At 37.1% G+C, this 64,300-nt stretch overlaps 1 protein-coding gene across 1 annotated transcript; it reads right to left on the bottom strand.

Annotated features, from left to right (window-relative positions):
* Positions 1-24,973: 24,973 nt before the first annotated feature.
* Positions 24,974-30,833, bottom strand: LOC131856454 (uncharacterized). Its single transcript, XM_059208254.1, has 5 exons — positions 30,541-30,833; positions 29,391-30,447; positions 26,517-26,580; positions 26,096-26,367; positions 24,974-25,309 (listed from the first exon to the last, which is right to left on the bottom strand). Exons 1-5 carry the CDS (start codon positions 30,831-30,833, stop codon positions 24,974-24,976), a joined length of 2,022 nt encoding a protein of 673 aa, XP_059064237.1.
* Between the last annotated feature and the right edge of the window lie 33,467 nt (positions 30,834-64,300).

Raw genomic sequence — 64,300 nt, 5'->3', positions numbered from 1 at the left:
TATATACCGGAGGCATTCAAGATCTTGCATTTACCATCCTTGAATTGTAGACCACAACCCTTATGAACCATCTATCCAACACTCAAAAGATTATGCTTCAAACCTACAACATACAAGACATCATCAGTGTTATTCTTACCATCAAAATAAATAGAACCTCTCCCACAGATTACACTGGCTTTGTCATCTCCAAATCTAAGAATTCCACCATCATACCTTTATATGCTTACAAAATTTCTTTTATCACCAGTCATATGATGTGAACAACTATTGTCAATCACCCATTCATCCTTTTATTCTACCTTAGCAGCCAAAGCTTTCTACTCAACGAAACTATTAGTGGAATCAATAGGTACAGGTCTATCTTCTTTAATGGCAATAAACACAACTTCATCTCCTTCGAATTCATCATCTGTAACACCTTCATCTGCAGCATAATAACAGTTTTTTTGGTTCCTAAACTTCCGATTAGACTTGTAAGGCTTATCATACTTCTCATGCTTCTCATATCTAGCATTCCTATCATGCTTATCAAACTTATCATGCCTTTCATACTTAGCCATTATCTCTGAGAATATAGAAGCAAAATTTCCTATCTTATTACAAGAGAATCATTTCAAGGGCAACTTTCCATCATACTTACCGATGCCTTTAGGCAATCTTTGGGCAATCAGTGCTTCAAACTCATCAAGCTCTCTTTCTTTATCTTTCATCTCTCTTCTCTCTCTTTCATATCTAGATATTTTGCACTCATCCTTTTGCTTACCGGATATAGATATAGATGCTCTAAATGTTGTTTCAGACTTTCCATGTGATTCTCCAAACTCGCTCAGCTCAAATGCAACAAGCTTTCCAACCAGCATATCTCTTTTCACTCTAGTCACACTTCGGATCTCATCAATAGTAGCAACCTTATGTTTAAAAGAAGGAGGGAGAGTTCTCTGCACCTTGGCAACAATTTTATCTTCCTGAATGCTTCCACTGGCACATTTGATACCCAGGACCAGGTCATTCACCTTAGCCATAAAAGAATGCATGTTCTTGTCATCTCCCATCTTCAATGTCTCATATTTTCCTTTTAAACTCTGCAACTTAGCAACTTTCACCTATTTGTCACCTTCATACGAAATCTCAAGTTTCTCCTAGATCTCATGTGCAGTTTGAAGTCCCATAATATTTGTCATTTCTGAATCAGTTTGGGCACTAAGCAATGCTTCTTCACTCTGATATTATATTTTGCTTCCTTAACCTCATCCAGAGTAGATGGTCCATTCTGAGGAACAACACAGGGATTCTTTGTGATCTTCTAGTAATCTTCTCCAAGAAATTTCAAGTGCACTTCCATCCAGTTGTTCCATATAGTATAGTTGCTTCCATCAAACCTCAGACTATCCTTCTTGAAAAGAATACCTTGAGATTCCATCCCGGATCTCCTCAAGCAATTAAGCTTCTACCAGATGATCTAGCTTTGATACCAATTGTTAGGAGCAACCAAGAAGGAAATCTTAGAGGGGGGAGGATGAATCACTCTTCACCAGAATATAAAACTTTAAGCACAATAATAGATCTACTGAATTACAACAATAGACAAATAATCAAATTAACAACACAACACACAACACCAAGATTTTGACGTGGAAAACCTGGTTAAGGGAAAAACCACAGTGGGATCCTACCCACGGTAAGATGATACTCTATAGTAGTATGTGAAAATATTACAATGGGGAATGCAAATGCATTCATGCACACTACCTAGAGGTCACTGCTCAAAAGATATTTGCACGGAAGGTTGCAACCCTCAAGGAAGTTTCACTGACTTGTAGTAAGATTCGAACTACAATATGAAAGAAGTGAACTAAAAGAATAGCATCTCCAAATGCCTGATTATAGTTTTGCTTAAGCACAGTTGTCTGCTCTACAACACCAATCTCACCTCAAACTCAACACCGAATGATAAATCACTTGTTCGCACACAAATATCTCTTTGATAATGCAAATACAATATCAACATAAAAACTACATGACTACATCACCTATATATACAATTCATCAACTTTGATAACAAGGTCGGCTAAAACCTAACCCTTAACTCATAATTACAAAATTACATCACACGATACAAAGATCGACCACCGGACCAATATAGTGATTTACATAGCATAGCATGGTCCTAAATCAAATTCCCAAATGATTACATCCACTGGAAATCACACCAAGATCAACCGCAACATGCTACACCACCAGAAATATCGCATAACACGCAAATCAATACCGATTGATGAAAACCACCAAAAACTTGCACAATGATCAATGTGGATCACCAAAACAAATAGGACATGACTAGGGAATGCCAACAAGCACGTTAGAATCATCTGAAATAGTTGCACCAACACCATTTTCAAATCTTCATCGGTCAACGTCTAGAAGCTCAAGAACACAACCAATCAACAACTGTCACAAAGAAAGATAACTTGCAGAGCACCAAATCATGATCAATCTGAAATAAATATACACAAGACCAACCAAAATAATATCCCAAAAGTCTCAGCACAAGATCTAATCACATCGGAATATACCAGAGGAAATATCAACCTCTGCAAAACAGTGATAAGCAAAACCAACACTACAAACTGGATCATAAAATCTTCCCAATCACACCGGAATAAATCACAGGAATATGTTGACATCGATGAAAACAAAATATCCTAGCAGCAACAATGACCAACCATATCCAACATACCAAAGATGAAGTTGATGATAATCAAACTAACTTAATTTTTATACCGTTGACAATGGAAAAATATAGTTGTACATTCTATGTGAACTATTCATCTAAAATTTTATCATATCCCTCAAATTTGTGAGAAATTCCAACTATCCAACCTATGAATTTTTTTCCACTAATTCCTCCTAAATAAGGTGTTTTAGTTCTAATTTTTGTTTCTTGACTATAGCACCAACTCTAGAACACTCTATTCAATGATGAGGGAGGAAATTGGGACTCCAAACATAAACGTTAACTATATTCATTTAAGTTCATTTAAATTTCATGCTTGTTATGTGTTGGGTTAAAAACTTATTGATTATTGGAAGAAGAAATTTCATTGCTAGTTTTAATTTCTTCTAAATGAGGATCACCATTTCTAGTTTTCTTTTTTTGATATTTACTCAACTGAAGCTATAAGACCGCACCTGTGGAAGAAAGATCTTCCATAGTGTAATTATATACATCAGTTTTTAACTTTTCTATAAATTCCTTGTTAGATGTTGGCTTGTGGTATACTTTCAACCTATTCCCATTAACCAGGAGTGCTCTTCTACTTCCATCTATTCAAAACCACCATACCACATAATTGTCGGATACTTTAACTATCTCATAAAGTACCAACCATATTGTATGTATCTTACCTTTGAAGTATTTGTATCTTGAATCATAGATGAAAGCCCAATCTCTCAATGCAAACTACTTGTTGACCATGTTCTTATCATGTATTAATTTCATTTGTTGTTGAATGAGTTTTTCATGATATAATGTTTATGTCCTCATCTCAATCATCCTATTAAGTTACAATATTCTTTGATGTTTGGTTGTTGTTAAATCAATCCCAAGCTCTTCTATTGTCTTAAAGTTTTCCAACTCACAATCTATTAAGAATGTTAATTTCTTTCTATATATGAACTCATAACATGTGAAGTTGGTAGTGGTTCTCCTTCTGGTGTTGTAATCCTAAACTACCTTTGATAACCTACCTACTCAATATCATCTATTGCCTACCATGGTATTTGTCAAAATAATTTTTAGCTCCCTATTAGTTACCTCATCTTGCCCATTAGTTTGTGGGTGCTAGGAATACGTATTCATGTGATTAGATCGTTACTAACATAAATCGAGGTCCCTGATCTTATAAAAGAACTCTTAAAACTTCAAATATTTTTATAATATACTTATGCAAGTCTGGCACCTTTTCCTCATGAGTTAGTGGTAGTGCCTTAGGTTTCACCCATTTGGTGGCATAATTTATACAAACTAGAATATGGTGGTTTCCTCTAGATGAGGTATTACTTGATCTTTCACTATAGGGTAGAGAAGCATCTCATTGATAAGTGTTGAGCATCCATATTTTGACACTAGTCACAATGCTTGATATATTAATATATATTATTGCTCATGATAGATGAATAATATCTAGCCTCAAGAACCTTGTGGTTGGTCTTCAAAGCTAAAAAATGCCTACTAGATGACTCATCATGATATGTTCCAATAATTCCATTTATTTTAGTTTCCTATATAGACATTTATAAGACATCTAATGGAAACATTTAAATAATATAATATTTAACATTCACTTTCAAATAAAAGCTTACAATGGTTAGCAATTCAAACAAAACCATTATACCTTTGCATTTACCTTCTACTTCGGATTGAGCTATGGATGAAGTGAAGAAATGCCCTTGTCTCCACTTGATTTGATGAGCTCCTTGGCTGAATGTGGTTTCTCTCCAATGCAAAACAACTTGGATGGATGGATTATGATAAGTGGGTGATTGCAAAGACAAATGGAAGATGTGGATGATAACTAAAATTGCCTATAGTATGGATGCACAAGATGAAATTCAAAAGCTAGATAAGTAGCATAAGATTACTTGAAAAATGAGATGTAAAATACAGGGGAGGAGATTCCAATTTATAGATTTGAAGAGGGATGAATTGACGGTTGGTATTTAAAGTAGATCAAGGGTGGAGATTGAAAGAAGGTGGGGACATGGATTGAAGGGACATGGTGTGGAGACCAATATATTTCTTGTCTCCACACCTTTCAAGGTACATGGGGAAGAGTTCCCCAAGTACATTGGGAAGAGAAAATGAATATAAAATTCCTTGGGGGAAGGGAGGAGGAATTAAAAATTCCAAAATAAGAGATGTGTGGGAAGACTAAATGAGAATGAATTAAAAATTCCTTGGGAAGAGGACGCATAGGGAGATTCAAAGAATTTGAATTTCTTTGAAAGGAACAAAGTGGGTAGCATTTAAGATTGGAGGATGAGATGAGAAAGCCATTTATGGCCAAGAGTTGACTCATTCATAATCATGGGGATTAGGAATGTGCAAATAATTAAGAGAGGTGGTTAGGTGGCTTAATGAGGATTAGAAGTGCAAGTGGGAAAGTTAGGAGGATGTGACATGAGGAGAGAGAATGAATGTATGAATTTAAAATGGAGGATAATGTTAAGCATGATTAGGAAGTGATTAATTAGACTAAATGATAGGATTGGAAAAGTGATTTGTAGGAATCACATGATTAGCTTAGTTAATTGAAATTAATTAAGTAAGTAGGGTTTAGAAGAAATAAATGACATTTGAAATGATTTTTTAGAAGAATGGGAAAAAAATTAATTTATTGATAAATTAATTATAAGGTTATAATGATAAAATTGATTAAATAAGATTTAATCAATTTTAAGAGGAAGAGGACTAACACAATTAATTAAATTAATTATGTGGAAAGACATAAATTAATTAAATATTAATTTAATTAATTTAAAGCGTCTACACTACCACCTATTATGGTTCTTTTCAATAAGTACTTGATAGTTTATTGATTAGTATGGACACACACTTTGTACCTTGTAGTGGCATAATTCGTTAATGACATATACTAACACAAGGAATATTTTTTTTGTGGGTGTTTATAACTCTTCAACTAGATTTAGGTTTTTTTAATATAACAGATGATATGCATACCACCTAATTCATCATTTTTTCTTAGCATTGCACCTATTTCATGTTTAGTAGCATTAGTGTGAATGTAGAAATGCTCTTTCCATTTGGGTTCTTTGATTACTTCTTGTGAGTAGGGATTGTTTGATGAGTTCAAAGATTGTTGGAACCAATGAATGCGCTTGAATTCATAATCTTTTCTAAAAAAATCAAAGAGTGGATCAACTATTTAGTTAATTTTTTCAATAAACCTCCAAGTTAATAATCAATATTTCCCCAAAATTTTATTACCTATGTTTGTGTTTGAGGAGATGATAAGTGTACAATTATTTCAATCTTTTAAGGATCTACCTTAATGCTTTCTTGGGAAACATGGTGCCCAAGACTATTCCTTCATTCATCATGGTGAGATAATTTTCACGATTTAAGGATAGTTGATGTTTTTTGCATCTTGTGGGAACTTTGTTAAGACTATCTAGAGCTTCTTTGTATTTTTTTCCACGGACAGTAAAATCATCCATTGTATACCTAAACACATGTATTGGTAAAGTTTGTAGATATGACTAAGACAACTCATTGAAAGGTTTCTCTAAGAAATTACATAATACAAATGACAATACCATGTATGCATAAGTATGCCAATAAAAAGTAAAAGTAGTCTTGTCCAAATATTTGAAATCTACTTGAATCTAATTATAGAAACTAAAACCATTTAAAAGTGAGAAATGGATTCTCCTATCTAGGTTGTCCAAAACTTTATCAATGAATGAGAGATGGAAATATTCCTTGTTAGTGCATTTGTTTTAACTTCCTATAATTAATACATATGCACCATTTCTCATTCTTTTTAGGAATAACTACTAGAGGTGTGACCCATTTACTACCTAAGATAGGATAGATAAATTCCATCTATTATAGTTTTGCAAAATTTTCCTTCATAATGTCTATAAGTATAGGATTAATTCCCCTTTATGGTTGTTCAACATGTCTAACATCCATTGTATAAATTTTATGTGTGCATATGCTTGGGTTGCATGTATTAGGCTAGAGGAATATTTTCCATACTTTAATTTGTGCTTATGTTATTGTATAATATTCTCAATTGAGGTAACAATGGTTAAAGAGAAGGTATCCTCTTCATCAAAGTCGACTACTTCATCCACCCAAAGTTTGTTATCAAAGTACAGGGAAGGTTGCATTGATGGGTATATGGATAACTCCTTAAAATTTGATCCATTGGATATGATCATATTTTTGGATAAATATTATCAATAAGGGTAGTTGATGTGTGCAACTAGGGATGTCTTAGAATGATAGGATATCATGATTTTTTATTTTTTATTGAACAATAAGAAATTTCACTGGGTATTCCCATGTGTCAATCATAATTATGTCTAGAATTCCTTGTAGTTTGTGGATGCATTGGTTAAATAGTCACAACATTGTAGAGGTAGGTTCAATCCACATAAATTATATTTGTTGTCATCACAATAATAGTGAGCCCAAGATGAATTAACACATTGTCCACGTGCATCCTTCAAGTATTATGACAAATATAATAGGGAGACCTAGGTCTCAATATTGTTTAAGGACTAGTTTTCTTGATAGAACATTAAAGATTTTTCCTTCAATGTATATGATGTTAAAGATATTCTTTTTCCTTCCTGTGTCTTAATACACATATTCTCTATCATGTTGTTTATTTAGGGTATATATCCTCAATATATTTCAAGAAGAGAAACTCTATGTTGATCTTTCAAAGCTCCTTAACTAGATTAGATTTTTGAGAAGCGTGTTGGATCTCTTCATAATTCTTTGGAGTGACTATAATTGGTCGTGACAACTAAAATAACCTTAGAAATGGTATTTGTGACAAGTTAGGAACTATTTTAGAGTTCCACAAAGTGTATTGTGACAATCTGCTATTTTTGAAGATGGTTCATCTTGATTCTCTTCTTGTAGATTTTATTTTTTTAGGTGAGTATATGCAAACAAGGGAACAACGTACTATTGGTCATCCAAAATTTAGGTCATATCATTAATTTATAGTATTCTTATTTTAATTTAGATGATAGATTGGTTATTTACTCTTAAGTTTATCTATAGATTGAGTAGGTAATTATCATTGGTTTACCTTCTCATATCTATTTTAAGTTAGTTTTTGTGATAGTCCAGGTATAAAATTTTGCTTTTGGTTCATATATCTTTTATATCATTGATTCTTATAAGCCATCCAATATTTATAGTATAGGTTCACATTTTGATTTGGCCATGGGGGGTGGATTATGATGGATTTACTGTTTAGATTGAACCCATGAGGAACCATATTGTGGTGGTTCATGTGGTGGTAGTGTACTTTGTAACCCTACCCAATAATTTATCATTTAATTAGAAGGATCTTGTGAATTGTATTATATTAGATAATGGTTGAACTCAAATCCAAGTTATCTTTGGCCTATGAAATTTAACACTTCCAGAACTTCCAAGAGTATCCCTTTTAGCTGATTTTTAATTTTGGGCAACAAGTTGCATTCATTTGTTGAGAGTCTCTTTTCACAAATTGCATAAAACTCTAATTTATTTAAGGGGTTCTCACTAATTGTATTCATATCCAAGATACATTCAGAGTAGTAAATGGCCAAAGATTATGTGATTTTATTATTTTTTCCCAACCAGTCTAGTGCAATAAGATATTAGTTTTTAAATCTGATAAATTTTCCAATAACTTAGTAACATCACCACTACTTCTCCCTTTCTTGATATTTATACTTCATCCCTGGTGCATGGAAAATTATTGATGACCAAAAAGGTGAATGAACTATAATAATTCTCCCTTCATTAGATTGTTCTTGAAATATGAAAATTGACCTTGTCAAGGGACCCCCCTTTTTAAGGCGTATACAACAAGACTTGATGATTACATAAAACAAATACACATTATTGAGAAGATATTTCTTTGAAGAAACAAATCCTAATTCAAGTGGAACTCCATCAAGTTTCCTCATAACCCTCGTAAGGGTGTAGCTCCAAGTTGAATTCCCAAGTTCTCTTTTCCTCGAACTCTCAAATCATAGACACGGAATCAACAACAATCCATATCGATATCTAGACACATAGGACACCATCAAGTTATCTATTGACCAGCATAAGTGTATAATTATCAATCACAATCTTGTGAACTCTCTTAAAAAAAATCCATATTAAGTTCAACACCAGATCCCTTACCTGCCTTCAAAGATCAAACTTCACAATACATGTATTCTGTAGCATCGTAAATTATCACCGAGCCAATTTACACCTCATGTTTGGGCCCCTACTTTAGCGTGTCTCCCCCTCATCTCCTATCTGGGTCCATTCAATGCCTTAACTCCATTTTTCATGCCTCAAACACCTACCAAATGACTCTCTAGAGGTGTGTCCTCCTCCTTGGGCCTTGATTTTGGTCCCTGATTGAGGAGGACCAAGGCGCCACCAGCACCCTGGTGCCCCTCTTTGGGGACCAATTTTCAAGGAGGGGGTGAGACCCATCTCTCCAGTAGGAAATGAAATTGATGGCTCAATATGACCATTGGAGGTTGGCCAAATCACTAAATTGACCTAGTATCCCATCTATAAAGACATTAACCAATTTATTTCAACCTAAGTCTTCACATCCAAGCAATCAAGTATTCAAGCATTGAAGTGTTCATCATCAAGAATCTCCAGAGGTCTTCAAGGATGCATTTTATTCATTTAGTCATTGTGGAGCAAGTAACAACATTCATATGCAAGCATGCGTGTGTGATTAGGGTTTTGGTCATGTGGACCCATGCCATTTCATACAACATATGCGATTAAATTCAAGAAGCAAATCATTATTATCGGTCATTAGGGAGCTAAGGTATCTCCTTCCATTACTTGTTTCAGTATTTATAATATTCCATTCAAATTTAATTCCTAAACCGAGGTTTGACTTAGGCAAACCCCTATTTCTATCCTATTTCCCCTTCTTTTGTGTGTGTAGAAAGTAGGTATAGAGTTGTGATCTTCGGGATAAGCTTTATTTATAGTGACGAATCATTCCCCATTAGAGTGTGAAAAGTTTGGAGGACTAGAGCGACCATCACACCAATCCTAACAAATTAGGAGCTCCTTCTAGGAATGGGTCTGAATCCTCTTACAATCCTCAAATCCAGGTTCGTGTATTGATCTAACGCTAATATCTCACTGTTTACGTATATTTACCTTAATTTTAATAAATTTTACAATTCACTTCAACTCAAGGGAAAGGAGAGGGAACATTCCAAACCCCTTGGAATTAGATCAACATTTAGACCTCTTAGGTTTAGATCTATCTAATTGCTATCTTTCCCTAATGTAATAGTCCCCAAGTAAAAATTAGCAGTTTTCATATATCTAATGGTGAAAACCCTAATTTTTCACCCTTACATTTTTGGTGAACCTGACTCCTTAAACCTTTAATTCTGATTTATGTTATCAGATCTGAGTGTTTATGCAATTTAAAATTTAAATTTACATTTACAAGTTTAATTTCCAATTGAATTTCAAAAATTTAGAGGTTAATTTCACAAAAACACTAATTTTTAATTCTAAAATTGAGCTTGGAGATTTTTTAATTTGGATTAATTTTTTTAGATCTGATCTAGAAATATTTCAAAATTTAAATTCAAATTCATAGATCTCATTTTAATCAAGTTGTTACATAAATTTAGAGGTTTAATTCACAAAAACCCTAATTTATTTTGGTTAATAGGATTTGTGGGTTGCATAATTCATCACTTCAATTTTCAAATCTGATTTTAAAAATTAATAATGGAACTTAATAGATCTGTTTTATTTTCTATTTCACATGTTATTACTTTGCTTTTCACTTATATTTACCACAATCATGTGTTGGATAATGGATTCTTTCATTTCACATTACTTGTCATTTGTAACACTCTGGCATATTGTGTTTTCAAATTTCCAAATTTCTTCCTTTCAATAAATTAGATCTCAAAGCTTTCATTTATAGTGTATGTTGTTTTATTGTGCATATATAGATCACATTAAAGCTTTTGTAGATCCCAATCCTAAAGACGTTCATGGAAAACCTAATACGTGTACCCCTCCTAGGGTATCTAGTGTAAATGGAAAAAAAAGCTAATACTCCTATCAATGATCTCTCTAATAGAGAGAAAGAATTGAGGAGCAACATGAAACCATCTTCTTCTCATGCACATGCCCTAGTGCAAGGGGGCCAATATCAAAATATTGGTGTTTCAATCTGTCTAGATCCTCCTTATTCTCCTAGAGGGAATCTTAGTCATCAAAACATTTGTAGAGAAGATGATGTTATGAATTTTATTAATAATCTATCTCCCAATATAATATTAAGTAGAGATAAGCCCTTATATGATAAGGATCTTCCTTCCCAATCTACAAAAGAGGATATGCATGATGATAGAAACGAAAATCCTCCTCCACAAGATATTCCTTCTTCATTTATGTGTCCTTTTGTTCCTTCTAAACACACTTACACTACAGAATTCAAAGAAATTTATTATAATGTTCCTCCCCCTTTTCAATTAAAACATTCTTATAGGAGTGGCTTTAACATAATATCAAAACAAGGTTTTAGAGGACAAGGACTTGGAAAATTTGAACAAGGATTTAGAGTCCCTATAAACCCTCCTACACAAGCTAACACATAAGGCCTAGGAAATTATCATAATTCTTTTATGGATGATCTCCTTAAGATTCAAGACTTCAAAGATCATCTCGCAAGACAACAAACCTATCATTCAGCTAAAAGTGCTTCTTCTTTGAAAGCTCCTTTTTGTTCATATCATCATTCCAATGATCACACTTCCAATGATTGTCCTAATTTTCAAGATGGAATGCAAGGAATCATTGATAGAGGCATAGTTAAAATTGTATATGACAATCCTTCTTCTTCTAACAATCCTAATTCTATGTCACAAGAGACACAACCTATTCCTATTGATGATCAAGAAAGGTTAGCAACTATAATCTTTTGGAAATTAAAGTATGAATGTTATTTTTTCTATTGTAAAGTTTAACAAAAAGAATAAAGAAGGAAATGAGCATTGTATCTTTCATCATAGCTATTGTCATTCTCTTGGAAAGTGTAAAACATTTAAGGAATTTATTCAAGAATAATTTGATAAGGCTCAAATAAATCTTTCAACCGATATTGCTCTCTTTCTTCGTGAGAAAGTACTGCCTTAGTACTCTTGTCAACCTCCAAGTTGCTCCTCACCCAATGACACAAGAATTTAACTTAATTAGGGGCTCTTTGTCATAAGAGGTTGTGCTTTTTTAATTTCATACACTTTGGGGCAATGACATGGATCATTCTTGCCTCTATACTTGGGGGGCAAGAACCTTATCCTTTTGTTTCTCTCTAAAGTATCACTATTCCCTTTAGGGGTTGCATTTTTCATATTTTGATATCCAAACTTGCATGAAATGATATGTCTCTTGTGACTAATCCCTCCTTAGGTGAATTTGTGATCTTTTCTTGCTTTCGATCTTTCTCTCTTTGAAGATTACCTCTTCTTTAGAGTTGCATTTTACATATATTAATGTCTTTTCTTGCATGGAATATTGCTTCATGTGGGTACATTGTGCATCTGCTTATATCCAATCTCTCCTTAGAGGCTATGTAATTATTCTCATTATCCTTACACTTGGGCCTGACAATGATTTATTTTCCTTTCTCTCCTTTCTAAGGATCCACTTTTCCTTTATTGAGCAGTGTTTGCTTATGATTTGATGTCATTCCTTGTGTGAAGTTGGTGTTTGCTCAAGGATTCTCTCTTATGAAAGAGGTGTAATTCCTTGGCTACAACCTATTCTTAGCTTGGTAATGTATATCTATTATAAAATTACCCCTCACATTGAGTCAAAAATGTGTTGTCCTTCATCAAGAATTCCTTTCACCTTGCAATAGGGGGAAGGTATGCATTCTTGTTCTCTTTCCCTTTTCTTTGGTAGAAGATGCTATGTTTGTTCAAGAGACCCCTCTTGGAGGTAGATTTAGTTTGAGAAAAGATATCTTCTCCTCTAGATTCCCTTTACACTTGTTGCAAGATAGCTCTTTTTCAACTATTGTATCCTTGCGTAAAAGAGTATTCCCTCTCTAGCTTGGATTTATAGCATTGTTGCTTAAAGGATATCTCCTTGGTGTTGAAAGTGGGTATCCTTGTTTCTACCTTCCTTAAGACATCAATATAGGGCTATGTTGACATCTTAAGGGGGGGGGGGCACCCATATTGCCCTCTTTGTACCATATTTTTTGCATGTTTTAAACATGGTGTTCATTCTTGAAACTAGAGAAAACAAACTCTTATATGAGATGCTTCGCACCCAAAACCAGATGTAGCATTTGATATATGTCTTAGACGAGGTGCACATTCTCAAAACTAGAGAAAATAAACTCTTACACGTTATGTCCTCAAAATCAAGCATGTATCTATCTTAAACAAGGTTACACATTCTCGAAACTAGAGAAAACAAACTCTTAAATGAGATGTTCTCGCAACCAGACATTCACCCCTTGGAATTTATGTGTTCACCCCTTGGCCATTGCATAATTTTTATTATGTTTTAAACAGGTTGAAGCACACTCGAAACCAGAGTAAACAAACTCTTATATAGAGTGCTACAAACTTGAAATCAGACATCACTTGCACACATGCACAAGGATGAGTGGAACTAGAAAAATACAACTAGACTATTCCTACTCTCCTCCCCAACATGGATCACTTATAAAAACATATTTGGGGGAAAATATCTATGTTCTTTCTCATCATTCTTCTCATGGATCACATAGAAAATCACATACAGTGTGTATATGTTCTCTCCCTTTCCTTCTTCTCATGAACTTATAGCTTTGTTATTGATGGTTCAGGGATCATGTGTGCTTTGCTCTTTTATATGAGGGCTTGTGTTCTTGAGATGGAATTTTTAAAGAATGATATTAGTTTACACATTTTGATATCGAGGTCTCTTCGGCTAGTTGACTTGAGGTCTTGTTTTTGGTCTTTAGCTTTTGTGGTGTGTGTCATTTTGTCTTTTTTCTTTCTTGGCCCTTTTGTTTGTCTTTTTGTTTTTGTTTTGTGTGCCCTTTCATGTGTTTGAGTGAGTTAATATCCTAAGATTGGGGACTTATTTCCTCAAGACTAATGATGTCTTATGCTCCTCGTAATTGTGCTCCTTTGCTTCTCTCTTTCATCTCTCTTTCATCTACTTTACCACAAGTATTTGTAGAGGCTCATACTCCTGTTAAAGTGGGGGCTAAATGTAGCATCTTAAATTGTTACCGGTCCAATTTACACCTCATGTTTGTGCCCCTACTTTAGCTCGTCTCCCCCTCATCTCCTATGTGGGTCCATTCAATGCCTTAACTCCAGTTTTTGTGGCTCAAACACCTATCAAATGAATCCCTGGAGGTGTGTCCTCGTCCTTGGGCCTTGATGTTATCCCTAATTGAGGAGGACCAGGGTACCACCAATGTCCTAGTCCCCCTCTTTGGGGCCCAATTTTCAAGAAAGGGGTGAGACCCATCTCTCAAGTGGGAAATGAAATTGGTAGCTGAATATAATCATTGGAGGTCGGCCTAATTGGTAAATTGACCTAGTATCTCATATATAAAGACATTAATCAATTTATTTTAACTTAAGTCTTCACATCCAAGAAATCAAGCATTCAAGCATTGAAGTGTTCATCATCAAGCATCTTCAGAGGTATTCAAGGTTGCAATTTCTTTATTCAATCATTGTGGAGCAAGTTACAACATTCATATGCAAGCATGTGTGTTTGACTAGGGTTTTGGTCATGTCCATACCATTTCATACAACATATGTGATTACATTCAAGAAGAAAAGTATCATTATCATCCATTGCATATTTGAGGTATCTCCTTCCATTACTTATTTCAATATTTGCAATATTTCATTCAAGGTTAATTCCAAAATTGGGGTTTGACTTAGGCAAATCCCAATTTCTAACCTATTTCTTCTTCTTTATGTGTAGGAAGCAGGTACGGAGTTGTGATCTTTGGGATAAGCTTTTTTACACTAACGAATCATTCCCCCATTGGAGTGCAAAAAGTTCAGAGGGCTAGAGCATAAATTAGAAGCTCCTTTTGGGAATAGGTCTGAATCCTCTTACAATCCTCAAATCTAGGTTCGTGGCTCGATCCAACAATTGTAGCTCATTGTTTATGCATATTTACCTTAATTTTAGTCTATTTACCCTAATTTCAACAAATTCAACAATTCAATTCAACTCAATGGAAAGGAGAGGGAATATTCCAAACCCATCGACATTTAGACCTCTTAGGTTTATATCTATCTAATTCCCATCTTTCCCTAATGTAATGGTCCCCAAGTAAAAATTGGCAGTTTTCATACATCTAGTGGTGGAAACCCTAACTTTTCACCTTTACACATTCTTCAAATCTATCAGCACCAACAAGGAAATCAATAAAGTAAAGAAAAAATGCTTCTTATGTAAATTATCATCTCAAAGTGAGAAGATAACTTGAGATGATGGAAATCATCTAGCCTCCAATGCCTCTAGCCTCCAAATGTGAAGGCTCATAGTAAAAACTCATTATTGGCACTAAAAGAAGAAGAATTAACAAAAGAATAACAATATGGTGAATCCTCTTCCTCAATGCAGACTAAGTTGTCTTCATTTGATTGATGTTTGAGTTTTCCTTTAAGAAGATCACTAGCTCAAATTATATGACACCAAATTGTGTGACCCATTTTCTTACAGTAAAAAGATGTATTTTATATTTTGTTTGTACCTAACATTTTATTATTGCTTCATGAAGATATTTCATTCTCCAACTATGAATCAACTTATGTGTCTCCTGCATTTATTCTCCCTCTCATCCTACAATACCACTGGAATGCTCCTATATTTATGATTGTTTTTCATATGTTATGTTGGAAAATGTCAATGCATTAAAAATTTGGAGTATCAACGTGCGCATCCCTTGCTCTCTTCAAATACCATGTAAATGCCTTTTTCATCACCTAGAATAACTATCTCATGCCCAAAAATTTAGAGACTTTGATGTCATATTGATGACAAATAAAGTGAATGATCCATAATGATATGCAAAGATCTAATGTTGATTTATACATAGGATATACAATTAAGATAACTAGAGATGTAGTTGCAATAACCACATAACTAACTACATCCCATAATTTTTCAGAACAATGCAATACAACACAATCTATGCTAACAATTTCTACTACGTTCTATGGTGTCACAAAAGTATAATTTGGTAATGTACACTTTATTTATGAAGTTGAGAGCTTCATGATTATCTTCATCTATTCCCCTTAAAATGATAGTTTTTTTAATTTACTAATCAATTTTTTTGTCACACCTTCTATGGACAAATAAGAAGTGGTCCAATTAATCTTCTAGAATTTATAGTTCTAATTGTTTCTCCTAAAGAATTTATCCTTCATATCCCTTATTTGGGAATAGTCTTAGTATTTTTCCAAGAATATTGAACATTTCATTCATCACAAGTATGAATTGAATTAATAGTCTATTCAAAGTATGTGTTGATGTGTTGTTGTGGTCGTCATTGATGTCAAACTTGTTGTTCCGAAATGGTCTAGAATGTTTATGGTGCAGAGATATCTTGTTGTGGTGTTGGTGTAGTTGGTTGTAAGATCTTATGTTTGACCTATCCTTAGGTCCATATATGATTTGTGAAAGAGTGGTTGATGTGTTATGGGTCTCACTGTAGCGTGTGAAGATTTGGATTTGAGTTATGTGCATTGGAGCTTATGTTTTTGATCAATGATTATTTATATTGATATGTAGCATGTGATTATGCTTTTAGTTAGGTTCCGGTGATTCTAGATTGATTTATTATTCCTTGGGAGATGTGTTTTGATCCTCTCTTTCTACTTGAGTGGATCGACATGTGTGTTTTTGGTTCAAAATATATATTTTAATTCAAGTTGACTTGGTTTAAGCTTTTATGATCTTTCTTGTATATAAGGCATATGCGTGTTTGAGTTGAAGGAATGAAGGGTGTGGAATATGTTAGAGTGTAGATGATGTGGTAAAGAGCAAAGATCAAAGGAAATTTCAGTAGAGAAGAAGAGTTGTGTTTGAATGATTTGCAAGTTGTGTTGAAGACTGTTATAGAGAGTTGAGATAGAGTGTTGGTAGATGACATCAGAGTTGTGTGTGTTGATGTTGGTTGCTTGATGCAAAGTTCAAGGGTAGATCCTTCTTTTCTAATCATTTTCTGTATCTTTCCCTGAGTGTAGTTAGCTTTAGGTTTTGCAAGTCCTCTTTGTATCTTGTCCCATGAGAAATTAGCCTTGGTGTGCAAGTCTGGAGGAATGAGCTCTCTTTTGTAATCATTTCTATTTATAGTGAATTATCTTGTGGGTTGACTCTTGCCTTGTTTTTTCCGTATTTGGGTTATCCATGTATAAATATTGGTGTTCATGTGTTGATATGTTTTGTTGGTTAATTGTTTATATGATGCAATTTTTTATTTGTTTAGACTGATTCACCCTCCCTCTCAGTCCTGCCTTGGGTTGAACAATTGGTATTAGAGCATGGTTCCTCTTGAGTAAGATTAACCACTTGAGGTAGATCCAGTATGGCATAGGATATGCATTACAGAGTTCCTATCTTTGATGGTACAATTTTTTTCGTACTAGGAGATAATGGAGTGACATTTGGAGACATTGCAAAATGGAATTTTGGAGATCATTCAAATTGGTCATATAGATTTGTAGGTTGGTGCTAATACTTTGGATGAGATAAAGTCAAAGGAAGCTAATGCAAAGGCTAGAGCTATAATTTTTAGTTGTTTAAGTGATTCAGTGTTTGGAAGAGTAAAAGGTTTGAAAGAAGCAAAAGTTGTGTGGAACAAGTTGTGTTTGGCATATGAAGGAGATCCAAAGATAATGTAGGCTAGGTTGATGAATTTGAAGCAGAAGTATGAGTACCTAAGAATTCTTGAAGGTGAAGGAGTTGAGAACTATATTCATAGAGTGATTAATCTTGTTGATGGTATTAGAGTTGTGGGAGGACATTTGGAGGAATGCAATGTTGTGTATAAGACCTTGTTGACTTTTCCTAAATCCTATAAGGTTTGGAGATGTTCTATATAGAAGAGTAATGAATTGAGAAAATATACTATTGATAAGTTTATTGGTACCTTAGCAACCTATGAGATCTCAGAAATGGAGGAAGAGAAAAGAGAAAAGAGAAAAGAGAAAAGAGAAAAGAGAGAAGTGGCATTTAATGTTTCAAGATTTGATGATCCAAAATGTAGTGGAGATGTAGATGAAGCTAAAGAAAATTTTGTGAGAAGATTGCAACATGGTATTGGGAAATAGAGAGGTGTTACTTCTAAAATGTTTTTCTTGTGGTAGAATTGGACATTATGCTTCTAATTTTACTTACAGAGAATATTATAAGAGATTGGATGATGAGAAGAAGAACAAGTTTAGATGATGCAATTTCAACAAAAAGGAGAAGAAAGGCTTATGCTCTATTGAAGAACATACATCTGAAGAAGAAGTTGGTGGTGAATTGAATGAAGAACCCTTGTTTTTAGTAATTGAGGATAAGGAGGGTGCTTTGGAGAAACTAGAAGAAGAGAAATCAATTAAGACTACATTACATGCTAAGATTGAACCGAATACATGGATTATAGACTCTAGATGTTTAAACATATGATCAGTGATAAAAACAAGTTTATTAATCTCAAGAAATATGGAGGATCTGTGAAGTTTGCAGGAGAAGACAGTGCAACTATTTGAGGTATTGGAAGTGTTTATATTTATGGTAAGCATAAGACTGATGATGTTTATTATGTTGAAGGATGAAGACATAGTTTGTTAAGTGTTAGTGAGATGTGTAGAAAAGGGTATGAAGTTTTGTTTAGTAGCATCAGATGCATGATAAAAAAGGAGAAGACTGGTAAAAGAGTTGCAGGATGAGTTAGAATAGGTGGAAATGTATATTATATCAAGAATACAGAGAAGAACAAGTGTTTGCTTGCGCGGAAGATTGAGATTGTTCTTGCAGTTCCAAAGAAGACAAGTGATCCAAAAGAAAGAAAAGAGAAGGAAACAAATGAAGAAGAAGAAGACGAGGAGGAGGGAGAGGAGAATTCAAAGAAAGTTCCTACTAAGTATACTCAAAAGCATCATTTATAGAATTAGATTATTGGAGATAAATCAAAAGGTGTTCAGACAAGAAGGAATATTGTTGAAGCTCAAGATCAAGATAATTATTGTTCTCTATTAGTGACTGAGCCAAAGACTAATGAGGAAGAAAGCAAAGATGAAATTTGGGTAAAAACAATGGAAGAAGAACCAAATCATATTCAAAAGACCAAGACTTGGGAGCTAGTAACTAGACTAGTGGACAAGAATATAATTGGAACTAAGTGGGTGTTCACAAATAAGTTGAATGAGAAAGGACAAGTGACAAGAAATAAAGCGACACTGGTATGTAAAGGATATTCTCAAGTAGAAGGTATAGATTTTGAAGAAACCTTTGCTCATGTAGCAAGGATGGAAGCTATTTGCATGTTTCTTACATTTTCTGCCTACAAGAACTTTAAAGTTTATTAGATGGATGTTAAATTGGTATTTTTGAAAGGAGATCTAGAAGAAGAGGTTTACATTGAGCAAATAGATGGATTCAGATTGACAGAAGAACCAAATATGGTATGCAAACTAAAGAAAGATTTGTATGGACTTAAGCAGACACCTAGAGCCTGGTATGCAAGGTTGGACATGTATTTATTTCAACATAATTTCAGGAAAGGTACAATAGACAATAATATTTATTTCAAGATTGATGGAGATAAGTTTTTTATTGTTATAGTTTATGTTGATGATATTATATTTGGATGAGATGATAGCTTGTGTAGAGAATTTTCTAAGGAAATGTAAAATAATTTTGAGATGTCAATGATTGGTGAGTTATCTTTCTTTCTTCCAGGTTGCAAGTCAATCAATTAGAAGATGAAATTTTTATTTCTCAGAGAAAGTATGTGAAGGAAATTTTGAAAAAGTTTGGTTTTGATGATTGCAAACCGGTTACTACCCCTTTAACCATTGGGTGCAAGTTGAGTATGTTAGGATAACCGGTGAACAACTGAGAGGGGGGGTGAATCAGTTGTTAACAGATTATGAAACTTTAAGCACACAAAACCTTTTACTGGAATGCATAAATCAAATAATACTGGAATAGCAGATATATCAATTAAGTACAGACATAAATCATAAACCAAATACCATACATCCACAACACATAACACCAAGATTTGTATGTGGAAAACTTGGTAAAGGGAAAAACCATGGTGGGAAGCCTACCCATAGTCAGATAATTCTTCTCTAGTAAGTATGTGATTACAATAAGGGGCCTGCAAATGCAGGAAGGCCAACAACCTAGAGCACACTGCTCATTACAAAGGAGCCTCACTGACTACAAAAGAAATCCAGACTACAATCTGGAAATAAGAATCAACTGCAAGAATAACATCTCTTATACTCGAGTATAGTTATGGTTAAGCTCAATACCAGAGGTCTTAAACCTATTACACAAACCCAATTTGATCACCTATGATCGACCAAACCTTCTGCATATGATTACAAATTTATTCGCACACAGATAATCCCATAACCTTGATTGATGATCTACAAATAGATCTTACACCTAAACAATTACGTCGGCCACCTAAAATATGATACAATAAATCCATTACATAAACCTGCAAACCAATGATAAACCAAGCCGGCCTAAGACCAAAACAAAATTAACCAAACAATAAATCCAACCTATAACGCATCGGGAGCATTAGCCAATACGTTACATAAACAGGTCCATAATCTAGCAGAATAACACCAGACCTAAAATAGGTCACCATAAGCCAAATGAAATACCACCAATAATTGGAACACGAACACGATAACCATCAGCATCCTGAAAAACTTCTAGAAGCCGCACCAACACCACTTATCAAATTCATCAAAAGATCTTCAATAAAGCTCTATTGGTAAAACCCTTACCGGTAACCAAAAGTCTTGCTAGAACATATAATAGCTTCTGGATCACAATATACTAAACCAACTAAATGTGACACACATCTAAACCACATGAATGATCGAACCAAACCAATTCCACCAATCAGAATATACTAGAGACAAATCTCCTAATCATCATCAAAGTCCATCCACTCTACCAGAATCTAGTAGACAACCAAATAAGCTAGTGTTGACATCAATGACAAACATAAATGCAACACATAATCAATTCCTCCAAATTGCCAACAATCTCCCCCTTTGGCATTGATGCCAACACTAGATGTGAAAAACATCCAAGTGCCAAGAAGTGCCAAACAAGTCTCCCCCAGTGGAAGACGCCCAACAATCTCCCCAAGATGATATAACAATGAAGTTTTGAACCAAAGACCAAACTCCCCCTGTGACTGATATCTCTATTAAGCTCTGTTTTTCACATGTATATCTCTCCCCTTTTGACATCAATGCCATAAATCTGATATAAACATCAAAGAAAATTCATAAAACCTTTAAACCATACAATTGACTACTCCCCCTAAGTAGTAACACAATCTCATCAATCTGAAATGAATAATAATTCTAATAAATGCATACCAGAATGATGTCAATCAGCATCACTCAAGTCTTTACCAGAGGGGTAGAGACCCCCAATATGTCTCTAAAATACTCAAATGATCCTTTATGCAATGGTTTAGTGAAGATATCCGCAATCCTCTCTTTAGTGTTCACATAAACCAATCTGAATTCATTTGCTTCCACCTTCTCCTTCAAAAAGTTATACTTGATTGATATATGCTTTTTCTTAGAATGGAATACCAGATTCTTTGATATGCCAATAGTAGTAGAGTTATTAGAATAAATAACTACCGGTTCATTACAATCCACCCTTATATCCTTCAACATTTGCTTCATCCATAGAACTTGTGTACAGTTAGTAGGAACAACAACATACTCAGCTTCAGCAATAGATAAAGAAGTACATGACAGTTTCTTGCTGATCCATGAAACAAGTTTCCTTCTAGGAAAGAAAGCTCCACTAGATGTGCTCTTCCAGTCATCAACATCTCTAGCCTAGTCAACATCTGTATATGCACATCGTGTAAAGTCATCATTTTTAGGATACCACAAACCATACTCAGTTGTTCCTTGCAAATACCTGAAAATCCTTTTCACCGCACTCTCATGATTCTCTCTAGGATCACTTTGATATCTTGATACAATACAAATTGCATTCATTACATCTGGTTTGGTCTGAATCAGATATAAAAAACCTCGAATCATAGATTTATACCTTTTAGGATTTATCGGAGCTAATGCATCATTCTTTGTCAATTTCTCACTTGTAACCATAGGGGTACCAATCGGTTTAGAATTTTCCATACCAAATTTCTTCAACAACTCTCTAGCATACTTAGTTTGACAGATGAAAACACCTTTATCATTCTGAGTAATCTGAAAACCTAAGAAAATTTTCATCTCCCCAATCATAGACATCTCAAATTCATTCTTCATATTTTTAGAGAATTCCATACATAACTTATCCTCACCTCCAAAAATGATATCTTCAACAAAGACCTCAACAATCAATGTCATCATCAGTGATCTTATAATATAAGTTATTGTTAGCATTAACTTTAGTGAAAGCAAGCTTCAAAAGATATTTGTCCAATCTAGCATACCAAGCTCTTGGGGCCTGCTTCAAACCATATAAAGCTTTCCTTAACTTGCAAACCATGTTTTTCTCATCTGAAAGTGAAAAACCATCAGGTTGCTCAATATAAACTTCCTCTTCAAGATCTCCATTAAAAAATGCACACTTGACATCCATCTAATAAACCTTGTAGTTCTTATGGGCAACATAAGAAAGAAATAATCTCACAACTTCAATCCTAGCTACCGGCAAAAGTTTTGTCATAATCAATTCCTTCCTTCTGAGAATATCCTTTACAGACCAATCTAGCCTTGTTCCTCACAACTTGTCCATCTTAATTCAATTTATTCCTAAACACCCATTTAGTTTCAATAACATTCTTATTTTTAGGTCAAGAAACTAAAGTCCATGTGTTCTTTTCTATCTGATCCAATTCCTCTTCCATAGCTTTCATCCAAGATTCATCTTTACATGCTTCATCTACTGATGTCAGTTCAATTTGAGAAATTAAACATACCTCTTCAACTTCCAACCTTCTTCTTGTCATTACTCCTTTGCTCTTGTCTCAAATGATCTGATCTTCTGAATGATTCAACCTTACATATCGAGGAGTCTTCTGACTTTCTGATTCCGTGCTCTGATCTTGAGTTACTGTTGAATTTTCTGATACTTCTGGGGTAACTGGTTCAACATTCTATTCTGGTATAGGTGCTACCAATTCAGTTATAACCATTTCCACTTCCGGTTCTCTCTCACAAGTTCTGATTTGACCTTTGTTCTGCTCATCCACCTTGGCATTAGCACTCTCCACAATTTTTTGCAATCTTTTGTTATACCATCTATATGATTTGTTTTGATTAGAACAACCAAGAAATATTCCTTCATCACATCTGAGATCAAACTTTCCAATGGAATCATCTATTTTGATATAGTATTTACTACCAAAGATTCTAAAATACTTAACTGTAGGTGTATAACCGAACCATAACTCATAAGGTGTCTTACTGGTGTCTCCTTTGATATGAACTCTGTTGAATGTGTACATAGTCATGCTCATAGCTTCTCTCCAATAGATATATGGAAAATTAGCTTCCAACATCATAGATCTAGCTGCATCTAGGATAGTTTTGTTCTTTCTTTCCACAACACCATTCTGCTGAGGTGTCAGGGATGCAAACAACTGTCTCTTATCCCATGTTTCTCATAATAACTATTAAATTCACTAGATGTGAATTCACCACCCTGATCAAATCTTTAGAATTTGATCTTCAATCTTGTCTCTATGTCAACCATAGCTTTAAAGATCTTTAACTTTTCAAAGGCTTCAGATTTCTCCCTTAGAAAAGTAACCCACATCATTCTAGAATAGTCATCAATGATTAGCATGAAATATCTATCACCCTGAAAACTTCTTACTCTAGTAGGACCACACAAATTATTATGAATAAGATCAAGAACATTATTAGATTTATCTTGAATATTCTTAAAGAAGTTCTAACTTTCTTTCGTATTTGACATTCCTTACATACCAGATTATGAGGCTTCGCAATCTTAGGTATATCTCTAACTGCCTTAGTTGAACTGATCTTTACAATGCAATAAAAATTCACATGACACAACCTCTTATGCCTGTTGGTAAATAGATTTGTCCTTTCTTACTTGTTTAATCTTTAAGAACTACGAATCATAAGAAAACAAACAAACTTTCTACCGAAACAGTTGGAAAATCATTTAATTGATTAACCTCTGAATTAAGGTACAACTCCCTCTAGTAAATATTCATTTGGCTCCAAATTACATACAATCAATAGAATGCTTTTCACCAGAAAGCACTTAAAGGCAATTGCATACACCAGTCAATACAAAATGAATGCAAGCATTGATCCATATATAACTTTTTATATAAAGTCGATAGACTTTATACGAACACTAAAACAAAATGAAAAGGCTTATTGAGATGAATTTAGCCAATATTTTTCTACACACATAGTAAGCATAACAACACCTTCTTTGAAATAGATTTACACAGAAATCAAACTTCAAAATCAAACACACAGATTTGAAATCGGGAATAGTTGTTAATAAGATTTGCATTCACCGATGGTCATCCACTTCCTAAATACACAAAAATATTTTTAGCTAATCTGAAAGATAGTCTTTTCCAAAAACTTAGTGAACCCTTTCAAAGTCATTACATAAGATATTTATAGGTCACTAGACCTAGTAGTTCTTTTTAACCCAAGTAAAATTAACTAATCAGAGTTAATAGAAAGCAACCCTAACTATATAACCGAAATTTAAAGAAAATAACTAGACACGCTGGCAAACAACTGTCAGTAGTGCTAGTCATGCAGTTTGCTCAGTTCCGGTGCGAGCACTCGGGTTGGTGTCTTGGGCAAACACCATCACCGCCTTGGCCGCATTCCACTCTCGATGCAATTTTGAAAACTCCTGGATTATAGTTACGTGCGGCAAACTGATATGAATAACTCTTTGCTTCTAAAGCTCCTTTTTCCTCTTTACCATTCGTACTTTATCTCTGTATGAATCCAGATGATCGAGGCAAACAGTGAGCATCGATTCCACTTTAGAGATCTTCGTAAAGTCTTCCATGGACAAGGATTTCTCCATCTTGATCTGTTTGATGTGGCTGCCAAATTGGTTAATCATCTCCGTAGTGTCTTCCAGAGTTTCACTATCCTCTTTAAGTAATTGAACATCCACGCAATTTAAGTCCTTCTGCACGGTTGCCCTCAAGGCTGTTAACTCACCACATAGACTGGCTGACTCGTTATAACCCTGCTCAATTATTTGGTTGCACCACTCAATACTTTCCTTGCAAATGAACATTACATCTTCATTTAGTCCTGATACTTGGTTTTCAGCAAGAAAGTTCATTAGACCATAACGTTGAATATCCTGCATCTACTTCGAAATCACTGCCCACTTAGATTTCTCCTTCTCCCATGAGACCAAGTCGGAATCCAAGGCTTTGGTGACCTCATTGGCATCCTTAAAACTCTAGACCAAGTCCGTTATGTAATTAGTTTCCTGGTACATGATCGAGGTGAGCCACTCTAAGAAAACCTCAGCAATCATCCTGTTTCGTTGAACTTCATCCAAGAATTTTTGATTGCTAGGTGATTTTGGACTAAATGGACCTGAATGTTGGGACAATGGCAAGGGGGTTTTCTACAAAGCATGGATATACTGGGCCATTTGCATCAAACTTTGTTTCAACTCAACCTTGTCCCTCTCATCCTTCCAGGTACGGGAGATAATTCGCTTGGTGGAAGTCTCCAAGTGCTTCACATCCACGACTCTGGTTTCGATGCCCAAATCTATTCGTTCAATAGCATAGTCAGCTTTTGAAGCCTTAGCAACATCTTTGTTAGGCTCGGGTCTAGCAATGTTTGTGGTCCAATGCTTCGTGTTTTCATCAAAATCAATCATTGCCTTTGTTTTTAACTTTTTGGGTTTTGTAGACCTTCCCAGACATTTGCTCACGGCATCCTCCATCGATATTGAAATCGAAAATACATTCCTTTTCCTAGTGATTGAATCACTTAGCCATTTTGGGTCTAGGGTCAGTTTTTTTGAAGGCATGAGTGGATACCATACTGAAGGTGGTGGCGTGGCATGGTCTATATGGGATTGGATTTCGAGTGCTCCTAAGTCCTGAAAGATAGCATCTATGTCAATTGAAACCTTGTCTTCTTCAGAAACAAGGGCTGTCATTTTGCTCGGTGTTTCGTCTGGGTCCAAATCCACAATGAGGTGAGAAACTGGTGGCTTGAAACCCTTCTTGGATCTCGATTTGGTAACTTGGCCAGCAATAGAAAGTTGTATCCCGAGGTCAAGTTTCTCTTCTTTAATCCTTGCCTGTGCTTCTCCTGCATCAAAAATGGGAATGTTAGTCACAAAAGAAATTTACTTGCAGTACTCCTCTTCCCACTTTTGCTTCTTGAACTAGTTTCTCGTGTCGGATGAAATCAGCAATTCCTAATTCAATTCTCCGTCCTTCGGGTTACACTGAAAGTACGAGTCTGAATACTATCCGCCATATTCTTGCTCCAATCTACTTCCGGAAGAGGTTCATCATGGACCTGTTTCATAAACTCTGAGTCAAGTATGTCTTCATCATCGATGGTGACACCCGAGGTATCCATGGGCAATTTCATGTCATGAATTTGCCTCAAAGTTAGTCTAGACCAACTCTTTCTCCATACTTCAAATTCCTCTTGACAACCCTCCCAGTAATATTCCAACTGAGGAACATGCTGACCAGGTACCACTTTCTTTACATACTGAGTGATGAAACCCTCGCTATCAAAGTTATCCCTTTTTACAAAGGACTTCAAATGAAACCTTGTAAATTCAAGTTCAAGACTCAATGCATCAGAAACAGACCTACAACTATAATGGCCTAAATCGATGGGAAAAATTATGCTTGTGTCGGAGTCCTCACCATAATCTTTTGCAACATAAGTGAGCTATCTAGATACTTCGATCAAAATGCAGGAATCTAAAACGTACCTAGGAAGTCTAAAGGGTTCACCCTTAAATCCTCTAACACTTAAATAAGTGAAATGGTTGAACTATATAAAGAAACTACCATATATGTTAACAAGCTCAACTGCTTCTAGAGACATTCTTCTATGCAAATTACCCTGTAATTCAAAGGTTAGCCTTCTAGCAAAAACATCATTCCAATGGAGATAATCATCAACATGCTCTTTCAAAGTTAGATTAGGATGATACTCATAAATCCTCATGCCTTGAACCCGTTTTACATGAGACAACCCCGACCATCATCTCACGCGGGCAAGCATATATAACAGATAGGATGACATATAAAAATTAGGCATTCCAAGATAATTACTCAGGTCTTCATGTAACCTTTCCGCAATAACAGTTCCCCAGTCAATGAACCGACTTCTATCCAGAGTGACCTGAATGAAGAAATACATCCAGTCTTCCCAATAAAAAGAATGAGAATTACCCTTCACCTTGCTCAGTAGTATGACCAAGTCTCAGATTGTTGGAATTAAATGTTCACGAGTGAAAGGTCTCAGCAGCCTTGAGCCCGCTTTTTGGAATCTTAAGAGCCAATTCTGTGCAATCACAGTTCTATAATACTGCTTCTTCTCAGAGAAAATCCCGTAAGATTTACCAATGGTCTAGTTTTCATAGGGTTCTCGGTGTGGAATACCCATGGTTGCCATTATCGTCTGTCTATCAATAGACAACAAGACTTAACCATCATTTTTCCTTATGCACCTATTTCCCTTGTCGTAATGATTCATACATTCTAAGACTAATTCAGGGCAGGGAGCAGCTGTGGGAAAGGCAATGAGTTCTAATAATCTGCTCTGAGCCACATCTCTCAACATGGGGTCTGTGGTTGAATTCTTTACTTTCTCCAAAAAGACATCTAAATCTAGTTGAACCAGTGTTGTATCACCCAACTCCAGTAAAGAGCTTATGAGGGGAGATGAGCTCATCAATTTGGGCAAAACAGGCCTCATGTTTTGGTTTGTGGTTTTCCCGAAGCAATCCCAGGTGAAGAAGGAAAGTGAAAACAAAAACAATCAGCTAAAGAACACCCAGATCTTTTAAAACAAACTGCGGCAATTTAGAAAATTGTTTAACATACCTTCCTCTGCCCTCTGAAAACCCCTATCGTAGCCTATTTTTCCCGCTCCAAAAAATCCTTCTCAAAATATTCTCCAAAAAATAATAATCCCGATGAGACAACTACTCAATTTTAAAGACAAGAAAATCTTACCCATCATTACTAAAGTTGCCTTCATAACTCCTTGTTTGTGTGACCTTACTTTGAAATGATTGTGCTAAGCTACACCTTAACCGTTAAGTCACTTCCCCTCTGACACAATAGATCCTCACACATACTTTCCATAAATGACAGATTTCAAATTATTAGAGAAAGAATATCCCTTCCATCGACGGCCATCTATCATGTTCTAAAAGTCTGCGCCGTCACCACGTGGCAAGTCGCATGTCTTTCAAGGAACCTATACATAAAACTCAGAGCCTTGAAGAACCATCACAAAATGATATTAACATGACAAATCTTGAACCTTGAACCTTGAACCTTGAACCAAAAAGGTTCAAGGTTCAAAGAATGCAAAATGTCGACAAGAACTAGCAAAGCTTAAATTTGCGCTGGAAGAAAAATATTTGAAACAATGCCCATTGAACTTTGAACCTTGAACCAAAGAGGTTCAAGTTCAAGTTCAAGGTTCAAGTTCAAGGTAGTGGAACCTAACAAGGACCGAATGACATAAGCAAAAATTTAAGCAAGTTCTTGACCGATGAATTAGACAAGCATTATTTCATATAGGGACGCATATGGAATGAAAATTTATATGGGCCCAACAATGGCTCTGCATGGGGACTAGGATTTGTAAGGTACCAAGCAATGAATCATAGGATCTCTAGTTTCGCAACATAACTGACTAAGGACCAACTTGCAACAAAAACAGACACACCTAAACTAGCACGACAAAAATATATGTACAAACTAATAGGGGATGCATGTTTATAATTGATACAACTTTAAATCCCGCCCATTATAAGATAGGGGAAGTTCAAAACCATCCTGATAAGCAAGTTTAAAAGAATTGGGCCCCTTTAACTCATGAATCACATAAGGTCCCTTCCACAGCGACTCAAATTTGCCATGAGCACCTTTCGGTTCTCTCCTTTTATCCCATAATAACACTAGGTCCCCTTTCATGAACTTTCTGGGCCTTGCTTTTTGATCAAAAATCTTTTTAACCCTCATTTGATGTTTTGTGATCTTGTCAACCAGCTTCACTCTTTCTTCTTCAATTTTGGTTAAATACATAATTCATTTTTCAAGTGAGCTCTGGAAAAATGCATCTTCTATTACCGTCTGCAATTTAGAAGCTGCTAATTCTAAAGGAAGAGAGATTTGTGCGCCAATACCATAAACCAGTTCAAATGGTGACATTCCTATGGCCCGTTTTGGTGAAGTTTGATCTGCCCATAGTGCTTCATGTAGCTTCTTATGCCAATCCCTAAAATTTTCACTGACTAACTTTCTCATGATATTGATCAAGTTCTTGTTACTTGATTCTGCTTGACCATTACCCTGCGGATAATAATCAGAAGCATGTGCCAAAACAATTCCATCATCATAGAAAAATAACCTCAATTCTGATGAAGAAAAATTTGATGCATTACCTGTGACTATTTTTTGAGGGACTCCAAACCTGATGAGGATATTCTCCTTAAGGAATGTACACACAATTTCTGAGGTAGTGTTCTTTACAGGGATAGCTTCCACCCACTTAGTGAAATATTCTGTCGCCGTTAATATGTGAGTGTGCCCCACACTAGAAATGGGGTTCAAAGGACCAATAAAATCTAGTCCCCACTGCTTAAAAGGTTCTTCAATTACCACAGGCCTCAAAGGAAAGGTGACCAACTGGGGTTTACCTGTGAACAACTTGCATTTCTCACACCTTGCCACCCAGGCGTACGCATCCCAAAACATCCCTGGCCAATAGTAACAGTTTCTCAAGATTTTGTATGTAGTAATCGTAGAGGAAAAGTGGCCCCCGCATGCTTCATTATGGAAAGTTTTCAATAGAGCTTCTTGATGCGGTTTATCTACGCATCGGAGGAAAGTGCCATCTAAACCCTTTTTATATAATATGTTATGTGAGATAACATATTTTGCAGCTTTCAACCTCAAATTCCTTTTTTCCCTTGGAGAAATATGATTAGGACAGTCCCCATACGTAAGATAATATGCCACATTAGTGAACGAAGAATCTTGATGATCAACGAATAGGGTTAAAGGTAAACTGTCGTCCTCTTTGGACTCATTTTCTGCCATCAATCTACAGAGGCCTTGTCCTTTGAATAGTTTAGTGGGCTTGATATCTAAATTGAATTCTTGTATCTTAGAGACCCAAGATGCTCTATTGTTGATGCCAACATCTTGTTGAGTTAAAACAACCCTTATTGTAGAATTAGGAACAAAAACAATCGCATGCGAGTGGAGTATATAATACCTGAACTGCTTCATGGCTTTTACCACCGCATAAGCTCGCTTCTCTATCTGTGAGTACTTCAACTCATGTTTCTTCAGGGGGATACTCATAAAAAAAATCAGCACTTCCTCATTATCTTCACCTTTTTGTACCAAGATCCCAGACATAGTATGTTCTGATGCATAGCAATAAATAATAAAGTCTTTATTAAAGTCCGGATTTACCAAGGTAGGTGCATGTGCAATCTCCTTCTTAATCTCTTTGAAAGCTTTTCTACCAGCTTCATTCCACTTAAAAGCTTCCTTCTCACTCATCATAATCACAATGTACTTGGTAGTTTCAACAAAATCAGGAATAAAACATCTTAAGAAGTTCACCTGTCCAAAGAAAGACTTCACTCCATTTCTATTTGAGGGGAGACTAAGTTGTTGTATTGCCTTTACTCTCTGTGGATCAACTTTTACTCCTTCTTGTGGAGCAATGTGTCCTAGAAGTTTTCCTTCTGTGACACCAAAGACAAACTTTTTGGGGTTTAGGGATACCCCATGCTCTCTACATCTCATTAGAACTTTTCTCAAGTCCCGCACATGATGCTTTCCTTTTCTGGAGAATACAATTTAATCATCTAAATACACCGCAATAATCTTATCTCTCAAGTGTCCAAAGGAAAGATCCATTGCTCTTTGAAAAGTTGCTCCTGCGTTAATCAAACCAAAAGGCATCCTGTTATAAGCAAAGGTGCCCCAGGGAGTTATAAAGGTTGTCTTGTGTTGATCCTGCTCTGTGACACTAATCTGATTATACCCAGAGAAACCATCCAACATAGACATCATCTCCGACCTAGAAATAGTTTGTAAAATATGATCCATTGTGGGCAGGGGATAATTATCTTTCAGACTTGCTTGGTTTAAGTTTCTAAAATCAACACAGATTCGTATCTCGCCGTTCTTCTTCCAAACAGGAACTATGTTCATAATCTAGGTAGAATGGTGTAAAGGATAAATAATTTGGGCCTTCAACATTTTGTCAACCTCATGAAAAATCTCCTCTGCTACCTTTGGATTAAAGTTTCTTAACTTCTATTAGAAAGGATTAACTCCTAGTTTCAAAGGAATTTGATGTTGAAACTTACCATCCCTAAAGTTCTTCAAATCATCATAACTCCATGCAAAAACATCTCTAAACTCAACTAGAAAATCAATAAACTTCTTTCTTTCCACTTTAGAGCAACATTATCCCAAATTAACAAATTTAGGATCCTCATTGATACCAATGTTAATTTGTTCATACTCCCCAGAGCTCTGAATCGCAGGAGCTTCCTTATCTCTTCATTTAACATATCCATCTTTCCTATCAAAAAGATGTTCAAGAGATACTAAACCCTTTGGAATTTTATTTCCTTTTAATTGCATCATCCCATCATGTACTTCCTCTTGCGTATCAGGAGAAAACTCTTTACAATTCACCTCCGACCCTTCATAAAACAAGGATGTAAAAATATCAGCAGAATGCAGAAAGTTCTGAATCTGTTTATCATTTTCAAACACCTGCCAGGATTCAGAGTTATCTAGCACACTAGGTCTATAAACTAGTTCAACCCTATAAGTGTCGGTTGTGAAATCTGGGTGTGGAACCAGCAAGGCTGCAGATACCACCAAAGAATCTACCTTCGAATTAAATTCCCTAGGAATAGCTTCAATTGAAAAAGCATTGAAAGCTTCAATCTCATCCCAAACACGATTCCTATAGTGTCTTAATCTCTCATTTTTTACCGCAAATAAGCCCTTTACTTGCTTAACAATAAGTTTTGCGTCACCTCTTACCTTCAACATTTTGATCTGCAACCTCCTTGCTTCAACCAGACCTAATAGCAAGGCCTCATATTCGACCGTATTATTTGTGTTCTAGAATTCGAACTTGAAGGAATAAGGAATGACCTTTCCATGGGGAGGTATCAAAACAACCCCAGCCCCTGACCCAGAAGCTGAGCAACTCCCATCAAATTCCATAGACCAAAGTTCATTTGACTTCCTTGCATCCAGTAACATACTCTCATCCTGAGGGTCAGTTGTTATCATGTAATTACCAAAGCCATAATCTTGATACAAAATTTGAGCTTTTGGATCATCAGAAGGAAAGACTATGTACTTAGCCTTCATTTCAGGGTGCAAAAGGACTCTCTGTTTTCCAACTGTGATCACCACCTGAGACCAGTCCATCTTAATTTCCCCTCCCATGTCCTTACAAAAAGTGTGACTCAACAACATACCATAGCTAGCAGGAATGTCAGCCACTAGGATTGTCAACTTGATTCTCTTGGCAGGATGTGCTACCAAGGCAACCTGAGCATCTTTAATTTGCCTTGATAAAGGAACCTGCCTGGAGTCCATGGAGTAACATTTGCCAAAGGTCTTTGTTAGGGTTAAACCTAAAGCTTTTTCTATAACTGAAAGCATGATATTATTGGATGCTCCCGAGTCAATTATGCAATTACTCAACTTATGCCCGTTAATATATAAGGACACATAGAAAGGTTTTGGTTTATTTTCAAGGTTAGGTTCAAAGAAATCATCTTGCAAAGGTACAGACCTTCATGAGCTCTCAGGAGTTACTTGGGAAAGACTTACATTAGCATGTGCTGGTGAATCAGTACTCATGGGTGTCTAGGTTTCACTTGCTAAGGCATAAGCATCATCCCCTTTAACAAATTCAACCAATCTATCTAGTTCTCTCGGGTTTAACTTCAAATACTCAGCCGGAGAAATATGAATACAAGATGTTTTGCAAAACTCAATGATATCAAAAAGGTTAGTAAAAGAATCAGAACTTGAAGGAGAAACACCTGGAACCACTTTTGACATACCTCCATGACGGGCTAAGATTTGTTTTCCTTTCTCAGAACTGTGTACGGGTGTTGTAGCATCTTGAGATTTTAAATTTTGTTGAGTTCTTGTAAGAATTGTGTATGAGGAATCTTCCAAAGATACCAACATGTTTCCTCCCCTCTCTGAGTCAGAGATATATTCCATATAATGAATTTCAGAGTCACCAGGCATACCTTGGGAACCTACTTCATTCACTTCTAAGATTGTTTCTCCTTTACTGACCATTTGAGAAAAATGAACCATCTTTGGGCACAAAGATCCATCATGTTCATCAGTTAAATGAAACACACAAGAATTTGTCTTAAGTGGTGGTGCTTCAATAGCAAGTCTTTGTTGAACAGGGGGCAATTGTAATTGTCTTCCTCCACCTCCTCCCTATTGATTAGGATATCTCCTAGGAACATCTTGATATGGTTGGGAATAGGAAGTACTTGCTTTAGGAGTCTGCCTCTTTAGGGCAATTACATCATTCATTAACCATTGAATAACAAGATCTGAGGAAGTAGTGGGTTGTGCATTGGATGTTTGTACCTCTCATTTCCATTTGCCCACAGTGATCAAATCATCCTCTAATTCAACTGAGAGAGTTTTAGCGGCATTCAAATCAGCAACCCTTTGCCTACGAATCAAGAAACTTATTTCCGAGGGCATTGAATTAATAAAAAAATATTTAAGATTATCGTCTGAAGGTTTTTGGTTAACCGGAATCTTGTGAAGAATCTTATCAAATCTTGCTATGAAGTCCCTCATGGATTCAAGTAGTTCCTTTTTCAACTAAGATAACTGAGCTAGAAGGGAGTTTTCATCTTCAACTACCTTGAATCTAGCTTCAAACCTTGTCTTGAAATCCTGCCAGGTCATTATCACACTATTTGGCAAATGATAAAACCAATCAGCCGCTACCCCTACCAATGTCTGGATAAATAACCTGACAACCACATCTTCATGTTGAACCGCTATTACTCCACAAGCTACACTGAAAGCATTCAAATGCTCATCTACAGTGACCGTCCCATCCCCACTAAATTTAGGCAAATGATCCCTGGCAACCTTTGGCAAGGGGTTAAGGTTCAAGCCTAGGTTCAATGGGCCTACAACTGCCCCCCAAGGGTTATTGGCCACCATTGGAAGTAAAATATTAAGGGGAGTAGGGTTGAATGAAATGGGTATGGCAACACTGTGCAGGACCAATGCTTGACAAATTGGGGATGCAGGTGATGACGACAAAGGAGATGGAGGTCTACTCCTTGCCCTTCGTTGGGGCGAAAAGGTGGATTGGAAATTTAGATTCTGTAATTCTTCAAAAATAGGATCAGAAACCCCCACTCTCCTCTGGGATCTAGTATACGGTCTAGAGTCCAGTGTGGAACAATCAGGGCAACAAACGTCTGGGAATCTGGAATTGATTATCAGGGACATGGATAAAGAAAACCCTAGGGACTACTATCTATTCAATGACTAACACAGGTTGATTCGATTGTCTTTCTATCTCGCTAAGAAGAGCACTAATTCTATCATATTCCGCTCGACTTCTTCTATGCCTCCAGGCTAGAGTATCCAGCTCTGAGGTAATGTTACTTTGTTCCTCTTGTACCCAGTTTAGATTTAGTTGCAAGAAAGGCAAAAACCCTTCTAGGGGAAATACCATTTATGGAAAATAGAGTACACTTATAATGACGATCTGGTTTTATAATCAGTTATTCTCTTCGATCCCCAGCAGAGTTGCCAAAAATCTGCTGGTAAATAGATTTTTCCTTTCATACTTGTTTAATCTTTAAGCACTGCAAATCATAATAAAACAGACAAACTTTCTACCGAAACAGTTGGAAAATCATTTAATTGATTAACCTCTGAATTAAGGTATAGCTCCCTCTAGCAAATATTCATTCAGCTCCAAATTACATACAATCAATAGAATGTTTTTCACCAGAAAGAACTTAAAGGCAATTGCATACACCAGTCAATACAAAATGAATGCAAACACTGATCCATATATAACTTTTTATATAAAGCCGATAGACTTTATACAAACACTAAAACAAAATGAAAAAGCTTATTGAGATGAATTTAGCCAATATTTTTTTGCACACATAGTAAGCATGACAGCACCTTCTTTGAAATAGATTTACACAGAAATCAAACTTCAAAATCAAACACACAGATTTGAAATCAAAAATAGCTGTTAATAAGCTTTGCATTCACCGATGGTCATCCACTTTCTACATACACAAAAATATTTTTAGCTAATCTGAAAGATAGTCTTTTCCAAAAACTTAGTGAACCCTTTCAAAGTCATTACATAAGATATTTATAGGTCACCAGACCCAATAGTTCTTTTTCACCCAAGTAAAATTAACTCGTCAGAGTTAATAGAAAGCAACCCTAACTGTATAACCAAAATTTAAAGAAAATAACTAGACACATTGGCAAACAACTGCCAGTAGTGCTAGTCATGCAGTTTGCTCAGTTTTGATGTGATCACTCGGGTTGGTGTCTTGGACAGACACCATCACCACCTTGGTCGTGCTCCACTCTCGATGCACTTTTGAAAACTCCTAGATTATAGTTACGTGTGGCAAACTGATATGAATAACGCTTTGATTCCAGAGCTCCTTTTTCCTCTTTACCATTTGCACTTTATCTCTATGTGAATCGAGATGATCAAGGCAAATAGTGAGCATCGATTCCACTTTAGAGATCTTCATAAAGTCTTCCATGGACAAGGATTTCTCCATCTTGATCTATCTGATGTGGCTGCCAAACTGGTTAATCATCTCTGTAGTGTCTTCCAGAGTTTCACTGTCCTCTTTGAGTAATTGAACATCCACGCAATGTAAGTCCTTCTGCATGGTCGCCCTCAAGGTTGTTAACTCACCACATAGACTGATTGACTTGTTATAACCTTGCTCAATTATTTGGTTGCGCCACTCAATACTCTCCTTGTAAATGAACATTATATCTTCATTTAGTCCTGATACTTGGTTTTCAGCAAGAAAGTTCATTAGACCATAACGTTGAATATCCGGCATCTGCTTCGAAATCACTACTCACTTAGATTTCTCCTTCTGCAACGAGACCAAGTCGGAATCCAAGGCTTTGGTGACCTCATTGGCATCCTTGAAAATCTGGACCAAATCCGTTATGTAATTAGTTGCCTGGTGCATGATCGAGGTGAGCCACTCTGAGAAAACCTCAACAATCATCTTGTTTCGCTAAACTTCATCCAAGAATTTTTGATTGCTAGGTGATTTTGGACTAAATGGACCTAAATGTTGGGACAATGGCAAGGGGTTGTTATGCAAAGCATGGATATACTGGGCCATTTGCATCAAACTTTGTTTCAACTCAGCCTTGTCCCTCTCATCCTTCCAGGTACGGGAGATAATTTGCTTGGTGGAAGTCTCCAAGTGCTTCACATCCACGGCTCTGGTTCCGATGCCCAAATCTATTCGTTCAAAAGCATAGTCTGCTCTTGAAGCCATAGCAACATCTTTGTTAGGCTCAGGTCTAGCAATGTTTGTGGTCCAATGCTTCGTGTTTTCATCAAAGTCAATCATTGCCTCTGTTTTTTACTTTTTAGGTTTTGTAGACCTTCCCAAACATTTGCTCACAATGTCCTCCATTGATACTGAAATCGGAACTACATTCCTTTTCCTGGTGATTGAATCAGTTAGCCATTTTGGTGCTAGGGTCAGTTCTTTTGAAGGCATGAGTGGACACCCTACTGAAGGTGGCAGCGTGGCATGGTCTATATGGGACTGGATTTTGAGTGCTCCCGAGTCCTGAAAGATAGCATCTATGTCAATTGAAACCTTGTTTGCTTTAGAAATAGGGGATGCCATCTTTCTCGGTGTTTCCTCTGGGTCCAAATCCAGAATGAGGTGAGAAATTGGCGGCTTGAAACCCTTCTTGGATCTCGATCTGGTAACTCACCCAGCAATAGAAAGCTCAATCCTGAGGTCAAGTTTCTCTTCTTTAATCCTTGCCTGTGCTTCTCCTACATCAGAAATAGGAATGTTAGTCACAACAAAAGTTTTACTTGCAGTACTCCTCTTCCCACTTTTGCTTCTTGAACTGGTTGCTTGTGTCGAATGAAATTGACAATTCTTAAGCCAATTCTCTGTCTTGTGGGTTACACTGAAAGTGCGAGTCTGAATACTATTTGCCATCTTCTTGCTCCAATCTACTTCCGGAAGAGGTTCATCATGGACCCATTTCATAAACTTTGAGTCAAGTATGTCTTCATGATCGGTGTTGACACTTGAGGTATCCATGGGCAATTTCATGTCATGAATTTGCCTCAAAGTTAGTCTAGACCAACTCCGTCTCCGTACTTCAAATTCATCCTACAACCCTCCCAATAATCTTCCAACTGAGGAACATGCTGATCAGGTACCACTTTCTGTACATACTAAGTGATGAAACCCTTGCTATCAAAGTTATCCCTTTTTACAAAGGACTTCAAATGAAACCTTTTAAATTCAAGTTCAAGATTCAATGCATCAGAAACAGACCTATAGCTACAATGGCCTAAATCGATGGGAAAAATTCTGCTTGTGTCGAAGTCCTCACCATAATAGTTTGTGACATAAGCGAGCTATCTAGATGCTTCAATCAAAATGCAGGAATTTGAAACATACCTGGGAAGTCTAAAGGGTTCACCCTTAAATCCTTCGACTCTTAAATAAGTGAAATGGTTGAACTGTATAAAGAAATTGTCATATATGTTAACAAGCTCAACTGCTTCTGGAGACATTCTTCTATGCAAATTACCCTGTAATTCAAAGGTCAGCCTTCTGACGAAAACATCATTCCAATAGAGATAATCATCAACATGCCCTTTCAAAGTCATATTAGGATGATACTCATAAATCCTCATGCCTTGAACCCATTTTACATGAGACAACCCAGACCATTCTCTCACACAGGCAAGCATATATAACAGATAAGATGACATATAAAAATCAGGCATTCCAAGATAATTACTCAAGCCTTCATGTAACCTTTTCACAATAACAGTTCCCCAGTCAATGAATTGGCTTCTATCCAGAGTGACTTGAATGAAGAAATACATCCAGTCTTCCCAATAAAAAGAATGAGAATTACCCTTCACCCTGCTCAGTAGTATGACCAAGTCTCGGATTGTTGGAATTAAATGTTCACGAGTGAAAGGTCTCAGTAGCCTCGAGCCCCCTTTTTGGAATCTTAAGAGCTAATTCCGTGCAATCACAATTCTATAATATTGCTTCTTCTCAGAGAAAATCCTGTAAGATTTACCAATGGTCCAGTTTTCATAGGGTTCTCGGTGTGGAATACCCATGGCTGCCATTATTGTCTGTCTATCAATAGACAACAAGACTTCACCATCATTTTTCTTTATGCACCTATTTCCCTTGTCGTAATGATTCATACATTCTAAGACTAATTCAGGGTAGGGAGCAGCTGTGGGAAAGGCAACGGGTTCTAATAATCCACTCTGAGCCACATCTCTCATCATGGGGTCTGCGGTTGAATTCTTTACTTTCTCCAGAAAGACATCTAAATCTAGCTGAACCAGTGTTGTATCACCCAACTCCAGTAAAGAGCTTACGAGGGGAGATGAGCTCATCAATTTGGGCAAAACAGGCCTCATGTTTTGGTTTGTGATTTTCTCGAATCAATCCCAAGCGAAGAAGGAAAGTGAAAACAAAAACAAGCAGCTAAAGAACACCCAGATCTTTTAAAACAAACTGCAGCAATTTAGAAAATTGTTTAGCATACCTTCGTCTACCCTCTGAAAACCCCTATCGCAACCTATTTTTCCCGCTCCGAAAACTCCTTCTCAAAATCTTCTCCAGAAAATAATAATCCCAATGAGACAACTACTCAGTTTTAAAGACAAGAAAATCTTACCCATCATTACTAAAGTTGCCTTCATAAGTCCTTGTTCGTGTAACCTTACTTTGAAATTATTGCGCTAAGCTACACCTTAACCGTTAAGTCACTTCTCCTTTGACATAGCAGATCCTCACACATACTTGCCATAAATGACAAATTTCAAATTATTAGAGAAAGAATATCCCTTCCGTCGACGGCCTTCTATCATGTTCTAAAAGTCTATGCCATCACCACGTGGCAAGTCGCATGTCTTTCAAGGAACCTATACATAAAACTCAGAGCTTTGCGGAACCATCACAAAATGATATTAACATGACAAATCTTGAACCTTGAACCTTGAACCAAAAAGGTTCAAGTTGAAGGTTCAAAGAATGCAAAATGCCAACAAGAACTAGCAAAGCTTAAATTTGCATGGGAAGAAAAATATTTGAAACAACGCCTATTGAACTTTGAACCTTAAACCAAAGAGGTTCAAGTTCAAGTTCAAGGTTCAAGTTCAAGGTTCAAGTTCAAGGCAGTGGAACCTAACAAGTACCGAATGACATGAGCAAAAATTTAAGCAAGTTCTTCTTGACTGATGAATTAGACAAGCATTACTTCATATAGGGACGCATATGGAATGAAAATTTTATATGGGCCCAACAATGCCATAGCCAAATTTCATCAATATGTGCAATAAAACATGTCTTCTCAGGAGAGTTCAAATGAAAGATGTTACCTTTAGTCTGAGTATTGGTTGCAATCTCCAATCCAGATTTGTTAATGATTTTGCATTTTCCATCCTTGAACTGTAATCGAAATCCCTTAGCCATCAACTGTCCTATACTCAAACTATTATGCCTTAAACCTTCAACATAATAAACATTATCAGTGTCATTCTTACCATCTAATGATATAGTTCCTCTTACTTTGATCATGCGTGCTTTGTCATCTCCAAATCTGACAAGACCACCATCAAATTCTTGCAAAGATAGAAACTTCCTTTTATCTCCAGTCATATAATGTGAACATCCATTGTCTATCACCCATTCATCCTTGTCTTCAACCTTAGCAACAAGGAACTTCTCTTCATTATGAATGACAGGTTCTAGAGTATCTTCCTTGATAGCCAAGAATACCCATTCCTTTCCATTGCCGGATGCATTGGCTAAATCTTTTGCCAGTTCATCATCAGAATCATCAGTTAGACCTTCCTCATCAGCATAGTACCATGAGTCATTTTTGTTTGTCCTATATTTATGTTTGTTCTAATAATCATGGTTAGGCCTAAAAGATCTTCTATCTTTCTCCTCAAATCTTGAATTCCTCTCAGGACATCTAGATGTAAAATGACCTATCTTATTACATGCAAAACATTTGAAAGGTGATTTTTCTTCATACTTACTTCCTCTCGGCCCTAGAAAATAGGGCTTCAAGTTCCTCAAATTCTTCATCTTATTTCCTCATATCCTCTAGTTCTTTCGCATATAATTCTTTGCAATCACTCTTGCAGGTTGATGGTGTAGATGCCTTGAATGTAGAATTTGTCTTTGTAGCTCCTTGAGGACCAAATTCTTCAAGCTCAAAAGTAGACAACTTTCCAACCCAAATATCCCTATTAACAGAAGTGTTAGACATAGTTCTCAACTCATTAATTGCAGAAGCCTTCATCTTGTAAGACGAAGGCAAAGCTCTCAATACTTTAGAAACAATCTCATCTTCCCTCAAAGATTCATGACAACACTGAATTCCCAAGAAAATTTCATTGACTCTTTCCATAAAAGCAGTAATCCTTTCATCTTCTTCCATTCTTAGGTTCTCATACCTTACCCGATAACCATCAAGTTTAGCAATTTTAATAGTAGGGTCACCTTCATTTAGAGTTTCCAACTTATCCCATATAGCCTTTGAAAATGATTTATCCATTACCATTACCCGCTGATCTGAAAGGGCACTCAAGAGGGATTCTCTAGCTCTACAGTCATTTTCAATGTTCTTATCCAAGTCTGCTGGAGGAGGATTGCTAGATGTCAGATCATAAGATGTATAGCCTTTCTCAGTGATCTCCCAAATCTCCTTGTTAAGACATCTCATATGAGTCTCCATCTGAAGATTCCATACTCTATAATTTGTTCCTTCAAGCCTAGGGTTGTCCTTATGGTAAGCAATTGAAGTTGAATGATTAATCACCATAGGAGCTTCCTCAAGCGGTTAAGCTTCTATAGAGAGGACCAAGCTCCGATGCCAATTGTTAGGATAACCAGTGAACAACTGAGAGGGGGGTGAATCAGTTGTTAACAAATTATGAAACTTTAATCACATAAAACCTTCTACTAGAATGCATAAACCAAATAATGGAATAGTAGATATATCAATTAAGCACAAACATAAATCATAAACCAAATACCATGCATCCACAACACATAACACCAAGATTTGTATGTGGAAAACTCGGTAAAGGGAAAAACCACAGTGGGAATCTTACCCACAGTCAGAAAATACTTCTACAGTAAGTATGTGATTACAATAAGGAGTATGCACATGTAGGAAGGCCAATAGCCTAGAGCGCACTACTCATCACAAAGGAGCTTCATTGACTACAAAATAAATCCAGACTACAATCTGGAAATAACAATGAACTGCAAGAATAACATCTCCTATGCCTGAGTATAGTTTTAGTTAAGCTCAATACCAGAGGTCTTAAACCTCTTACACAAACCCAATTCGATCACCTATGATCAACCAAACCTTCTACATATGATTACAACTTTATTTGCACACAGATAATCCCATAACATTGACTGATGATCTACAAAGAGAGTACATCATATTTATACAAACCCGAGACCTAAACATTAGGTCAGCCACCTAAAAGATGATACAATAAATCCATTACATAAACATGCAAACCAATGATAAAACCAAGTCATCCTGAGACTGAAATAATATTAACCAAACAATAAATCCAACCGATAACACATCAGGAGCATTTGCCAACACATTACATAAATTGGTCCATAACATAGCAGAATAACACCAAACCTAAAATAGGTCGCCATAAGACAAATAAAATACCACCAATCAACTGGAACATGAACATGATAACCATCAACATCTTGAAAACCTTCTAGAAGCCGCACCAACACCACTTATCAAATTCATCAAAAGATCTTCAATAAAGCTATGTCGGTAAAACCCTTATCGGTAACCAAAAGGCTTACTAGAACATATGATAGCTTCTGGATCACCATATCCCGAACCAACTAAATGTAACACGCATCTGAACCACATGAATGACCGAACCAAACCAATTCCATTAATCGAAATATACGAGAGACAAATCTCCTGATCATCATCAAAGTCCAACCACTCTACCAGAATCTGGTAGACAACCAAATAAGCTAGCGTTGACATCAATGACAAACATCAATGCAACACATAATCAATTCCTCTGAATTGCCAATAGAGTAAAGATGATGAGTCTCTCGAAGTTGAACAAAACAAGTACAGGTCGATGATTAGTGAATTGTTATATTTGACTGCATCTAGACCAAATATCATGTAGGTCATTTGTTTGGTAGATAGATTTTAGGTGAATCCGAAAGTGACAAATGAGTCAGTAGCGAAAAGAATTTTCAGATATTTGAAAGGTACTATAGATTTTGGACTTTGATGCAGAAAAGTTGGTGATTTTATGTTTAAAGCTTATATTAATGCAAATTGGGATGGAAGTATTGATGACCAGGAGAGTACTAGTGGCGGTGCATTATTTTTAGGAGACAGATTGGTTTCCTAGTTCAGTAAGGAACAAGACTCAGTTTCTCTATCTACTACTGAAGCATAATATATTGCAATGACATCTTGTTGTACTCAGGTGATGTGGATGAGACAAAATATTAAGGATATCAAGGTAAGTTATGATGAAGCAATTCCTATTTTGTGTGACAAGACAAATGCAATAAATATTTTGAATAATCTTGTTATGCATTCAAGAACAAAGCATATTTCAATTAGATATCATTACTTGAAGGAGAAAGTTGTTGAGAAGGAAATTTGGTTGAAATACATTTCTACAAAGGAATGGATTGCAGATATTTTCACTAACGCATTAGCAAAGGATGCTTGATTTTCTTCGAGAGAAGCTTGGGGTCATTGCCCCTCCTTCTAGTGAGGTTCCTAGATCGATGATGTGGTTACTCTCAAGGGGAGAAGTGGTGTGTAGTGGTATGTAGAGGTGTGTGCAGTGTTGTTGAGACCTTTGTCCTTGATGACAAATGGGGAGAACTTGAGTTGTTAGTTTGAGTTTGAGGAGAGATTGAGTTTGTTGGCTTGATGATGATTTTTGTATTGGATGACTTTATGTGTGGTCATTGATGGCACATACACACACACATATGTTCATATTGTCGTAGTCATCTTAGTTAAGTCAAATTGGTACTACTCCTAAGTCTTTGTATTGCAAACCGATATCATTTGTATAGAGAAGTCTAACCGATATGAAGGTGCCTAAACCAGTATATGCAGGAATGACAATTGGTTTTGGTCAATTCCACTGAGACCAATTTGGAGATACAACAGAGAATGGCAAGGAGGCGAATGCAGGACAATTGGTATATGAGTTGGAAGGGGTTAACACTAAACCAGTATCGGTGTTCAAACTGGTTTCATTGATTGTGTGATGAGTTATCATTGGTCATGATGAGTTATCTCTAACCGACAGTTTTGGCATTGATCTGTGATGTGTTATGCAAGATTGTCCAAATACACTGAACCTAGGAAATTGTGATGAGGTTCTTGAAGCCGACATGAAATCTAATGTCTATAAAAAGACATTGTGATGAACTATTTTTATGATGCAAGATACGAGCTATGTTATGAGTTAGAGTTGATGCATTTTATTGAAGGAGTTGCAAAGTATGTCGGTGATGCAGTATTGAGTGAGAAAAAAGGATCTATACAAGCAAGATGTGATATTTCTAGATCATACCACCTTTTGTTTTCTAATCACTACAGTAGTTAAATCCCCTAACCAGGTAAGCTCTAACAAGCTTCATTGTACAAGTCCTCTAACTAGGTGATCCATTAGTTTGGATTTGAAATCCTCTACTAAGGTTACTCCTAACAGGGTACTACCTTTAACCAGGTATAGCTCCTAACAGGGCTTTTGGAATCTCTAATAGGATTCGCTCCTAACAGAGCACTTTGTAGAACTTAACTGGTCAGTTACCTATTTTTGCAGATAGTTAACTTGTGAGTCCCATCTCACTGTGGTTTTTCCCAGTTAGGTTTTCCACATATAAACACTTGTGTTATGGTGAATGTTTTACTTGTTGTGAATGATTTTATATCACGTTGGATTGCTTGCAAAGTCTTAAGTAAACTAGTTAATTATTTTTATCAGTCTAGGTTTAAAGTGTTATTGTTTTTGCTATCGCCGATTCACCCCCCCCCCCCCCCACCTTCTCAGTGCTTCATAAGTCTATCAATTGGTATCAAAGCATAACTTCCTTAAGGCTTAATCGCTTGGAAGGAAACCCTAAAGCCATTATAGGGGATATGAGTTACAAAGAGATGACTAGAGTGCTTGATGTAACCAAGGAAGAGTTTAAAACCCTATGAGGAAGATTTAAGGCTTCACAAGTAAAAAGGAGAGAGTTGAATGAGCAATTATTGGAGATCTCTGACAACAGTTCTTCATATGAGGCCAACATTGATGCACTGGCTGAAGAAGTGGAAAAAATTAATGATGAAAAGCTAAACCTGAGTAGAGAACTTGAAGCTCTTACAATTCGTATGTCAAGAACTTGAAGCAAGAAGGGTAGTTAAAGACCTGATCAAAGAGAAAGATCGTGAGATTTCTAAGATCAAGCAGGAGAATGCAACTTTGCATGAACATTGGCATGAGAAGAAGGAGGAGAAGGAATCTTTGCAGTTAGATCTTGATTTGGTAATGTCTCTAAGAGAGACTCTTACAAAGCATAATGAAGATCTTAACAAAGAACTTATTGAGGCTAATGGGAAACTTGACAAATTCAATAAGATTTCCTCTATGCTGAATGAACAGATCCAATCTCAAAGGATGAAAGGTGACACATCTAGAATAGGATTCAATATATATGAGAAAGGAGAATCTTTCGGTACCAAGAGCAACATGCACAAAGGTAAAACTGCTCCTAAGGCTAAGAAGCCTACCGGTAAGAAATCTTTCAAACTTGTTTGCTTTATCTGTCACAAACCTGGACATACTACTAATGTGCGTAGAAGCAGATCTAATGAGAACACAGGCTATAATGTTAATACTAGATATGTGTCTAGAAGATTTGAAGGTCATTGTTACACATGAAATATGTATGGACATAGATTAGTTGAATGAAAATATGGAACGAATAATCCGACACCTCACATGAATCCAAGACCTATCGGTGACTGGAGAAGGACTTATGACAACCGGAGAAACATGAACTGGCAAAAACCCTATGTCAACCGGTTCAATCCCTATGAGATGGAGAAGGTAACCAATGTAATTTGCATAATTTGCAATAACTATGGACATGTGGATATGAACTGTATGAGAAGGATTGGAAGAGGTAAAGTAGGACCTTGGAGAGCATCTGGGATGGTCTTCTATCATTGTCACAAACCGGGACACATGGCTAAGTTTGTTGGCATTATACACTCAGATGAGAATAGTTGATGTTGTTATTGATGGCAACCAACTGGTAATATGGTTCACAACATACACCGGAAACAAACATCATCTACTGGCACCGGTAGGCACAACAAGATTATTCACACCGACACCTAGTCTACATCGACAGAAGATCTTACCGGCACCCCAGTCGACATGGAAATTATATTGTTTTGTATTGTAATTATATTGTATAGCCGACATGATGTATTGTAAAGACTCATATATGTATGAGATCTTATAGGTCATTTTTAAAGTGACATAGGTATGTGAAATGTGTGATAGGTATGCATAGGTAATAAATGCAAGTGGAATATGAGAGTGAATATCTATATATGCATTTTGATGTAATAATTTTGATGAGCAAATAAAAGTAGAGTAGAGCGAAGAAAGTTTTATGGCAGAGGTATTTGATAGAGCTTAAACCGGTACTGAATCAAGCATTGTAGATGCTATTTTGAGCAATACATTGTCATTGGATTTAATCATCCAATTTTGTAGTCAGTGTGACTCCTTTTTGTGATTGAGCAGTGAGCTCTAAGTTGTTGGCCTTCCTGCATGTGCAGGCCCCTATTGTATCAGTAATATTTGTTCATATTGGCCAGTGAGTAAATATTGCGGGTCAAAAATCCCACCAAGGTTTTTCCCCTACTGGGTTTCCTCGCCAAAATATCTTGTTTTATGGTGTGCATTGATGATGTCTCTCTTATTTATCTTTATTGCTTTATTGCTTATTTACTGGTACATTAATTTGGGTTGTAGAGTTGCAAACAAGTTTAAATATTTCATTCACTGATTAGACACTGATTCCCCCCCCCCCTCTCAGTGTCTTTGGGACTGATCAAGTATCTAACAAAGTTCTGTAGAGATAAGAAGAACAAACCGGTAAACCACTTTGAAGATCAGAAAGGAAAGTAGAAGGTTGATGTTGAAGAAACCAGAGCAGAGATGAACAAAATTTGGAAGAAGAAAAGTGAGGACAAGTCAACAAAAGAATCAAACCCTTCACCGAGTGTGGAGATTGCTACACCGGTTAACTAAGCTTTTCAACAAGCCTAAGAGGAGCATATCGGTAAATCTACTTCTGAACCCCTTGAAGAGTGTATGGTAAGAGAGCTTTGCATTTTGAGTTGTAATATGAGAATTTTGATATTATTACCTATCATTTTTCTAAGGATTACCAACCGGTTATATACCTATCGGTATAGGCGAGTTTGTTAAGCGGTAATTAGGGTTTGTTACCCTATTGGTAGTGCAATTAATGTAGTGGGTAAGTTTATAAAGTGAAGTTTTACTAAGTTATTTTTACCCTAATTGCATTCAAAAATATTTGTGAGCACCTGTAGAGCAAGATAGAGCATTGTTAGTCATGGCGAAAGGGGAGAGATTCTATTGACAATTTTGGCAAAGGTTTTGAGATGAAGATTTGAAGAGATATTGAGCAGTATTATTCTTCTTGAGTTTTGGTTTCAGGTGCAAGTTTTATCAAGTGCTTATCAAATGATTCAAGGGTTGCCATTGATGAAAAAGGGGGAGATTATTGGAAGTATGCATTGATGTGTTGTTGTGGTTGTCATTGATGTCAAACTTGTTTCAGAATGGTCCAAAATGTCAGTGGTGTAGAGTTATCTTGTTGTGGTGTTGGTGTAGTTGTTCTATTGGTTGTTCCAAAAGTTCTTGGGTCCAAAATATGGTGTTGGTGTTGAGTATTACTATTATCATTATTGGATATAGTCTTGATATATAGATATGATAGTTATGTGTCCTGTAAGCATATTTGTGTCCTATGGGTGTTGCGGTGTTGTTCGTTGTTGGTTGTAAAATCTTATGTTTGACCTATCCTTAGATTCTGATATGATTTGTGGAAGCGTGGTTGATGTGTTATGGGTCTCACCGTAGCGTGTGGAGATCTATATTTGAGTTATGTGCATTGGAGCTTATGTTTTTTATCAGAGATTGTTTATATTGATATGTATCATGTGAATATATTATTGGTTAGGTTCTAGTGATTGTGGATCGATGTATTATTCCTTGGGAGATGTGTTTTGGTCCTCTCTTTGTCTTGGAGTGGATCAACATGTGTGTTTTTGGTTCGAAATGTATATTTGAATTCAGGCCGACTTGGTTTAAGCTTTGATGATCTATCTTGTATATAAGGCATATGTGTGTTTGAGCTGAAGGAGTCAAGGGTGTGGAATGTGTGAGAGTGTAGATGATGTGATAAATAGTGAAGATCAGAGGAAGTTTGAGTAGAGCAAAAGAGTTGTATTTGAATGATTTGCAAGTTGTTTTGAAGACTGTTGCAGAGAGTTGAGATAGAGTGTTGGCATATGAGATTAGAGATGTGTGCGTATATGTTGGTCACTTGATGCAACTCGTTCAAGGACAACTTCATGATTAGGAGATCCTTCTTTTCATATCATTTTTTGTATCCTGCCCTGAGTGCAGTTAGCTTCAAGTTTTACAAGTCCTCTTTGTATCTTGTCTCATGAGCAGTTAGCCCTAGTGTGCAATTCTGGAGCAGTTGGCTCTCTTTTGTAATAATTTCTATTTATTGTGTATTATCTTGTGGGTTGACTCCTATATATGGTGAAAGTGGAAAAAATAATATTGAAAGGCTAAATGAATTCAACCACAAAACCCTAGCCTAACAACAACAAAGATCCACCATAACATATGAAGATTACCTAAGACAATGCAAATCAAATGAAATCACAAAGATTATACCATCAGATGTCCAATAGGGTTTGGATCTCCATTCTTCCTATCTCCATTGATCTTGCTTGATATATTTGCTCTCAGATTTTATGTGCACAAGAGCTCAACAAAGAATGGAAATGTGGTTGCAAGTAGGCTTGATTGCATATGCAAGTTCGAAAGCGTAGTCGGGGCTGAATGCATAGTGAGCGTAATCAATTGATTAGGATGCATAGATTGATTAGAATGATTGATTAGGGTTGATAATGAAGGAAACATCTCCTTATATAGAAGACACTATAAGAAATGGAGGGATAAGATTGAGAGGTGTAAAAGAGGTCGGCTATGATTAGAGGGTAGGTAGAGAAAATAATAAAATAATAAAAGGAGTAGGTAGTGTATGAATTAAGAGATGAATGACATGTGTCATGGGTAGAAAAGGCTAATGAATTAATTAAATAAATAAAGATTTATTTAATTAATAGAAGAAGTGGGATAATTAAATAAATAAGATATTTATTTAATCTAGGAAAAGGATAATTTAAATAAATAAAGGTATTTATTTAAATGAGAAATAAGGCTAGAAGAGGATAAATGAATTAATTAAATAAATAAAGATTTATTTAATTAATAGAAGAATTAGGCTAAAATAATTAAATAAATAAAAATATTTATTTAATTAGACTGGACAATTTTAGGTGTCTACATTTTGCCCCTCTTTGAGACAATGCAGCTTGTCACGTTGTTTCAAAGAAGATAATATGAACCGATACAAAGTTGCCCCAAGATGGGAATGATATGCCCCCTCGAGAGATTGGATGAAAATATTTGAAAAGATCGCAGACAATCTCTCGATAAGAAAGAAAGGCTAGAATGGACTGACAAGATAAAATAGAGTGACAAAGTCATGGGATAATGAAGACTGACTTGAGAAACGAGGGCTAGGGCTAGGGCTAGGGCTAGGGCAGTCTATAAAATAGACCATGAGGGAAATACATCCTGATTGTCATCCACACATCCAAGAGATCAGAGTGTAGAGAGAAAATAGAGCAGCAACAGTCAGCAGCAATGGCATTGGTTCACAGATTCGATCGCGTTCGTTGATTTCAGAGGCTAGCAGATGCAGGATAGCCGGTAAGTACCACAAAACCTCCTTGTACTTTGTTGCAATAAATGCTATCATTAATGCATCTTAGGTAGCACAATAAATGCGGTTTAGAATATGTCAAACAAGGTCAAAAAATGCTTAGGCGCGTCTGTGCTGGTGCCAGGCGTGTCATTATACTCAGTCATGTGATAACAGGCTACACGGACTCAAGAAGGATGATGGAAGTCAATCAAGAAAGGGGGATGAAAGATAGAAGATATGAAAGTGAAAGAGCTTCTTGTGCATTATCATCATTGAGCTTTATTATGGCAAGTAGGTTATGACAATCGAGGCATATGTTTGACCCAGAAAGTCATTGTGCCTATTTGCATGGAGATAAGACAGTCACAAACAAGGAATGCCCCAATTCATACTAGACTCTTAGTGTCCTCATATCCTTGGACAAGTCATAGCATTACTAAGAGACAATCCACAGAAAACAAAAGAAAAATAGGTGACGATACCCTATCCTTGCCTTTCTAGTCAAAGACATCCTGGAGATAGAATCTCTAGTCAGAGACATCCTAGAAAAGCTAAAAGACATGTCACCAAAAAGATAAAATCAAAAGAAAACCAAGACTCGACACCAACATCCACTGTAATCCTCAAGTTTAGTGTCTCTTGTCACTTGTATAAGTCTTATTTGATTGTGGTCACAATGTTTACTTTCACAAAAAGGATAGATAGCCCTGAACCGTAATGTTGTCTGAGTCTGTTGAAAGATTTGATTTGTTGAAGTCCATTGTTGCTGTTGTCTCATCTGAAACTGACTGAATCCATGAAATTGATACTTTATTGCGGATTGGCTATACAGATGCTGCTTTATTGTGGATTGTGCGTGGATAGACTGTAGGAAATTGGAAGAAACCATATTCCTCGAAATGTGTGATGCTCTCAGTTCCACACCCATCACTAGACATAGGATTTGCCTTAGCCATAGATAGGAGCTGATTTATTATGGATGGAAAGGGGTGAAAAGGAATGTTTATTATGAATGGCGAACCAATCTTGGGTAGATCAATAACAAGCCATGATGGGAATGGGTAAGTTTATTATGAATGAATAGGTTGTGAGTGTTTGCAAAGTGAACGATGAAATGGAATCCTGAAGGAGGGAGGAGCAATGTCTCTACGCATGGCGCTGGTGACCCAGTTTTCACCATGGTACTTGCCCAGGGTGCCGCCGAAGTGATTTTCACCGTTGGACGAAATTTTTTTCTTTACTTTTTTTGATTTTTTTGTGTCACAAGGCACCTGTTTGCCAAGTTTTCACCAAGTAATGATTTTTTTTATTTTTATGATTTTTTTGTATTTTTTAATTTACTTGATTTTTTTGTATTTTTTTGTATTTTTTGAATTAGGATACTCTGAAGAGCTATATTTAAAACCTACGAAGGTGCATATTGTTGATAGGATCCTCCAAAGGTTCACCGTCTGTGGTTGAGAGTTGATATGCACCAAATCCATATGTTGTTGTGATGATGTAAGGACCGAGCCAGTTTGGTTCGAACTTGCCCTTCTTTTCTTTGTCTTGCTGATTTTTAGGATTTTCTCTAAGAACCAAGACACCCACCTCAAATGTGTGAGGCTTTACCTTGTGATTGTAGCTGCATTCTTCCTTGATTGAATGATGTGTAGCTTGAGTGACTGTCTTCCTTGATAAAGGAATTGAGATAGAATTACTAGCGTGTGGACTACACAGGCCCGTATGCGTGTCACCTGAAGAAGTTTGGGCATCTCTGATAACAAAGTCCTTCAAGGAAGCTCCATTAAAGGTCCATAATGTATCGCCAAAAGGGGATGGATGTGTGGAACAAGTGGATGAGTTATGAAGGCTTATGATTGTGAAAAGAAGTGAAAGTAAGATAGCATGATGGAGACTTAGGATCAACAAGTATGCTTTTTGACTTGCAATTGTATAACTTTTGCCCCCAGCTATTTTGATATTAGGGGAGATCAACTCTTGCTCTTTTTCTTTCATAGGATTTTTATCCTTGACCTTGATTTTTGTTGAGTCCAGTAGCTTTTGATTTTGATTTGAACTGAAGGGATTTTTTTTATTATTGACTTTTAGATTTTTCTTTTCAAAGCTTGATTTTTGATCCCCAATTAGTAAGGGCTTTTGTAATTCTTGTTGATCCAAGTCTGGAAGTGGAGTGGAAATGGAAGGAGTCGATGAAATGGTAAGGCTATGTGAGTTCTCAAGAGGGTTGGCGATATGCTCAATAGATTCTTTGTTGGACCCACTCTTAGGACTATTGATATCAAGAGTTGCTTGCACCACTAGAGGAGATTTGCATTCAGACTTAGTAGCCACAACACTAGGTGGTTCACACCCAATTCCTTGAAAATTGTTTATAGATTGTTCCTGTCAACTTAATACCTTAGGAGATAGTGGGAGTTGCTCAACATGAAAGATATACTCACCACATCCCAGGTCTTTAACCTTGAATTTTTCTTTGAGCTCTGTTTGTTTTGATGTAGAAGCTTTCAATGATTCTGGATCCACATATGCTGAAGATGGAACAACTTCTTGATTAGCTAGAATTGTTATTTCTGATCTAGGTCGCAGATTGTTGCAATATATGAATGGATTTGGGTTAGCTTTGACGGTCACTTCAACTCCATTGTGTGGAAACTTGATACATTGATGATACGTAGATGGGACTGCGCTCATCTCATGAATCCATGGACATCCCAAAAGTATGTTGTATGTGAGATCTAAATCAAGGACTTGACAAACCACATCCTTTGTAACTGGCTCAACTCTGAGAGGTAAAATGACTGTGCCCTTGGATGAACGCTCTTCATCATCATATGCTTTTATGGTAATTTTGTTTGTAGAATTCACAGCTTTATTTGAATATCCCAATTGTTTAATAGTGCTCAATGTACAAATGTTTAGACTTGCTCCTCCATCTATCAGGACTCATTTTATTTGATGTTTGTGTAGGAAGGCTTCAATGTGTAAAGGTGCATTATGTGGTTGACATACGGAGGAGTCCACAGCTTCTATGAATGTAAGAGAGTGTGGAATGGAAAGGTATCCCACCATGGCTTGAAATTGGTCCACATTCAGATCAGTGGGGACAACAGTGTCTCTCAAGATTTTATCAAGAATGGCTTTATGTGTAGGGGATATGCGTAAGAGCTCAAGGATTGAGATAAGCGCAGGTGTCTTCCCTAACTGTTCTACAAGGTCATACTCAGGTTTAGTTGATGAGGCAGTGGTGTTTTTAGATGGGGCACCTTGCAAAGTGAATTTACCTTAACGAGTTGTAACATTACATTCAGAGGTAGGTTCAGAAAAAGATCCAATGCCTTTTAGGACAATCTTGGGTCTTTGGGTAGAATTCTCAAGTGTTTTGTCCTTGATGATAGTGGTAGAGACATAGTTGTCCATCGAAATGTGATTGATAGTTGAATCATAGTTATAAGATGCTGTGGTATAGTTGGTTTGGTCATCTGTGGCTTTAGCTTTTCCCTTGTCGTGTTTTGGGAATGGTTCTTTAAACATCTCATGTTCTTGATTGGATGAATGTCCTTCAATCTCAATGTCACCTTTATCAATAAGGTATTGTATGATGTTCTTCAGTCGATGGCAATTTCCTATCTTGTGGCCCTTGCTCTTATGAAATTCACAATATTCATCATCATTCCACCAATTTGGTTTAACCTTTGGCTCATATGGAGGCAAATCTTGAATTGTGATTATCTTGTTTGCCACTAGCTTCTTGAAAACTGACTCAAGTGGTTCTCCCAATGGGGTGTACTTCCTTCATGACTTTGAAGTAGTTTGAGTATTCACTTGATTGTTTGTAGAGCTTGATCCAAAAAAAATGATTTTGGGTCGTACCATATTGGCATCCACAACACCATCATTGACTGTGTTTTTGTTTTTGTTCCAAAATCTTGGCTTGTGTTTTCCTTTAGAGTCCTCTTTGTTTTCTTTGAATATCTTGACGATGCCTTGTTCAATTAGGACCTTTTTTGTCGCTAAGCCTTTTTCAATGATGTCCTTGAAGGTGGAGAAACAAGCTTTCCTTAGATCATAGCCAATGTCTATGTTAACATTTTGGGTGAACATCTCTACCATTTGTTTTTGTGGAATTTCACAAGAGCATCTTCTAGCTAGATTCCTCCATCTTTGTAAAAATGATGAAAAAGACTCTCCATCTTTTTGCTTGGTGTTGCACAAAGTAGTGACTGATATGTTTGTCTCTATGTTGTAGGAGAAATGTTGAATAAATGCCTCTGCTAAGTCACCCCATGAGTTAATACCAGGTGGAAGTTGGGAGAACCATTCCATAGCTTGATCACCTAGGCTTTGTGGGAATAATCTCATCAAATATGTCTCTTCTAAAGCTACCTCAATGCAAGCTGTGAAAAATTATCTTATGTGTGGCTTAGGATCCCCTTTTCCTCTATACTTATCAAACTTAGGTGTCACAAAGTGTGTAGGAAAAGGAGGCATTGGAATGCTCTTGTCAAATGGATAAGGACATATGTCTCTCATTGTGTATGTTGGCTTCGGTGTATTTATGTCCTCCATTTTCTTTTGTAAGTCCCTGATTTGTTGCTCCAAATTGTTCTTAGGTGGAGATCGACTTCTTGGACCATACCCCATGCTTGAGGCACCAATTGGAGGAGGAGCATGTTGCATATATGGATGATATTGATCATACACATGTTCATATGGAGGAGGTCTATAATGATGCTGCGTATATGGACCACTTGGTATAGAGTCATGTTGAGGAATGAAATATCTGCTTTGTCCATGTATACCATACTCTACAGGCATGTCATGAGTTTGTTCTAGTGTGTTGCCCCCAAATTTGACATGAGGTTTCCTTGTGTCCAAATTTTGAGCATGCCTTTGAATATCCAATTGCTTTGGTGGTTGATCCTTAGCATTGGTATGTGGTTGAGCATATTTCTCTGCATAAGACTTCCATAATGGTCTGTGAAGGTGAGTATCATATGCTTGACCATAAGGGACCTCTGGTTTTTGAAACAAAGACGATGGTGATTCAGGCACCATATGTGGTCCTCTATTGCCTCCACTATTAGGCCTCCTTTCATCCATGTTGAAGTGAGGTTGTTGCAAAGGTCGATTTTCCATTATTTGAGACATGTCAAAATCATGAGGGATCTTGGTTCCACTTTGTGCCATCACTTGTAGAAAATATTGTCTATCTCTCCTCATTATTTCCTCCACCAATCGATTGAAATGAGGAATCATAATGGTGTCTTCCACTTCTGCTGAATGTACGGAAAAGTTGTCCATATTGTCATTGTGTGTATCATTGTGGTTTGTAGTGTCCATGTGCTCAACATTTGGAACGTTTCTATAAGCATCCATGTCAGGTAATGTAGTATGATCAGAATTGAAAAAGATATCATTGTCATACTCATAGGAGCTCATGTTTGCGGACTCTTGAGCCTCTTTAGTTTCTCTCCTAGATTTTTGGGAACGGGTTTCAACCATGAACTAGGTATTGACAAAGATGTGTGAGACTAGATGAAAATGGAAAAGAGTATGGAAGACCAAGAGTTGGATGGAATGTAAATGAGTCTGAGGTTTACTCGCAATGTCCAAAATGTAAGACCAAGTATGTATGTAGTAGAGTAGGTGTGTCTTCCAAAGAAATGATAGTTTCTCTTGATGAGGTAAGTTGACCTTGACTCTAAGTAAGACCAAATGAGACCCAAAGGTGATAGACCTTGACGAGGGACCACTTAGCAAAATGTTGTTGTATGTAATGTGTGGACAAAGTATGATGAGGACAAGCAAGTGACTTTTTGACTCAAGTTTAGAAAAATGTGAATGTAATGTAAGGTGCAAAACAATGATGGATTTTGTGAGACCCAAAGATAGGTTGAATGCTAGATGAAAACTTGAAGAGATAGCTTAGGAAGCTCAAGAATTCTGAAACTGATTGCTCTTATTTGTTGGACTGTAAAATTTTCCAATTTGTGAAGTTGTTTTGTTGTGACCCAATCTGAAATTTTGATTGTATTTCATGACAAGAGGACACAATGTTGATGAGGACTCAATGTTTGCAAGTGTTTAGACTAAAAAATGACTCAAAGAAAAGTGTGTTGTTTGATGTAAAATTTGTTTTGCATACACTTGAAGACACAAAAGACACAATGTTTTAATATTTGGTCTTGAATGTTTGATAGTTCAAAATAAGACAAGCACAATTCTTATGGTTGGCCAAGACAATAGTTGTTGATCCCACATGGAGTTTCCCCCGAGGCAACGCTATTCAGAGCAGATACTTAAATGCTTGACCCCACTGGCTCCACCCTTGGCACTCACTTCTCAGGGTAGCCAAGCATCAGTCCCCACGAAAACTCCCCGTGGCAAACTTTGTATCTCTACTAAGAACCGTATGTGTGTGGGCCGCTACCAGAGGTCCGACCTCCTACCCCAACAACTAGAAGGATTTTGACTTCTATAACAAAAAGGTGCTAGTAAGGGCATCCGCTCATGTGGCCATACATGAGGCACTTTTAGCTCTGTAAATATAGAAGGCTCCCAGCCGGTAGGGGTTACGCCCTACAACTGATCAAATAAATTTGATCAAATGGGTTTATGGGGAGACATAGTGTCGATATGAACTAATCAGCACGCGTTATCCATATTTTTCACCATGAATACAATTATTTATAGTGGTTTGGAAGAAGATGGCTTTTCTTTTGCTACCACTTGGGTCATTCTCTTCTCACTAGTAGTCCTAATGACCACACGGGGAGACAGGCCCTCTAAATATGAAACAAAAAGAGCCTATTGCTCAAGACACAAAAGACAATGGGTCAATAATTGAAGTGTTTGCTAGTCTATGAGAACAAGACACACAATGAAGATCAAAAACCCTTGCCAAGGTCCTACAACAAAGATTTGTTAGTAGTTTGGATTGTTTTAAATGATCACCCCTGTAGGATTTGAGAAATACAAATCCACAGAACCCAAAAGAAACCTACATGCAAGAAACCTGTCACAGAGAAAGAGAGAGAACGAATACAAGGGTTTTGGCTCTGACAAAGAGAAAAGATATATTATCAGAGAAAAATGAATCAAGAATATGAATAATACAAGAGATCAATCCTTATAAAGGAGATCAACACCAAAAGGAAAACCTAACCATAAGGTGTGAGCATTTAATAATTAAATATTAATTATTAAATGACTAATGTATGCATAAAGAGAAATCTTAAGAGGAGAGCAAAGTTAATTAATTACTTTACTCTAACACCCCCCCTTAAGATGAGCTACAATGCAGCTACAAACAATGTAGAAAAAAGCAAAGGAACTACAATGCAAAAGAGGGTCCCGGCAACAAGGCCTGATGAGGTACCCGAATACAAGAAAATCTCTATAAAGCGAAGTAAAGGAGAAAACCCAGTGGGAAAAAACTCCTCTCCAAAAAGAGATAAAGAATCATGCTGAAAAGAAAACATGAAGGAAGGAAGGCCTCACTGAGACCCCCCAAGGACAACTTCCTTCACCCCAAGCATTGAGCGCAACTAAAGATAGCGCGGAGATGCCAAGGGTTTAGTGAAGATGTCTGCAACCTGCTCCTCTGTAGGAATATATTCCAAGATGAGAGAACCATCCTGAATCAACTGTCTGATGAAGTGCATGTGGATTTCAATATGCTTTGTCCGCTAATGCTCCACTGGGTTGCGAGAAATGTGAATGGCACTCTGGTTGTCACACCAAAGAATAGTGGGACAATTTGGAGGAAACCCAAACTCTGTCATCGACTGCCGAAGCCATAAAACCTCCTGACTGGCTAACACTGCTGCACGATACTCAGCCTCTGTAGATGATAATGCAATAGCAGATTGCTTCTTGCAAGACCATGTGATAGGACCAGAACCAAGGCAAAAAATGAAGCCAGAAGTAGACTTCTGATCATTGACATCACCAGCCCAATCGGAGTCAGTGAAGCCAATGATGTGAGGGGATCCTGAAGAGTAGTGAATGCCATAATGTGTGGTGCCCCGAATATATCTCAAAATACGTTTGGCTACTTGCCAATGGCTCTCATGAGGATCATGGGAGAACCGAGAGACAAGGCCAACCGCAAAGGAAAGATCAGGACGAGAATGTGTCAGGTACAACAGACTGCCAACCAACTACCTGTATAAAGTGGGGTCTACTGAAGGAGTAGAGCAAGTGGAAGACAAAACAACACTTGACTAAAATGGAGTGGGGGCAGACTTGCAATCAAGCATGCCAAATCGCTGAAGCATATCAAGAGCATACTTCTCCTGAAAAATGGAAATCCCATCCGAAGACTGAATAACCTGTAGACCCAGAAAGAAGTGCAAGAGACCAAGATCGGTCATCTCAAACTGCTCCATCAAAGCTCTCTGAACACTCTGAATCATGGAGGATGAGCTACCTGTAATGATGAGATCATCTACATATAGCACTAGAATCAAAAGATCACCCTCCTGACGCTGAATATAGACTATGTGATCGGAATGACAGCGTGTGAAGTGCGAGGAAAGCAAGAAGGAGTCCATCTTCTCATACCAAGCCCCGGGGGCTTGTTTGAGACCATATAATGAACGTCGAAGTCTACAAACCAAAGAAGTGTCCTGCACAAAACCCTGAGGCTGCTCCATATAGATCTCCTCATGTAGGTCTCCATGCAAGAAGGCACTCTTCACATCCATCTGAAACACTGTCCATCCCTGTGAAGCTGCAAGTGAAAGTACCAGGCGTATAGAATTCATCTTGGCGACAGGAGCAAAGGTCTCAGAGTAGTCAATACCCTCTACCTGAGAAAACCCCTTCGCAACAAGACGGGCCTTATACTTATCAATAGAACCATCTGCAGCATACTTGGTATGATACACCCACTTGCACCGAACCAACTTTCTTCCCTTAGGAAGAGGACAAAGATCCCAAGTATGATTCTTCATCAAAGAAGAATACTCCTCATCCATGGCCCTATCCCACTCTGGGTGTCCTGTCGCCTCTGAAAACTTTTGAGGATCATCTGAAAGGGTATGACTCAAAAGACTAGAACCAGATGTCTGAGCACGAGTGCGACGAGTATCTGAAGGATCACCTGCCAAAGAACCAGCTGCATCAACAGTATCACGGGCCCACTTCGGCAAAGACGGAGCAACTAGTGGTGGTGGAGATGGTGGATCATGATCTACATCATCCTCAAGAGATAAGTAATCCTTAAGAGATGAAGAGGAAGGAGTAGGCAATGAGGGAGAAGCTGGTGATGGAGAATCCATCTGAGGATAGCACTCATCAAACTGGACATCCCGCCGAAACAAGACCTCTCTAGAATCAGGATCAAACAACCTATATGCCTTAACATCCTCACAGTAGCTAACAAATATGAGTGGTCGGCTCTTCCTCTCCATGGCTATCCGCTGAGCATCAGGAATAAATGCCCAAGCCTCACTACCAAAAACTCAGAATGTAGAAACATCAGGCTTGACATGGGTCCAAGCCTCCTCAGGAGTTATATGTCGTAATGCCTTATGGGGCATCCGGTTCTGAATATAATTGGCACAATTGACTGCCTCAGCCCAAAATGAAGAACTCATAGCTCAAGACTGTATCATACAATTTGCCATCTCCCGTAAGGTTCTGTTCTTTCTCTCAGCAACACCATTCTATTGAGGGGTATAAGGAACTGTAAACTGATGCTATAAACCATGCTCAGTGCAAAAATCTCTGAAAGCCTGATTTACATACTCCCCCCCATTATCTGTGCGTATCCTCCTGATAGAAAGTCCAGATTGCTTCACCACAAATGTCTTAAACTTCCTGAAAGAGTCAAAGACATCAGACTTGTAGTTAAGAAAGTACACCCATGTACGTCTGGAGAAGTCATCAATAAAAGTGAGTACATAATGGGCCCCTGAAAAAGGAGTCGGAAAGGACATAAGATCACTGTGTACCAACTCTAGGGCTACCCTAGCACGAGAGGCTCGACCCTTAGGAAAAGGATCTCGATGATGTTTGCCAAGGACACAACCACGACATACACCATCTGTACAAGAAATCTGTGGAAGCCCAATCACAAGTGCCTGTGTACTCATCTGTTGTAGATATCTGTAATTGACATGACCAAAACGCTCATGCCAAAGCCTGCTCACTGAATCTGCATGTGCTATAAGAGAGGAACCAACAGTGTCTGAACTCTCAAAGCCATCAAAACTATATAAGTGAGATGCAGAATCCACACTCCCAGTAGCCACAACCAAGTCAGGATCATGAAGATCTCGAATAACCACATCATGTGGAGAGAACTCAACTGTCTTACCAGAGCCAGAGTGGCAAATCTGATAAACGGATAGAAGGTTTGTCGAAATGTCAGGAACCAAAAGCACATCCTGAAGACAACCACCATCCAATGAAATAGTACCTGAACCCTGAACGGAAAGTTGTGCTGAGTCACCAACTGCAATATGTCTAGTGCCTGTAGGAGCAAGAGCGGTGACCAAATCCTGTGTGTGTGTCATATGGTGAGAGGCACCAGAATCTAGAATCCAAGTGGACGCTGAGGACAATGCTCGTGCAAAAAGAGCATGACCTTTCCCTATGGGCTATGAAGGAGGCTGTGGTGCACTGATATTAGGCTGCTGCATGGCTTCCTCCAAAGCCTCTAAACGTTTCCAACACCTGGAAACGGGATGTCCTTCCTTGCCACAAAAACTGCAAGGATCACCTGATTTCTTCTCAGTCTTGGAGGAAGACTCACCAGACTTTGAAGATTTGCCCTGTTTAGAATTGGACTATGGTTTTGAATCAAACTTAGGTGGTGGCTTGGAGGGATTCTCACTAGCCTCTGAATCTTTCTTAGGCTTCGGTTTCTGCTTCTGTTTTCCTTTGGAGGACTGGGCTACCAATGCTTGGTTCTGTGAACCTGAAAGTGAATCCAACTGCTTAAGCTTAGCTTGCTCACGAGTCAGACGATCACAAAAGACCTCAAAAGAAGGCATGACATGTCGAGCACCCAAGGCATCCATGGTGGAATAGAAGGTCGAAGAGAAGATCTGAAATGGACCCCGAAGCTTGGAGAGAATCAGGAAAATGCACTCTGTATTAGTCTTAGTCTTACCACAACCCTGCAAGATTGATCTTTACTGTTTGAACTTCATCAGAAAGTCCTCAATAGAAGGAAACGAATCAGGTACCAAGGAAGTTAACTCTGCCTCAAGCTGCAAAGCTCTGAACTCGTTGACAGTACCAAAAAGTCCTTCAAACTTGATCCAAATGGCTCGAGGAGTGAGACAATCCTCAAGATGAAACTGAAGACTGTCGGAAATGTGTAAAGCCATCAATCCCATAGCCTGATCCATATTGTTCCTGTGCTGCATAATCTCAAAAGGACGTGTCAACTGAGGCTGAACCTCATCCAAACAGGACCATAACCCTTTTGACTGGAGAAGAGTCATCATGCGACCCTTCCAAGTGTGGTAATTATGCGGTGTGAGAGATTCAATAGGTCTGTCTGTCATCCTGTGAACTGTGCCTCAACTGCTCTGAATTTTTAATTATTATTAAGTGGTCTTTCAGAACTAGACAGAAGATGCAGAAGGGGGTTTGATTTTTTTTGTAGTGGTGTTTGTAAATTCTAGTTTTCTGATGTAAATAACAGAAAGCAAGAGAAAACACCCCCCCACAATGCAAAAAACTAATCCCCAGTACAAACTGAAAGCCAGAAAATGATAGAAAGCAATAACGGGTTGAGATAAAATTTGGAGCACCTGAATATTTTTCTGATGAAATAGACTGTAGATCTGGAAAGAGCATAGAACCACCTTTCCAACGCCTATTCGCTTTCGAAAAACGGAGTCCGTATGCAAAAGATATGGCTCTTGGAGTGCAAAAAACTTGTTCTAACTTTGACTGAAAAAAAACACTACAAAATGGCAAAATCAAAAAAAAAAGTCCTACATTAATTAGATTAAGCTCGGAACCAGCTTTCCAACGCCTATTTGTTTTTGAAAAACGGAGATCGGACGCCCAAGTTATGCCCGATTTTGTAAAACTGCTCCTAAAGGGACCCAGATGGGCCTTTAAGCCCTCAAGGGCTTAAAAAAAAATAAGCCCCTGGTCCTCTGGGCGACCAGGGGCAGGCGCAGGGGGCGGCGCTTTCGGGCGGCAGGCGGCACGCAGGTGGCGCCCGGGCGGTGGGGTCTCGGCGGGCGGCGGCTGAGCGTGGGGCTGCGCGTGGGCGGGTTACCGCCAGCGGCGGTGGCCGCCGGGTGGCCGCCGGGCTGGGCGGTGGTTGCGTTTTTTTTTAACACTGGCTGCGCCCAAATATTTTTAAAAAACTGCATTTTTTTTAATTTTTTTTTATTTTTCCGCCTCGGTTTTTGTGCCCTAGGGCCGTACGGCCTTGGGGCCAATTTTTTTTTGCCTCCTGGAGCAACTGTGTCCAAATCGGACGAATTTTATATGGAAATAGGGGTTTTTGGGCGCTACGAGCTCAACGGTGAGGTCCGTTTGGGCTCAAAGTGCACCAAAAAAAAATACCCCCTATTCCAAAATAAAAAACAGAAGACAAACACAGATCTGATGCAACCAAAACCTGGATCTCAAAATCTTTCAAAAGTTTGAACAAGCTGCAGCAGATCCAGCTCTGATACCATGTAGGATTTGAGAAATACAAATCCACAGAACCCAAAAGAAACCTGCATGCAAGAAACCTGTCACAGAGAAAGAGAGAGAACGAATACAAGGGTTTTGGCTCTGACAAAGAGAAAAGATATATTATCAGAGAAAAATGAATCAAGAATATGAATAATACAAGAGATCAATCCTTATAAAGGAGATCAACACCAAAAGGAAAACCTAACCCTAAGGTGTGAGCATTTAATAATTAAATATTAATTATTAAATGACTAATGTATGCATAAAGAGAAATCTTAAGAGGAGAGCAAAGTTAATTAATTACTTTACTCTAACAACCCCTTCCTGCAAGCACACAAGTTAGGTAAATTTTAGATCCAAAAGACTTTGTGAAATAGGGGCCTTCAACAATGCATTTTGTTGACCAATTCAAAGATCTGATTCATCATAAAAAAATACCACCTGTAAAATTTTAAGAGATTTCCAGAAATGTAAGAAAATCCACAAAATTTGCTAATTTGCTCCAAAAATTAATTTTTTATGAAAAATCATAAAAAAATCATATAAAATGCAAAATCGATCCAAAACATCTGAAATTTTTACTGAAGAGTCCTGATGGTCTTCCAAACCTACATAAAAAAATTTCTGCAACAAATCTAAGCAGTTTGTGAGATATGAGTAAAATAATGCAAAACCCTAATTTTCAAAGATCCATTTTTTTAGGAATGATTTTGCATCAAATTTAAAATCACAAAGAACAGATCCTGTGTAAAATTCTGAGAGATTTCCAAAAATGTAAGAAAATCCAAAAAATTCGCTAATTTGCTCTCAAAATTAATTTTTTATGAAAACTCATAAAAAATTCATATAAAATAAAAATTGATCCAAAAAATCTGAAATTTTTACTGAATCCTTTTGATATGTTTCCTGACTTGCAAAAAAAAATTGATGCCAAAATTCGAAGTCGTTTGTGAGATCTGATCAAAATAAGGAAAATACAAAATAAATCGCAGACACATAACCTCAATCACGGCTCTGTCCTCAAATATCAGCTCTGGTCGTAACCTCTAAGTCGATGGGAATCTCTCTTATGACTCTAGCATAGACAAATACTTATTTAGTCAAGCAAAGCAATCATGTCAGTTAAAGTGACACTCACTGTTCATCACAAAGTGTTGCTTACATCCTAGTGACACTCACTGTTCATCGCAAAGTGTTGCTATCTATCCTAGTGGTACTCCCTGTTCATCAGAAAGTACTATGTGTTTTGCACTCCCTGTTCATCACAAATTGCTGCTCATATTTGCACTCCCTTTTCATCACAAAGTGTTGCTCATATTTGCACTCCCTTTTCATCACAAAGTGCTGCTCACATTTGCACTGACTGTTCATCACAAAGTGCTGCTCTTTTTTTTAGTACTCCATGTTCATCACAAAGTACTTTGTCTTGGTACTCCCTGTTCATCACAAAGTGCCTTGATCTATCTTATCCTAGGGCCTCTGCTTGAGTGTATCCTCTCAACAACTTATCCAATTGGCAACATATGTTCTATCACAGAATTGTCAATCCTAGCCCTATCTGCTATCCTGGTCTTCCCTAGAGGACCTGCTTGAGTGTATCCTCTTAGCAGCTTATTCAATCGACAATGTATGTTTATCACAGAACTGTCAATTTGACCTAGGAGATATAAATGCGCATTCATGACACAAACACAGATGCGCCTAAACATTTTTTGACCTTGTTTGACATATTCTAAAATGCATTTAATGCACTACCCAACATACATTTATGACAACATTTTATGCGACAAAGTACAAGGAAGTTTTGCGGTACTTACCGGCTCTCCTGCATCTGCTGGCCTCTGATATCGACGAACGTGATTG

The sequence above is a fragment of the Cryptomeria japonica genome, chromosome 1 (assembly GCF_030272615.1).
Source record: "Cryptomeria japonica chromosome 1, Sugi_1.0, whole genome shotgun sequence".
Classification (NCBI taxonomy): Eukaryota; Viridiplantae; Streptophyta; class Pinopsida; order Cupressales; family Cupressaceae; genus Cryptomeria; species Cryptomeria japonica.
The sequence above is the reverse complement of the archived record's forward strand: the minus strand, read 5'-3'. Positions and strand labels throughout refer to the sequence as shown.

Coding starts and splice junctions, on each gene's coding strand:
- LOC131856454 (XM_059208254.1), bottom strand. CDS start 30,833: ATGAGTGAGAAGGAAGCTTTTAAGTGGAATGAAGCTGGTAGAAAAGCT. Junction 26,368..26,516: donor GGCGGATAGTATTCAGACTC/GTACTTTCAGTG, acceptor TTTTTGATGCAG/GAGAAGCACAGGCAAGGATT. Junction 25,310..26,095: donor ATGCCACGCCACCACCTTCA/GTATGGTATCCA, acceptor TTCATTTGCAAG/GAAAGTATTGAGTGGTGCAA.